Raw genomic sequence first — 72089 nt, forward strand, 5'->3', positions numbered from 1 at the left:
CAGCCATAGACTGTCCTGGCTGGCTGGGAGTCTTGCAACAGCTGGAGGCACCCTGTTTGGGAAAACACTGCTTTAGAGTTTTGGTGGAGACAAGCCCCATCCTTGTAACCGGGTCCGCCCCTATTGCAAATTCCTTATTTGGGCCTCAAATGCACATGGCGCTCTATCACTTCAGAGCCCTGTGGTATTTCAAGGCAACAGTTTAGGGCCACATATGGGGTATTTCCGTACTCAGGAGAAATCGCGTTACAAATTTTAGGGGGATTTTTCTCCTTTTATCCCTTATGAAAAGGTAAAGTTGGGGGCTGCACCAGCATGTTAGTGTAAAAAATTATCATTTTTACACTAGCATGCTGGTATTGCCCCCTACTTTTCATTTTCACAAGAGGTAAAAGGAGAAAAAGACCCCAAAATTTCTTACGCAATTTCTTCTGAGTATGGAAATACCCCATATGTGTACGTAAAATGCTCTGTGGATGAACTACATGGCTCAGGAGTGAGAGAGCGCCATGTACATTTGAGGCCTAAATTGGTGATTTTCACAGGGGTGGCTGATCGTTACAGCGGTTCTGACATGAACGCAAAAAAAACCACCCACATGTGACCCCATTTTGGAAACTACACCCCCTCATGGAACGTAACAAGGGGTATAGTGAGCCTTAACAATCCACAGGACTTTGACAAATTTTCATTAAAGTTGGACAAGAAAATAATAAAAAAAAAATTTCTCCCTGAAATGCTGGTGTTACCCCAATTTTTTCATTTTCACAAGGGGTAATGGGAAAAATGCCCCCCAAAATTTGTAACCCCATTTCTTCTGAGTATATAAATACCCCATATGTGGATGTAAAGTGCTCTGCGGGCGAACTACAATGCTCAGAAGAGAAGAGGCGCCATTGGGCTTTTTGAGAGAGAATTAGGCTGGAATTGAAGGCTGTGTGTGTTTACAAAGTCCCCATGGTGCCAGAACAGTGGACCCCCTCCACATGTGACCCCATTTTGGAAACTACACCCCTGTACATGGAATGTAACAAGGGGTGCAGTGAGAATTTACAAACCACAGGTGTATGACAGATTTTTGGAACAGTCTTCTGTAAAAATGAAAAATGTAATTTTTCATTTGCACAGCCCACTGTTCCAAAGATCTGTCGAAAGCCAGTGGGGTGTAAATGCTCACTGCACCCCTTATTAAATTCTGTGAGGGGTGTAGTTTCCAAAATAGTATGCCATGTGTTTTTTTCTCACTGTTCTGGCATCATGGGGGCTTCCTAAATGCGACATGCCCCCAAAAACCATTTCAGCAAAATTTGCTCTCCAAAAGCCAAATGTGACTGCTTCTCTTCTGAGCATTGTAGTTCGCCCACAGAGCATTTTACATCCTAACATGGGGTATTTCCATATTCAGAAGAGATGGGGTTAAAAATTGGGGGGGGGGGGGGCATTCTCCCATTACACTTTGTAAAAATGGTAAATTTGGGGAAAAACAACACTTTAGTGAAAATGTTTTTTTTTTCATTTACACATCTGACTTTAACGAAAAGTCATCAAACACCTGTGGGGTGTTAAGGCTCACTGGACCCCTTGTTTCATGCATTGAGGGGTGTAGTTTCTAAAATAGTATGCCATGTGTTTTTTTTTTGCTGTTCTAGCACCATAGGGACTTCCTTAATGTGACATGCCCCCCAAAAAACCATTTCAGAAAAACTCACTCTCCAAAATCCCATTGTTGCTCCTTCCTTCTGAGCCCTCTACTGTGCTCGCCGAGCACTTCATATACACATATGAGGTATTTCCTTACTCAAGAGAAATTGGGTTACAAATTTTGTGGGCTTTTTCTCCTATTACCACTTGTAAAATTCAAAAACTGGGTCTACAAGAACATGTGAGTGTAAAAAATTAAGATTTTGAATTTTTTCCTTCACTTTACTGCTATTCCTGTGAAACACCTAAAGGGTTAACAAACTTTCTGAATGTCATTTTGAATACTTTCAGGGGTGCAGTTTTTATAATGGGGTCATTTATGGGGTATTTCTAATATGAAGGCCCTTCAAATCCACTTCAAAACTGAACTGGTCCCTGAAAAATTCAGATTTTGAAAATTTTTAGAAAAATTTGAAAATTGCTGCTAAACTTTGAAGCCCTCTGATGTTTTCCAAAAGTAAAAAATGATGCAAACAAAAAATGCAAAGGAAATTATGCAAGTATCGACAAAAATTTACTACTAACATGAAGTAGAATATGTCACGAAAAAACAATCTCGGAATCAGAATGAAAAGTAAAAGCATCCCAGAGTTATTAATGCTTAAAGTGACAGTGGTCAGAATTGCAAAAAATGCTCCCATCCTTAGGGTTATAATGGGCTCCGTCCCCAGCGTGTTAAATTTTTTTTTAAATATGCTCGAGCAAATCCACAACCCAGGAGGGGGCAATGGACCCTCCCCCCAACATTGGCGACCATACAACAATGCAATAATAAATAGTGTTGTTCGCAAATATTCACAATGCGAATTTAATTCGCGAATATCGCATATTTGCGCATTCTCGAATATTCGCGAATATAGCAATATATATTTGCAATTACGAATATTTATTTATTTTCCACAGTACATATCACAGTGATCATCCCTCTCTGCTTCCAGCTTGTGTGGTGTAACGAAGGCTCTAATACTACTGTGTGAGACTGGTGTACGAAATTTCGCATATGTGAAAATTTGCATATGCTAAATTTCGCATATGCGAATTTTCGCTTATGCACATTTTCACACATGCAAATTTTCGCATATGCTAATTTTTGCATATGCGAACTATAACGCGAATATTACGAATATGCTAATTTAGCGAATATATGACGAATATTCGTCCATATATTCGCAAAATATCGCGAATTCGAATATGGCCTATGCCGTTCAACACTAATAATAAAGACCAAACAGATGAAGTATATACCGTATTTTTCGCCGTATAAGACGCATTTTTTCTTCCCCAAAACCGGGGGGAAAAAGTCGGTGCGTCTTATACGGCGAATACACCCCTATCGCGGCGGTCCCTGCGGCCATCAACGGCCGGGACCCGCGGCTAATACAGGACATCACTGATCGCAGTGATGCCCTGTATTAACCCTTCAGACGCGGCGATCAAAGCTAACCGCAGCATCTGAAGGGAAAGCGGCGGTCCTGAACAGCCCGACTGAATGGCTGGGTTAGTGCTTACAGGACACCAGGAGGGACCTTACCTGCCTCCTCGGTGTCTTCTCCGTTCAGGGATCCCCTGTATGGCCGGCGCTCTCCTTCCTCGTCATCACGTTGTCGCGTACGTGCGTCGGCGTGCGTAACGACGTGATGGCGGCGACGGAGAGCGAGAATACCTGGCTGGCAACAGAGACGTTCCGGAGCGACGGCGACAGCGATGGAGCGACATCCAGGGCAGCGGTGATGGGTCCGGAGCGGCGGGGACACGTGAGTATTACCTCCTATGCAGTGGTCTTCAATCTGCGGACCTCCAGATGTTGCAAAACTACAACTCCCAGCATGCCCGGACAGCCAACGGCTGTCCGGGCATGCTGGGAGTTGTAGTTTTGCAACATCTGGAGGACCGCAGGTTGAAGACAACTATTGGGTTCAAAATCTTTATTTTTTTAGATTTTGCACCTATAAATTGGGTGCGTCTTATACGCCGGTGCGTCCTATAGGACAAAAAATACGGTACTTCCTTAATCTGACCACAACTATGTAACCTAACCTGAAAAATGTATCTCATATGCATTAATTATAAAGATGTTACAGGTAAAGGATACTTGCGGTAAGCAGGCAAACCAAAACAGGTGAGGATCAAGTATAAGGTACGCAATATATATATATATATATATATATATATATATATATATATATATATATACATACATACACCACAAAAACACCATGTGCCATCAACACCACCAAGTATTTATGCAATGCAAAGACCTCTAAAAGGTGGAAGGGAACAACATACAGTCCATTGTAACAGGTGGGGATAAAAACTCCCCCTGCAAGGCCCTACTCTCACACTATATATTCCCTTCTTGGCAAGTGTTACTCATCCTAAAAAGGGCGGCCCAACACAGCAACATCTCCCTATTTCCAACAAAAAACCATGGGAAATTGCAGTGTTTTTAGGTGGAAATAGGGAGAGCTTCCTGTGTGGGGCGGCCCTTTTTAGGAGGAGTAACACTTGCCAAGAAGGGAATTAATAGTGTGAGAGTAGGGCCTTGCAGGGGGAGTTTTTATCCCCACCTGTTACAATGGACTGTATGTTGTTCCCTTCCACCTTTTAAAGGTATTTGCATCGCATGAAAAGTGGTGTTGGTGGCACATGGTGTTTTTTGCACACCTTTCCTTTTGTTAGATTTAAAAAAAATTTGGGTCCATATATTTTATCTAAAGAAAAATGTTAAAAGTTAAGTTATACATAATGCATATTCTTACTTGTGCACACTAACACTTTGACAAAAAAGACGGTTTTCTTCTGCCTACCTGCCTCAGCTACAATTCTGATCCTGCCACCCGCCTGATGCCATACATCTGATGCCAAGTTCTCCTTCTTTCACCCACTTTCGTCACCAGGTACTGGTATTAACACCCACCACCCCACTCTACCAAAGTGTACCAAAGTGCACGGCAGCGCTGACGTGTGGAGCTGTAACTATGGTCAGGGACAATCCATGTCCTTTACGGCCCACTGGGTGAATGTGGTTCCTGCACAGCCACAACAGCAACTTGGACAGGTCATGCCGCTTCCATCTCCACACTCTCAGGCCCTGCGACAGTGTGCAACTCCGCCTCCTCATCCTCCACCGTGTCCCATAGTCACCCCAAGGAGAACTTGTCTGTCCTTGACATGGCCATGCCAATACACCTTAAAGATCCGCTGGACTTCTGGGCAGCCAAACTTGATTTGTGGCAGCAATTAGCAGAGTTTGCCCTGGGAAAGCTGTCCTGCCCGGCCAGTAGTCTGCCATCAGAGCGGGTGTTTAGTGCGGCGTGGGCCATAGTCACCCCAAGGAGGACTCGTCTGTCCATGAAAAATGTGGAGAGACTTACCTTTGTGAAGATTAATCAGGCATGGATCAGCCAGGATTTCCACCCACCAATGCCTGATGCATGAGAGTAGATTGACCATGGTGCCACACCAACACTTCCCAAATATGGATAATGTCAAATAGATTTAAGGCGCTGCTCCCCAGTTGCAAACATTCCTCCGCATCAGACCTTTTTTCACCCACCTTCGTCACCAGGTACTGGTATTGCCACCCACTGCACCACTCTGTCACCGGGTCACTTTCAAGACTCCTGATAATGCTGCTGCTGCCACCTCCAGTCTCATTCTGCCACCATATGTTCTCCTCATGCTACCACCAACTCCAGACTGTGCCATTTAGGCACTATATGATCTCCTCGTGCTTGAGCCACCTACAGGCTGTGCCATTCAGCCACTATATGGTCTCCTCATGCTTGAGCCACCTCCAGGCTGTGTTATTCAGACAATATATGGTTAACTGATGCTTCAGCCACCTCAAGGCTGTGCCATTCAGCCACTATATGGTTTACTGATGCTGCTGGGCATGGGACATTACTCACATATTTTTATGATAACACTAGCTACCATAAATCTTTAATTAAAATTTCAAAATTCATCTTTTAATCTTAGGGATTGTGAGGTCCTATTGTCTCCTCATCTGCCCCCAACTCCAGGCTGTGCCATTCAGCCACTATATGATCTCCTCATCTACCACCAACTACAGGCTGTGCCATTCAGCCACTATATGGTCTCCTCATGCTTCCGCCACCTCCAGGCTGTGCCATTCAGCCACATTATGTTCTTCTCATTCTGCTGCCAACTCCAGGCTGTCCTTCAGCCACTATATGGTCTCCTCATACTGATGCCACCTCCAGGCTCTGTCATTGTGCCGTCATGTGACATGTGACTCCTTGTTACATTTGGTTTAAATGATTTTTATTGGATTTTTTTTTAGAAAATGTATAACAAAGGAAAGATCGGCCAAAGAAACAAAGTGGCCAAGGAAGAATACATAACAAATATAACACAGTTTTATAAATGTTTCTAAAGCAATCACACACTGTATGTAGAAATATTGATTTTCTGAATCATGTCTTTGGATGTTGCGGATATTATAGACATGTCTGGTAGATCATACTAGATCATCTTGAAAAGTAAAAATGTCACATAAGCAGTTTTAAAGTATTTTATACTGATACCTAAAACTCTGCAGCGAAGAATAGGATTTTTCATGACTAGGTCCCATAATCCTCCCCTCTCTCGTCACAGGAAGACTTACCGGAGATATGTGCAAAGTGTGACACACAGTAATCATAAGTAGTAATGGGTAATTAGAGTAGTACCATTTAATAATATAGGATGAACCAAATTTTTATGGAATGGATCCCAGAACAGCATGAAACTCAAGTACACCGTGATAGAAGTGATGTGCATGGTTAATTAGCAACACCTAGGCCAGTGGATAGTGCTTCGTCCAGATCTTCCATCTCGACTCGCAGGTCCGTCTGTTGTTTAGCTTCCAGGCGTACGTCGTTTCATAAAAACAATTGGACTTGACTGCTTCTATAATGTCGGCTGTAGAAGGGACAGAAGAGGATTTCCACCTAGCTGCAAGTTGGGATCTGTAGGCTATTAGGATATTGCATAAAGGTGTTCTATAAGTGGCATCTGCTATGTGAAGGCCTATGTTTAAAAGTACCAGTTTGCTGGATATGGATAATGACTTGTGGGAAAACACTTGTACTATTTCCTCCCCACCTTTCTTCAATGTGTGAAGTGCAGGACACGACCAGAAAATGTGACTTATGGTGCCTGTCAACCTGCATCCCCTCCAACATAGTTGGGAACATGAGGGGATCATGTAATGCAATTTGGCGGGGGTATAGTACCACATAGATACCATCTTGAAAAATTGTTCTCTATGGCCTAAACACGATGTGTGTTTTTTTAACGATTTAAGAACCTGAGCCCATTCATAGTTGAGATTGTCAGGTTTAATTCTTTTTCCCACTTGGAATTCTCTGGCCCATTATTTATATATATATATATATATATATATATATATATATATATATATATGTTGTTATTGTAGAACTGATATAATGGCTTAAGGGTCATTTTCTGGATGGAGTCAGAGGATAGGTTCATTGGGTCTACAAGTGTTTGATGAATGGATACTGTGGGTTGGGGAAATTGTTTCAAATGTTTGACAGTGGTGTTATATGATCTTCTCTCTGCATCTGGTAAACCGTATATAGATTGGAGTACTTCAATGCCTCTATCTGTCCAAGTTTGAAGGTCGGAGAGTGGAGTATAGGGTAGAACAGATTGTATGGTCAGGTTGATTGAACAGTAGCAGTATCATTGTTTGCAGTGGGTCTCATATTCCACATTTTTATGTTGTCTGAGACTATTTTGCTTATTCTAAGTTTAGTTTATTTCAGGAGAGTTTATTAATAATGGTGTCCAGTCTTCGATACCGCATAATGATTGGCTTTTTGTCAATGGGAGGCTTCAGCCACTCTAATGACTGTTTCAGTAGTGTGGCTTGAAGATATGCCGACAAGTTAGGTAGCCCAGTTCCTCCGTTTTCAGCTTTTTTAGTCATGAGTGATGCTGACAATCTCGGTTTAGATTTTTGCCATACAAAGTCTGACATTTGTCTCCTGAATTTATTCAGTAAGCTCATGGGCAATGCGAGAGGAATGGTAATAAGGTACAGAAGCTTTGGGAGGATGAACATCTTGTAGACGCTAATCCTTCCAAACCAACTCCAAGAGTATCTACCATATGATGCTAAGTCTTTCTGGATGGAAGAATAAAGCTCATGGTAATTTTACGGTATCAAATTATTGATGTCTATTGTTAGGTTAATGCCTAAATAAGGAAGAGAAGTTGTTTCCCATTTATATGAAAATGATTGTTGGATGTGTGAAGTGAGTTGTTTGGAAAGCCAGATCTTGAGGATGTGAGATTTGATATTAACCTATTAATAGGATACTGTACTGTAATTTTGCAGTTCTATAGAGAGTTCAGGAAGGGAATGCTGTGGGTCAGAGAGTAATAGTAGGATGTCGTCTGCGAAAAGGCTGATTTTATTGATCCCCATTGTTACATTTGGTCCTTTATAACCACACTATTTATTCAAAGTAAACAACGGGGCCTGGGACATTAAAACTTGGGAGTCTAATATTAAATTTCAATTTCAAAATCTTAAATTTCAAAATCTTAAATTTCAATTTAAAAAAATTGATGTAATCTTTTCAAGACTGAGGCCCTATGGTCGTCGACATCATATAGTAGCTGTGGAATTACCACAAGAATCCAATGAAACAGGTTGGAGCGCTCACAGTAAACCATAACTGATTCAGTGAAACATTTGCAGTTCCACCAAGAGTAAGAAAGTGGGAGGGTGGGGGGGGTGGGGTCGGTGAGAGGCACGGGCTGGAACAGGTGGTAGCTCACCTCGCGGCGAACCAACAGCTCGATGCTCACCAGAATGGGTACTCAAAAAATGTTAATAAATTCAAATTAAATAAAAATTACAAAGAAGAATCGATTTTTTATCTTCAATTTTGACTCCATATGATCTCCCTGCTGCATATCCAGATGCTCTGCCGCAGTGATTCTAATAGCGATGCCTATAAACTGCATGTCATGCTGAATAACAGTATTATTTCACTAACACAGCACACTCCCTATATGTGTTAGAACAAAGAAAACTGTTCTACACCTCTATTGACCCTCTCTGTAGGCCAGAAATAGCCATTTTGATTACAGATTCGCCGCAAATAAATTCAACCCCAATCAAATTTTTTCGGAAAATTCTTCGAATCGGTTGAATCGAATTTTTCAAACGTTCGCTCATCTCTAAAGATGGTGCCTCCAATGCTTCACACTCTCCTTAATTCTACACTGGAGCGTGAATATAGTATCCCTGGTTGTTGACAGATGCCTTCCAGTGTTAAAATGCACACAAAGGTATCAGAAGAAATAATAACTTTTTCCAAGCATTGTAAAAATCATCTTTTTTGGTGACGGTGTCTTCAAATAGTGAAAAACCTTACAAGAGTGAAAAATTTGGATTTGTTGATTTTTTTAATGTAAAAAAAATTATATATATATATATATATATATATATATACACACAAAATTTGGAAGTAAAAACCAGTCTGTCAAAACTAGAGAATACACTTAGCACTAGCTATTACTCCAAGCTACTGTGACATGCACTCTGCTACACACCGACAACTGCATAGAGTGACCTGCCACATGATTGTGCAAGGCGGTGATTAGTGGTAGCTGTAGCTAGTGGACAGCAGGAAGTGGTGGAATACTGATACTTGTAGCCAGGCTTTGTGATACCTCTCCATGTGCTTACGTAGAGCCCTAATTCCTCAATTTTCAAGCCTGCAGATGCAGCAGTGTATCAGTCAACTGCTCCTGAGCTGATCAGACCAACAGGCCTCCTGAAATCCTCATCATTAAACTCCTCGTCCCCACTACTACTCTCAGCATGAACTTCTGATGCCTGATTGTGGGCTCCTTGCTCCCCTCAGCATATCCAACACGATGCCTTACAGGCCTGGGGGCCTTAACTAGGCCACAACTGACAGTGGTATAATCAGATTTAGAGTTATCTTTCTATATTTCTATCTCTTCATAATGCTGTTAGCTCCTGTCATATGTAGAGTGGGCTCAGAAGCTAAGGCTCCTATATACTTCTCTCCCCAACAAATTAATTTCTGCAAAAACTAAATATATCAAATAAGAATAAACTGTGGCACCATTTTTAACTGCATTGCGATAACCATTTATAAGAGAGACCACAAGCTAGTGCCATTTATCATACAGTAAATACCAACAGAACTTAAGGCATTAGAAGTAAGTCCTGGCTGCTGATAGCAGCCGTTACTCACCAGCCTTGAAGAAAACTCAGCTGAGCTCGCTAGAAAGTCCTGTAGTGAGTGCAGGGTGTAAATGTAAATCCTGCGTCCTTATTGGTTAAAATAAGTGTTTTTAAATCCTATTGCATAGTTAGCAGACTTACAAATAAGCAAGTTTCTACATGTTGTCACATGGCTGTCTCAAGAAGGTCTCATGATGTGACACGTACATCTAGTAAATTAGTTCTCGGTTACTATATCAAGCACCGGTGGCGAGCTAGTCACCTGTCTGTGATAGAAGATTAGACAATGGATTCCAGCTCCTACAAGATCTATCACGTTCACGGTTATGATTCCAGACAATATCTGGAGGATTATTTCTCAGGAAAACCTGAAATGGTCTTTGCAGAAGATACCTTGATATTTCCCATTGAAAATCTTACAAAAACTTTCAAAGAGGGTAAGTGTTGTGATTTTTTTATGTTTAATTGTTTATTTTATTTTTTCATATATTTTTCTCCTACTTATAAAAAGAAGTAAAGGACAATTTTCATCATTTTCTCAGTGCTTGACCTGTTTGGAAACAATTTTAAACCCTTCCCGCAGAATGATTTATATAAAAGTCATGATGTGCAGGTAGTTCGCGCATCATAACATTTATATAAGTCATTCAGTTAATCCGGCGATGCACGGCTTCGCACGGGTTAACTGGCAGGAGTCCCGCTGTTACCAGTGGACTGTGGATGGTCCTGGTCAGCAATCACTGTGATTGGTCCCTGTGGACCAATCACAGTGATTGCTGACTGTGGGGCTAAAAGTTCAGATCCCCCACTCTGCCCACCCCTAGAAGTCGGGCAGAGCAGGGGAAGAGGATCCCGAGAGCTGCAGGGGGGCCATGGCACATACCTGCGGGGGGACCGGCGCGGAAGTGGGGATCGTCTGCAGACTGGGGAGGCGGCAGCAATGGCAGGCAAGTGGAGGCAGCAGTGAAGGTCTCTCTAAAGTGATCTTCACTGATGCTTCTAGGAGTATCAAAACTACAACTCCCAGCATGCCCAGACAGCCTTTGGCTGTCCGGGCATGCTGGGAGTTGTAGTTTTGCAACATTCTGAGGGCCACAGTTTGGAGACCACTGTGCAGTGGTCTCCAATCGGTGCTCTTCCAGATGTTGCAAAACTACAACTCTCAGCATGCCCAGACAGTCCAGGCATGCTGGGAGTTTTAGTTCTGTAACATCTTGCTTTCCAGTATCCGTATACACTGCTATATACTACTATATACACCGCAGGGAAATGCTAGCACAGGCTTCCAGTATCCGTATACACTGCTATATACTACTATATACACCGCAGGAGAAATGCTAGCACAGGCTTCCGGTATCCGTATACACTGCTATATACTACTATATACACCGCAGGAGAAATGCTAGCACAGGCTTCCGGTATCCGTATACACTGCTATATACTACTATATACACCACAGGAGAAATGCTAGCACAGGCTTCCGGTATCCGTATACACTGCTATATACTACTATATACACCGCAGGAGAAATGCTAGCACAGGCTTCCAGTATCCGTAGTTTCAGGTGCTGCTCATCTCATATCTTCACAGCATAGACAATTGCCTTCAGATGACCCCAAAGATAAAAGTCTAAGGGGGTCAGATCGGGAGACCTTGGGGGCCATTCAACTGGCCCACGACGACCAATCCACATTCCAGGTAACTGTTCATCTAGGAATGCTTGGACCTGACACCAATAATGTGGTGGTCACAATCTTGCTGGAAAAACTCAGGGAACGTGCAGCTTAAGTGCATAAAGAGGGAAACACATCATCATGCAGCAATTTTGCATATCCAGTGGCCTTGAGGTTTCCATTGATGAAGAATGGCCCCACTCTCTTTGTACCCCATATACCATCAATTTTTGTGTTCCAACAGTCTTGGAGGGATCTATCCAATGTGGGTTAGTGTCAGACCAATAGCGGTGGTTTTGTTTGTTAACTTCACCATTCACATAAAAGTTTGCCTCATCACTGAACAAAATCTTCTGCGTAAACTGAGGGTCCTGTTCCAATTTTTGTTTTGCCCATTCTGCAGCACTTGAAACTCCGGATACTGGAAGCCTGTGCTAGCATTTCTCCTGCGGTGTATATAGTAGTATATAGCAGTGTATACGGATACTGGAAGCCTGTGCTAGCATTTCTCCTGCGGTGTATATAGTAGTATATAGCAGTGTATACGGATACTGGAAGCCTGTGCTAGCTTTTCTCCTGCGGTGTTGCTATCAGTGTGTGAAGAGTGGGAGAAGACGGTTGCATTGACAGTCCAACACAATGGGAAGCACATTGAACACATTTTATAAGTGGTCAGAAACTTGTAAATAACTCATGAAAGAATAAAGTAACATTAAAACCAAGCACATCATTGGTTTTCTTGTGAAATTCCCAATAAGTTTGATGTGTCACATGACCCTCTTCCTATTAAAAAAAAAAAGTTGGATTCAAAATGGCCGACTTCAAAATGGCCACCATGGTCACCACCCATCTTGAAAAGTTTCCCCCCTCATATATACTAATGTGCTACAAACAGGAAGTTAATATACCCAACCATTCCCATTTTAAGGGCATTCTTGGCAATGTGTTTACGAAAATTGGAGGTAGTGATAATGTTATCAGTGACAGCGATTTGAATGTCTAGGGTCTAGGACAGTGATTCCACACTGTGGTGCCGCTGGATTTTGACGTGAATTTTTCATATTTTTTTTTTTAAATGTTACACCCTGGCCTGGGGCCTAGGACTCACAGCGCCGCAGGGGGGAAGATAAGCCTGTGTGCGCACTGCGTACCCTGCTATAACTATAAGATGCCATGGAATTGCAAGCTGTGCCAGATTCCCGTGCCGGCTTGCTTACGGTATTGTACTCTTTCCACCCCTCTGTCACTGTACCCCTTCTCTGCCATGTCCAACCCCCCGTCACCAAGTCCACCCTTCCCCCCATCACTCATGTCCACCCTTCTGTCATTGATGTCCACCTTGTCCACCCCCTGTCCATCCCTGTCTCCCATGTCCACTCCCCGTCACCCATGTCCACCCCTTCAGCACCAATGTCCACCCTCCCTGCCGTCACCCATGTCCACCCTCCTGTTATCCATGCCCACCCCCTGTCACCCATGTCCACCCTCCTGTCATCCATGTCTGCTTTGTCCACCTCCCTGTCCATCCCTGTCACCCATGTCCACCCTCCTGTCATCCATGTCCACCCCCCCTGTCACCCATGTCCACCCTCCTGTCATCCATGTACTCCTTGTGTCCATCCCTGTCACCCATGCCCACCCACCTGTCATCCATGTCCACCGCCTGTCAACCATGTCCACCCTCCTGTCATCCATGTCCGCCTTGTCCACCTCCCTGTCCATTCCTGCCACCCATGTCCACCCTCCTGTCATCCATGTCTGCCTTGTTCACCCTCCCATCACCCATGTCCACCCCTCATCACCCATGACCACGCTCCTGTCATCCATGTCCACCCCCTGTCACCTATGTCCACCCTCCTGTCATCGATGTCAACCCCCCATCACCCATGTCCACCCTCCTGTCATCCATGTCCACCTTGTCCACCCAGTCCATCCCTGTCAACCATTTCCACCCTCCTTTCATCCATGTCCACCCCCCTGTCACCCATGTCCATCCTCCTGTCATCCATGTCCACCCCCCTGTCACTCATGTCCACCCTCCTGTCATCCATGTCCACCCCGTCCATCCCTGTCAACCATTTCCACCCTCCTGTCATCCATGTCCGCCTTGTCCACCCCCTGTCCATCCCTGTCCCCCATGTTCACCCCCCAGTCCACCCCCAGTCTACTCCGCAGTCTACCCTGTCACCCAAGTCCACCCCCCTATCAACCCCTCTGTTCCTTTTGTCTACCCCTCTTTTACATTGTTGTCCACCCATCTGACCCCCTGTCTCCCATGTCCACCCTCCTATCATCCATGTCCACCCCCCTATCCAACCCTCTGTCACCCCTGTCCATCCTTGTCACCTATGTTCACCCTCCATTGTCCACTCCTCTGACCATATCCTTGTCACCCATGTCCACCCATATTTACTCCTCTGTCCCTTTGTCACCCTTGTCCATCTTTCTGTTACCACCTTGTCACTCCTGTCCACCCCTTTGTCACCCCCTATGCCCCCCTGTCACCCATGTTCACTCTTCTACACCTATCTGTCCCCCATGTACACCTCCCTACACCCCTCTGTCCCCCCCTACACCCCTGTCACACCCTGAAGTTTTTAGTGGTACCATTTTTGCATTGATAGGATATATTGATCTATTCATTTTTTTTATCACATGAAAAGTGACCAAAAATGCACTGAATTTTTTTGCGCGTATGCCATTGACCGTGCGGTTTAATTAACAATATATTTTCATAATTTGGACATTTCCACACGCGGCGATACCACATATGTTTATTTTTATTTTTATATACCAGTTTTTTTTTTATGGGAAAAGGGGGGTGATTCAAACTTTTATTAGGGGAGGGGTTAAATGGTCTTTATTCACATTTTTTTTGCAATGTTATAGCTCCCATAGGGAGCTATAACACTGCACACACTGATCTTTTACATTGATCACTGGTTTCTTATAAGAAACCACTGATCGATGATTCTGCCGCTTGACTGTTCATGCCTGGATCTCAGGCACTGAGCAGTCATTCGGCGATCGGACAGAATGGAGGCAGGTAGGGATCCTCCGGCTGTCTTGTAAGCTGTTCGGGATGCCGCGATTTCGCCATGGCGATCCCGAACAGCTCCCTGGGATAACCGGCATGGTTTTACTTTCACTTTAGACGCAGCGTTCAACTTTGAATGCCGCGTCTAAAGGGTTAATAGCGCGCGGCACCATGGTCAGTGCTGCGCGCTATTAGCCACGGGTCCCGGCCGTTGTTAGAGGCCGGGCCCGACCCGCTATGAACGGGAGCGGACTCATGACGTACCGGTACATCATGGGTCCTTAAGGGGTTAATGACCACAGATGTAAATCTACATCCATAGCCGGCTCCCATTATGTGAAGCGCGCTCAGGAGCGCTATCAGCAACCAGGACCCGTGGACATCGCTGATCAGGTGGTATTAACTCTTTAGACGTCGTGATCAAAGTTGATTGCGGCATCTAAAATGGGAGAAAACACTGCCAGTTAGCTCAATGGAGCTGATCGGGACCGCCCCGGTGAAATCGCAACATCTCGAACAGCTGAGAGGACAGCAGGAGGGTGGTAACCTTCCTTCCCACTGCCCGATCGATGCTCCATTGCTCCAAGCCTGAGATCCAGGCTTGATCAATCGAGCACAGTTAACACTAATCATTGCTAAGCTATGGCATAGCATTGAACAGTGTTTGCAATCTAATTAGCGCATGTAATAGTCCACTATGGGGACTAAAAACAGTGGGGAAAAAAGTAAAAACAAATGTTAATCAATGTGATTTAACCCCTTTAGTAATGAACGTTTTAATCACCCCCCTTTTTCCATAAAAAAAATGTTTTTTACAAAAACAAAAATAAACATAATTGTGGTATCAATGCATGCGTAAATGTCCAAACTATAAAAATATAATGTTAATTAAACTGCACGGTCAATTGCGTACACGTAAAACATTTTTCCAAAATTGCTTATTTTTGGTAACTTTGTATTCCCTAAAAAAATGCATAAAAAGCGATCAAAAAGTGCAATCAAAACAAAAATGATACCAATAAAAACTTCAGACCACTGCACAAAAAATGAGCCCTCAAACATCCCTGTATACGGAAAAATAAAAAGTTATAGGGGCCAGAAGATGACAATTTTAAACATACAAATTTTAGTGCATGCAGTTATACTTTTTATTTAGTAGTAAAATAAAATAAAACCTACCGTATATACTCGAGTATAGGCCGAGTTTTTCAGCACGATTTTTCGTGCTGAAAACACCCCCCTCGGCTTATACTCGAGTGAACTCCCCCACCCGCAGTGGTCTTCAACCTGCGGACCTCCAGAGGTTTCAAAACTACAACTCCCAGCAAGCCCGGGCAGCCATCGGCTGTCCGGGCTTGCTGGGAGTTGTAGTTTTGAAACCTCCGGAGGTCCGCAGGTTGAAGACCACTGCGGCCTTCAACATCATCCAGCCCCCTCTCACCCCCTTTAGTTCTGAGTACTCACCTCCGCTCGGCGCTGGTCCGGTCCTGCAGGGCTGTCCGGTAAGGAGGTGGTCCGGTGAGGAGGTGGTCCGGTGAGGAGGTGGTCCGGGCTGCTATCTTCACCGGGGAGGCCTCTTCTAAGCGCTTCGGGCCCGGCCTCAGAATAGTCACGTTGCCTTGACAACGACGCAGATACGTCGTTGTCTAGGCAACGGCTCTATTCCGGGCCGGAAGCGCGGAGAAGAGGCGCCCCCGGTGAAGATAGCAGCCCGGACCACCTCCTCACCGGACCACCTCCTTACCGGACAGCCCTGCAGGACCGGACCAGCGCCGAGCGGAGGTGAGTACTCAGAACTAAAGGGGGTGAGAGGGGGCTGGATGATGTTGAAGGCCGCAGTGGTCTTCAACCTGCGGACCTCCGGAGGTTTCAAAACTACAACTCCCAGCAAGCCCGGACAGCCGATGGCTGCCCGGGCTTGCTGGGAGTTGTAGTTTTGAAACCTCTGGAGGTCCGCATGTTGAAGGCCGCAGTGGTCTTCAACCTGCGGACCTCCGGAGGTTTCAAAACTACAACTCCCAGCAAGCCCGGACAGCCGATGGCTGCCCGGGCTTGCTGGGAGTTGTAGTTTTGAAACCTCTGGAGGTCCGCATGTTGAAGGCCGCAGTGGTCTTCAACCTGCGGACCTCCGGAGGTTTCAAAACTACAACTCCCAGCAAGCCCGGACAGCCGATGGCTGCCCGGGCTTGCTGGGAGTTGTAGTTTTGAAACCTCTGGAGGTCCGCAGGTTGAAGACCACTGAGGGCGAATGATGAGAAGAGGATGATGAAGGGGGGGGGGGTGTGTGGGGATGATGAAGGGGGGGGGGGTGTGGGATGATTACAAGGGGATGATGAAGGGGGGATGTGTGGGATGATAAGGGGATGTGTGGGATGATGACAAGGGGATGATGAAGGGGGGATGTGTGGGATGATGACAAGGGGATGATGAAGGGGGGATGTGTGGGATGATGACAAGGGGATGATGAAGGGGGGATGTGTGGGATGATGACAAGGGGATGATGAAGGGGGGATGTGTGGGATGATAAGGGGATGTGTGGGATGATGACAAGGGGATGATGAAGGGGGGATGTGTGGGATGATGACAAGGGGATGATGAAGGGGGGATGTGTGGGATGATAAGGGGATGTGTGGGATGATGACAAGGGGATGATGAAGGGGGGATGTGTGGGATGATGACAAGGGGATGATGAAGGGGGGATGTGTGGGATGATGACAAGGGGATGATGAGGATGTTAATGACGGGTCTGGATGATGACAGGGGGGGATGAGGTATTTCCCACCCTAGGCTTATACTCGAGTCAATAACTTTTCCTGGGATTTTGGGTTGAAATTAGGGGTCTCGGCTTATACTCGGGTCGGCTTATACTCGAGTATATACGGTATATAAATTGGGCATCCTTGTAAACGTATGGACTTACAGAATAAAGTGTCATTTTTACAGAAAAGTGCACTGTGTAGAATCGGAAGCCCCCAAAATTTACAAAATAGCATTTTTCTTTTCAATTTTGCCCCAGAAATTTTTTTTGCCCCACCAGTGAGGGTTTTAAGGTCCCTTCAGACGCTGCTGTTAGATTTGACAGCGGCAATCTAAAGGGTTAATAGCTGACCCTCAGCTACAGGAATCAGCTGGGGACCGGCCGGTTATGGTGCTGGCTCGAGTCAGGAGCCTGCGCCATACACTGGTTGCCATCTCCTTAGACGGCAACCGGTTAAACGGCTATCCGGCGGCTGCTGAAGACATCAGCACTGCCCGATAGCCACTTTAGCGATGGCCCGACACACAGGCGCATCGTATGTTGTTGCTGCCTTCAACATGTTGAAACTATCGTATGTTTAGGCCATCTAATATCGGGGTCCACTGTATATATATATATATTATTTTTTTATTATTATAATTATATTTCTCTCTCTCTCTCCATATGTATGTATGTATGTTTGTATATATATATATATATATATATATATATATATATATATATAGCCAAAGGATATAGATACTTCAATATGCTGGCATGTTTCTCTACAGGTCACATTAATGGAGATGTCCTGATTGACCTCAGTAATGGTTCCCTTGTTCATCACCTCTATGCAGCCTGTGAGTTTTTCCAACACATTATAGTCCTGAAGGTCAGTGATGGCTGCATCATGGAGATGAAGAGATGGCTGGACTCACGTACAGGAGCATTCGATTGGGGACATGTCACAAAACTTCATGAAGAGATTGAAGAAAACGGGTGAAATATTTATTTAGATTTTGTTCAGATATAGACTGATTGCCCTTTGTTTGTCCACCCAAAGTAAGTACAGTAGCCGGTCACCCTATGAAAGTTAGGAATCCTTTCTAGGCATCTATTTGGGGTTCATACAGCCATAGGCAATTTGAGCGCTGACCCCACCCCCTCTTTTTACTACTTAGTAAGGTGAGGGAGAGAGAAAGCCACTCAGGATGCATAGGTAGTCCAGGAAAAATTATCTTGTCCCTTATTCACAGGATTTTTTGTGGTACAGGAATTTTTTTTGGGGGGTGGGGAGTTTGCGGTCCGGCCACACAGCAAAGAACAGTCGCTGGTGGCAGGGACCACAAAAACCCACAAAAAAGCGCAAAAAAATCCCCTGCACCCCCAAAAAGTGCTGATCAGTAACAATTCACTGATCAGCAATCAGCGCAGTCTGCACACGGGGTACAGTCCGGCCACACAGCGCAGAACAGTCGCTGGTTGCACAGACCGCAAAAGCTCCCCAAAAAATGCAAAAAAACTAAACTTGCCCCGCAAAAAAAAGGCTACAGTAAACATAAAAAAACACTACACCAACAATACACATTGAAATAAAGTGAAAACACTTCACATTTACACACGTACACCCCCCCCCCCCCCCCATAGAATATAAATACCCAAAGGTGTTCGGACGGTTATGAGCCACTGATTTCTGGGTTTGTTGGCTACCCAGGAATCCAAATTGACCCCACAGTCCTCACCACTGTGAGGATTTTGTCAATTTGATGGCGGCTCAAACAAACTCTTGCGGCCCAGCACCCGATGCACCCAGCGCCCTGATGCTTTCTTGTGCACATGGCAGAATTTCCGCTGCAGATATTTCTATGGCGGAAATCCCAATCCTGGAGTCCGCAGTATGCATAGACATGTCTATTCTTTCTGCGGAGTCCACACAGAAATGCATTGCCGTCTATGAGACAGTGCACTTCCCAGAAGTTATAGAGCCAGCATGTTCTGCCAACACTCTGCTATCGGTGGAATGTTTGCCCAGAAAATTACTGTGTGGACATTCCACCATCTGAACATAGCCTCAGCCGCCCTAATGCAAATAACTAATTTAGACCTCAAATGCGCATGGCGCTCTCTCACTCCAGAGCCCTGTAGAATTTCAAGGGAACAGTTTAGGGACACATATGGGGTATTTCTCTAGTCGGGAGAAATTGTGTTACAAGTTTTAGGGGACCTTTTTATCTTTTATCGCTTCTGAAAATGAAAAAATTAGGGCTACACCAGCATGTTCATAAAAAAAAAAAAATGTTTCAATAACATGCTGGGTTTTTCCTTAATTTTTAATTTTCACATGAAGTAACAGGAGAAAAAGCCCCTCAAAATAAGTAACACAATTTCTCCCGAGTACGGAAATACCCCATATGTGGGCGTATATTGCTCTGAGGGTGGACAACAAGGCTCAGGAGTAAGAGAGGACCATGTACATTTAAGGCCTAAATTGGGGATTTACACAGGGGTGGCTGATCGTACCAGAGGCTTTGACATAAACACTAAAAAATAAAACACCCAGATGTGACCCCATTTTGGAAACTACACCCCTCAAGGAATGTAACAAGGGGTACAGTGAGCATTTACACCCCACAGGTGTCTGACAGATTTTTGGAACAGTGGTCCGTGAAAATGAAAAATGTAATTTTTTTTTTTTGCTCAGCCCACTGTTCCAAAGATCTGTCAAACGCCAGTAGGGTGTAAATACTTACTGCACCCTTTATTACATTCCATGAGGGGTGTAATTTCCAAATATTTTAACCCTGTAGTGCACCAGCAGACTGCTTTGCATCCACATACTCGATAGAAATTAGGTTACAAATTTTGGTGGTTTTTTTCTCCTTATATCCCTTGTAGAAATGAAAAAAAAAATGGGGCTACAAGAACATGTTCCTGCAAAAAATTTTGATTTTTAGTTTTCTTTGCTGCTATTCCTGGGAAACACCTAAAGGGTTAACAAACTTTCAGACAGCAGTCACGCCCCCTCCCATAGACTTGCATTGAGGGGGCGGGACATGACGTCATACGGAGCAGAGTCGTGATGTCACAAGGGGCGGAGTTGTGACGTCACAAACTTTCGTTCCCGTGGTCAGACCCTCCAGTGCTTCCGGAGCAGAAACAGGTGGGTGCCGCATGCTATATTGCGGGGGACCCCAGTGGTGGGACCCCCGCGATCAGACATCTCATACCTGTCTAGGGGTGGAGTACCCCTTTAAGTCTTTTCAGCAGTTCTGGAAACCAATAATCCACAGCTGACTATTGACCTTTCATGTGGATGACTTTTGTTAACTGTGGGATAATCTCTTTTCTTATTTTTCCATTTTCTTCCAGTGACCAATTACATGGCAAAGAGGAAAAAGTGAGATCAACAATTCCACATGTTGTAAAATGTAACCTTGAAAAAGAAAATATGACGGATCCGATAGACTTACCACCAGCAGATTGTATCATCAGCGCTTGGCTCCTAGAAGTTATCTGCAAAGACCAAGATGATTACAGGAGATATCTCAGGAAGTTCTCAGAGTTGCTAAAACCTGGAGGACACCTCATATTACTTGGAGGTTTAGATGCTACATATATCACAGTTGGGAAAGACAAGATCCGTGTTCTTAAATATAATGAGGATTTTGCCAGGAAAGCTCTAGTTGGAGAAGGTTTTGTTATAGAAAACTGTGTGTTTAAAAAGAGAACAGTGTTGAGTGACCTTATTGACTATAGTGCCGTCATGTTCATTGTAGCTCATAAGGAAAAGTAGGTCTGAATAGAAATCTACCAGCTAAGGCTACACAGAGGGGGAGATTTATCGAAACCCGTCCAGAGGAAAAGTAGCTGAGTTGCCCATAGCAACCAATCAGATCGCTGCTTTCACTTTTCAAAAGGCCTCTGAAAAATGAATATTAGAAGTAGAGTAGGAAAAATCCCTCAGGTATGGCGCTGCAGACTCTTGTAGACAGATGAGGCGGATGCCAAAGGTAATAGGAAAGTCCTCAGCAGGATATTTTATTTAAAAAAAACAATAAAATGGACAAGATTACGCATTTCGGGAGGATCCCTCCCTTCCTCAGATCAGGAACTGATCTGAGGAAGAGAGGGATCCTCCCGAAATGCATAATCTTGACCATTTTATTGTTTTTTTTAAATTGTTTTATTGTTTTTTTTATTGTTTTTTTTTTTAAGTCCTGCTGAGGACTTTCCTATTATCTTTGGCATCCGCCTCATCTGTCTACAAGAGTCTGCAGCGCCATACCTGAGGGTTTTTTCCTGCTCTACTTCTAATATTGACTCCCAGGACGACTTGTTTCCTCCTGCAACCCATCGGCATAGCAGCGACTCGCACTACAGTACCCCGATTATATCGTGGGTGATATGCTTTTTTGCATAGATCTCAAGGTGAGCGGCCATCTATAAGCCCCTGTTACGCCGAGCGCTCCGGGTCCCCGCTCCTCCCCGGAGCGCTCGCAACATCCTCGCTACGGCAGCGCCCCGGTCAGATCCACTGACCGGGTGCGCTGCGATACCGCCTCCAGCCGGGATGCGATTCGCGATGCGGGTGGCGCCCGCTCGCGATGCGCACCCCGGCTTCCGTACCTGACTCGCTCTCCGTCGGTCCTGTCCCGGCGCGCGCGGCCCCGCTCCCTAGGGCGCGCGCGCGCCGGGTCTCTGCGATTTAAAGGGCCACTTCGCCACTGATTGGCGCAGTGGTTCCAATTAGTGTGTTCACCTGTGCACTCCCTATGTATACCTCACTTCCCCTGCACTCCCTCGCCGGATCTTGTTGCCATCGTGCCAGTGAAAGCGTTTCCTTGTGTGTTCCTAGCCTGTGTTCCAGACCTCCTGCCGTTGCCCCTGACTACGATCCTTGCTGCCTGCCCCGACCTTCTGCTACGTCCGACCTTGCTCTTGTCTACTCCCTTGTACCGCGCCTATCTTCAGCAGTCAGAGAGGTTGAGCTGTTGCTAGTGGATACGACCTGGTTACTACCGCCGCTGCAAGACCATCCCGCTTTGCGGCGGGCTCTGGTGAATACCAGTAGTAACTTAGAACCGGTCCACTAGCACGGTCCACGCCAATCCCTCTCTGGCACAGAGGATCCACCTCCTGCCAGCCGAATCGTCACAGTAGATCCGGCCATGGATCCCGCTGAAGTTCCTTTGCCAGTTGTCGCCGACCTCACCACGGTGGTCGCCCAGCAGTCACAACAGATAGCGCAACAAGGCCATCAGCTGTCTCAACTGACCGTGATGCTACAGCAGCTACTACCACAGCTTCAGCAATCATCTCCTCCGCCAGCACCTGCACCTCCTCCGCAGCGAGTGGCCGCTTCCGGCCTACGACTATCCTTGCCGGATAAATTTGATGGGGACTCTAAGTTTTGCCGTGGCTTTCTTTCACAATGTTCCCTACACTTGGAGATGATGTCGGACCAGTTTCCTACTGAAAGGTCTAAGGTGGCTTTCGTAGTCAGCCTGCTCTCTGGGAAAGCCCTGTCATGGGCCACACCGCTCTGGGACCGCAATGACCCCGTCACTGCCTCTGTACACTCCTTCTTCTCGGAAATTCGAAGTGTCTTTGAGGAACCTGCCCGAGCCTCTTCTGCTGAGACTGCCCTGCTGAACCTGGTCCAGGGTAATTCTTCCGTTGGCGAGTACGCCATACAATTCCGTACTCTTGCTTCTGAACTATCCTGGAATAATGAGGCCCTCTGCGCGACCTTTAAAAAAGGCCTATCCAGCAACATTAAAGATGTTCTGGCCGCACGAGAAATTCCTGCTAACCTACATGAACTCATTCATCTGGCCACTCGCATTGACATGCGTTTTTCCGAAAGGCGTCAGGAGCTCCGCCAGGATATGGACTTTGTTCGCACGAGGCGTTTTTTCTCCCCGGCTCCTCTCTCCTCTGGTCCTCTGCAATCCGTTCCTGTGCCTCCTGCCGTGGAGGCTATGCAAGTTGACCGGTCTCGCCTGACACCTCAAGAGAGGACACGACGCCGCATGGAGAATCTCTGCCTGTACTGTGCCGATACCGAACACTTCCTGAAGGATTGTCCTATCCGTCCTCCCCGCCTAGAAAGACGCACGCTGACTCCGCACAAAAGTGAGACAGTCCTTGATGTCAACTCTGCTTCTTCACGTCTTACTGTGCCTGTGCGGATATCTGCCTCTACCTTCTCCTTCTCTACTATGGCCTTCTTGGATTCCGGATCTGCAGGAAACTTTATTTTGGCCTCTCTCATCAACAGGTTCAACATCCCGGTGACCAGTCTCGCCAGACCCCTCTACATCAATTGTGTTAACAATGAAAGATTGGACTGTACCATACGTTACCGCACGGAGCCCCTCCTAATGTGCATCGGACCTCATCATGAAAAAATTGAGTTTTTGGTCCTCCCCAATTGCACTTCCGAAATTCTCCTTGGACTACCGTGGCTTCAACGCCATTCCCCAACCCTGGATTGGTCCACAGGGGAGATCAAGAGCTGGGGTACCTCTTGTTTCAAGGACTGCCTTAAACCGGTTCCCAGTACTCCCTGCCGTGACCCTGTGGTTCCCCCCTGTAACCGGTCTCCCTAAGGCCTATATGGACTATGCTGACGTATTTTGCAAAAAACAAGCTGAGACTCTACCTCCTCACAGGCCTTATGACTGTCCTATTGACCTCCTCCCGGGCACTACTCCCCCCCGGGGCAGAATTTATCCTCTGTCCGCCCCAGAGACTCTTGCTATGTCTGAGTACATCCAGGAAAATTTAAAAAAGGGGTTTATCCGCAAATCCTCCTCTCCTGCCGGAGCTGGATTTTTCTTTGTGTCCAAAAAAGATGGCTCCCTACGTCCTTGCATTGACTACCGCGGACTTAATAAAATCTTGGTAAAGAACCGCTACCCTCTACCTCTTATCTCTGAACTCTTTGATCGCCTCCAAGGTGCCCACATCTTTACCAAGCTGGACTTAAGAGGTGCTTATAATCTCATCCGCATCAGGGAGGGGGACGAATGGAAAACGGCATTTAACACTAGAGATGGACACTTTGAGTATCTGGTCATGCCCTTTGGCCTGTGCAACGCCCCTGCCGTCTTCCAAGACTTTGTTAATGAAATTTTTCGTGATCTCTTATATTCCTGTGTTGTTGTGTATCTGGACGATATTATGATTTTTTCTGCCAACCTAGAAGAACACCGCCAGCATGTCCGCATGGTTCTTCAGAGACTTCGAGACAATCAACTTTATGCCAAAATGGAGAAATGTCTGTTTGAATGTCAATCTCTTCCTTTCCTAGGATACTTGGTCTCTGGCCAGGGACTACAAATGGACCCAGACAAACTCTCTGCCATCTTAGATTGGCCACGCCCCTCCGGACTCCGTGCTATCCAAGGTTTTTTGGGGTTCGCCAATTATTACAGACAATTTATTCCACATTTTTCCACCATTGTGGCTCCTATCGTGGCTTTAACCAAGAAGAATGCCAATCCTAAGTCATGGCCTCCTCAAGCGGAAGACGCCTTTAAACGGCTCAAGTCTGCCTTTTCTTCTGCTCCTGTGCTCTCCAGACCTGACCCATCTAAACCCTTCCTATTGGAGGTTGATGCCTCCTCAGTAGGAGCTGGAGCGGTTCTTCTACAAAAAAATTCTTCTGGGCATGCTGTTACTTGTGGTTTTTTTTCTAGGACCTTCTCTCCGGCGGAGAGGAACTACTCCATCGGGGATCGAGAGCTACTGGCCATTAAATTAGCACTTGAGGAATGGAGGCATCTGCTGGAGGGATCAAAATTTCCAGTTATTATTTACACTGATCACAAGAATCTCTCCTATCTCCAGTCTGCCCAATGGCTGAACCCTCGCCAGGCCAGGTGGTCTCTGTTCTTTGCCAGGTTTAATTTTGAAATTCACTTTCGCCCTGCCGACAAGAACATTAGGGCCGATGCTCTCTCTCGTTCCTCGGATGCCTCGGAAGTAGAGCTCTCTCCGCAACACATCATTCCTCCTGACTGCCTGATCTCCACCTCTCCAGCCTCCATCAGGCAAACTCCTCCAGGGAAGACCTTTGTCTCTCCACGCCAACGCCTCGGAATCCTCAAATGGGGTCACTCCTCCCATCTCGCAGGCCATGCGGGCATCAAGAAATCCTTGCAACTCATCTCCCGTTTCTATTGGTGACCGACTCTGGAAACGGATGTTGTTGATTTTGTGCGGGCATGCACTGTCTGTGCCCGGGATAAGACTCCTCGCCAGAAGCCTGCTGGTCTCCTTCATCCTCTGCCTGTCCCCGAACAGCCTTGGTCTCTGATTGGTATGGACTTTATTACAGACTTACCTCCATCCCGTGGCAACACTGTTGTTTGGGTGGTCGTTGATCGATTTTCTAAGATGGCACATTTTATTCCTCTTCCTGGACTTCCTTCAGCGCCTCAGTTGGCAAAACAATTTTTTGTACACATTTTTCGTCTTCACGGGTTGCCCACGCAGATCGTCTCGGATAGAGGCGTCCAATTCGTGTCAAAATTCTGGAGGGCTCTCTGTAAACAACTCAAGATTAAATTAAACTTTTCTTCTGCTTATCATCCTCAATCCAATGGGCAAGTAGAAAGAATTAACCAGGTCCTGGGTGATTATTTACGGCATTTTGTTTCCTCCCGCCAGGATGACTGGGCAGATCTTCTACCATGGGCCGAATTCTCGTACAACTTCAGAGTCTCTGAATCTTCTTCCAAATCCCCATTTTTCGTGGTGTACGGCCGTCACCCTCTTCCCCCCCTCCCTACTCCCTTGCCCTCTGGTTTGCCCGCTGTGGATGAAATAACTCGTGATCTTTCCACCATATGGAAAGAGACCCAAAATTCTCTCTTACAGGCTTCATCGCGCATGAAAAAGTTTGCCGATAAGAAAAGAAGAGCTCCCCCCATTTTTTCTCCCGGAGACAAGGTATGGCTCTCCGCTAAATATGCCCGCTTCCGTGTTCCCAGCTACAAATTGGGACCACGCTATCTTGGTCCTTTCAAAATCTTGTGCCAAATTAATCCTGTCTCTTACAAACTTCTTCTTCCTCCTTCTCTTCGTATTCCTAATGCCTTTCATGTCTCTCTTCTTAAACCACTCATCATCAACCGTTTCTCTCCTAAACTTATTTCTCCCACTCCTGTCTCCGGTTCTTCGGACATCTTTTCCGTAAAGGAGATACTGGCCTCCAAAAAGGTCAGAGGAAAAACTTTTTTTTTGGATGACTGGGAGGGCTGTGGTCCTGAAGAGAGATCCTGGGAACCTGAGGACAATATCCTAGATAAAAGTCTGGTCCTCAGGTTCTCAGGCTCCAAGAAGAGGGGGAGACCCAAGGGGGGGGGTACTGTTACGCCGAGCGCTCCGGGTCCCCGCTCCTCCCCGGAGCGCTCGCAACATCCTCGCTACGGCAGTGCCCCGGTCAGATCCACTGACCGGGTGCGCTGCGATACCGCCTCCAGCCGGGATGCGATTCGCGATGCGGGTGGCGCCCGCTCGCGATGCGCACCCCGGTTTCCGTACCTGACTCGCTCTCCGTCGGTCCTGTCCCGGCGCGCGCGGCCCCGCTCCCTAGGGCGCGCGCGCGCCGGGTCTCTGCGATTTAAAGGGCCACTGCGCCACTGATTGGCGCAGTGGTTCCAATTAGTGTGTTCACCTGTGCACTCCCTATGTATACCTCACTTCCCCTGCACTCCCTCGCCGGATCTTGTTGCCATCGTGCCAGTGAAAGCGTTTCCTTGTGTGTTCCTAGCCTGTGTTCCAGACCTCCTGCCGTTGCCCCTGACTACGATCCTTGCTGCCTGCCCCGACCTTCTGCTACGTCCGACCTTGCTCTTGTCTACTCCCTTGTACCGCGCCTATCTTCAGCAGTCAGAGAGGTTGAGCCGTTGCTAGTGGATACGACCTGGTTACTACCGCCGCTGCAAGACCATCCCGCTTTGCGGCGGGCTCTGGTGAATACCAGTAGTAACTTAGAACCGGTCCACTAGCACGGTCCACGCCAATCCCTCTCTGGCACAGAGGATCCACCTCCTGCCAGCCGAATCGTGACAGCCCCGTGGGGTTGCCCCCCCACCCACCACCCGATCTATTGAGGGTAAATACACGAGGCGCTGTCCGTCGGTCCTTTCTTTTCTTTTCTCAACAGATTCTGAAAAATGAAAGCAGCGATCTGATTGGTTGCTATGGGCAACTCAGCTACTTTACCTCTGGACAGGTTTTGATAAATCTCCCCCAGAGAGTTTATTTGTAAAACTTTGAAACATGATATAATAACGACAATAGGATTTCCTTTATGATCTTATTTACACAGAAAATGCTGAGTTGATTTATATTTTCCCTATTTGGAAATTCTTATTAAACAGAGTCCCATGTTACAGTGAACAATTAACCCTTTAAGGACTGAGCCCTTTTTTTGCAATTCTGACCACTGTCCCTTTATGCATTAATAACTCTAAGATGCTTTTATCGATTATTCTGATTCTGAGATTGTTTTTTCGTGACATATTCTACTTTATTTTAGTGGTAAATTTTCGTCGTTACTTGCATCCTTTCTTGGTGAAAATCCCCAAATTTCATGAAAATTTTGAAAATTTTGCATTTTTCTAACTTTGAAACTCTCTGCTTGTAAGGGAAATGGATATTCCAAATACATTTTATATTGATTCACAAATACAATATATGACTACTTTATGTTGGCATCATAAAATGGACATATTTTTACTTTTTGAAAACATTTAGAGGGCTTCAAAGTATAGCAGCAATTTTAAAAATTTTCATGAAAATTGCAAAATCTGAAGTGACAGATGTTACAGAACTACAACTCAACCACAAGACTCCCCAAAGGGAGTCAGGGACCACCTTTAAACTAAATTGATACAAAAACCTGGGGCACAAAGCCCAGGGTACAAGATCCCTATATGGGAAAATAAACTCCCTTAAAATTTAACTTTTATTGATTTTTCATATAAAAATATTAACACAGTGACAAATAAATGTTAAAACATAAGCATCAGAGGAATTCAGGTGTTACAAATTACTTGTGGCAAACCCCATAGTATTGTGGTATAGGGACCTGCAGTTCCCTCTTTATCACTGGAATGCCTTAATGCTGTTTAAAAACACTAGAATTTGCCTCCCTCTACTAGTTACGGTGCTTTGGCACCATCCTCAGGAGGAACAATAGGCAAACACCTCTCCTCGTGCTCTGCCCGTCTTTTTATGTCCTACCTTCATGTGGTCATCATGGCTTGCCGCAATAGCACACCTATCCTTTTTGTTGTAGCATCTTGTCCAATCATTATCATTATGGCATCCATTACCATTTCCATCATCCAATAGTGATCCTCCCTCTCATTACGTCACTGCTTACCACATCACCGCTAGCGGCGGGGACCCGAATTCCCATGGACATATCCATATGGCCTTAGTCCTTAAGGACTTTAAAACGGGGGCGTATGGATACGCCCACCATCCTTAAGAAGTTAATGGGGTTTTCCAACATAAGGTGACTTTACTAATTACCTGTCAGACAGATACACTTAAAAAGGATATTTGATTGTGTTAGTGGTAAATAGCCATGTCCTGTTTCCCCCATCATGCTTCTGGCTTGTTTGTGTGAACTGGCTATTTCCTGTTTCTGAGACCTACCTCCAACTACAATCACCAGGATCCCTTGTTTCTAGGTGAGAGTTGGATCATTTTCCTCTCACATATTAACCATGCATGCTGTGCTTGAAACTACGATTTCTTGCAGCCCTGTGGAGAATGATCTCACTCCCACCAATCGGTAGCACCACCCATTGAAGCACAGACATGGTCCCTTTTCACACCTGACTAGTGATGTAATGTCCCGGGCTGCACTGCAACCTGAGAAAGGCCTGAGACAATACTAATTTTGTATGCTGCTAAACATGAACATTGGGGCAAAGATCACATAAGAATTGTGAGACCAGCCATCAAACACAGGTACCGACACTATATTATGAACTACACTAACTTTACAATCCCTGTAGCACAGTCAAATAAAAAAAAATCCTAAAATACCCCTTTAAAAAAAGTGTCTTTGGATGTACTCACCCCTACAAATATTACATTGCAAGTTTGGTAATATTATTTCTCTTCTTCCCTCATGGAGGAGTAAGACTGGAGATAAGAATTGGATGCACATTGAAAAAAAAAGTATTGTAGATATACCTGATTTACATTAGTTACTTTATACCTCCCTGTTTTGATTTTCTGATCTTCCAAATTCACTGCCAATAATGCAAAACAGCCTCATAATTAGGAAGATTTTCCATGAACAAAATGGTACTACTTAACATGCTCTTCTTCTCACAGCCCCCATTCAGGTGCACCACTGGGTTATTCCTCATATAAATGTATGTCTATGGATTGAAAAAGGTGTGAAGCATATATCTCATCTATATGAAAATAGTTCTTATTTCAATCTATTCAAACTACCTTTTCTCTAATTTTCTATAAATATTTACAAATCAGGCATTTCCTTAATTTTAACAATATCCTTACATATGCCAGTAGCCAGTAATGAACAGATATTTTCCCTCTTCAATCACAAAGCTGAGGGTCTCAAACTGATTTACAACATAAAGGGATAATCCATTGCTAGACATCTTATACCCTATCAAAAGGATAGGGGATAAGATGTCTGATTACGAGGGTCCGGCAGCTGAGCCCCCCCACGATTGCCGTGCAGACACCCAGCGTTCCAAACATTATGTTCAGAACGCTGGGTTCAGGAGGCCATGGTCGTGACATCATGCTACGCCCCCCTTGTGACGTCACACCACACCCTCTCCATTCATGTCTATGGGAGGGGGCGTAACAGCCATCAAGCTCCCTCCCATAGGCATGAATGGCGGGGGGATGGCGATTAGACATCTTATCCCCTATACTGTGGATAGGGGATAAGATGTCTAGCAACGGAGTACACCTTTAAGGGATAATACTACTGTCTTTACAAATTCAGGTCTTTATAGATTATCGTCTAAAGATCTTTCTTGCTCACAACTAGAGATGAGCGAATCGAAGCTGACGAATCCGAATTCATTTCATGAAAAATTCGATTTGCAACAGATGCGAATATCACCGCGATTCTATCGACGAGTCACTTCTTAAAACTCCATTTAGTGCGTTCCAGGCTCCAAGGCATCTAAAATGGCGGATCCACATGTAAGGACATGGGGTAAGGAATCCTGGAAAGGCGGTAACAAGGGTAGGCGGGATGACCCTTAATTACATGCAGGATGCAGCCTATCAGCAGCCAATCACCCCTGTGATGTCACAGCCCTATATAATCGGCAGCCATACATCTACATATTATACACTTCATCCTTTCACTGCAGAGAGATAGGACGGACATCGCTGTGTGTGTTCCTAACATTTACGAGGTGTGCATAGTGCCCTTATGTTAATGCTTCTAGTGTGTCAAAACACTTTAAAATCATGATCTATGGGAAGACATTGGGTTTTATGTTCCATGGCATAGAGATTGTCAATCTTTCTTCCAGGGGAGATGACCGAATTAAGATTGTCTGCAATAGGGAAGTTTATTGGTTTATTCCCTACATACTTTCCAACCCTATGGCGTTCCTGCTCTTCTGAGCCCTGTAGTTCGCCAGCAGAGCACTTTATATCCACATATAGGGTATTTCCATACTCAGAAGAAAGGGTGTTACAAATTATGGGGGGCTTTTTTCCTATTACCCCTTGTGAAAATGAAAAATTTGGGATAACACCAGCATTTTAGTGAAAAAATACAAATTGTTTATTTTCACGTCCAACTTTAATGAAAATTCTTCAAACACCTGTGGGGTGTTCAGGCTCACTATACCCCTTGTTACATTCCTTAAGTGGTGCAGTTTCCAAAATGGGGTCACATGTGTTTTTTTTTTGTGTTTATGTAAGAACCGCTGTAACGATCAGCCACCCCTGTGCAAATCACACCTTGTCTTGTTGTGCGCCTGCAGAGCATTTTACGTCCACATATGGGGTATTTCCATACTAATTCAGGGGGTCATTTTTTCCATTTACCTCTTGTGAAAATGAAAAGTATGTGGTAACATCAGAAAGTGAGTGTAAAAAATTAAATTTTTTTACAATAAAATGCTGGAGTAGACCCCAACTTTTCCTTTTCATAAGGGGTAAAAGGAGAAAAAGCCCCCCAAATATGTTAGGCAATTTCTGCCAAATACAGAAATACCCCATATGTGGCCCCAAACTGTTGCCTTGAAATACGACAAGGCTCCGATGTGAGAGAGCGTCATGCATATTTGAGGCCTAAATTAGGGATTTGCATAGGGGTGGACATTGGGAATCACTGGCATAGAATGGCTGTCCGGCAATACTGCGAATTGTTGTCTTGCAACAGCTGGGGGCTCCGTTTTGGAAACAGTGCTGTACCAGATGTTTTTTTATTTTTATATTTTTATTGGGGGAGGGGGGGGAGTAGACTGTATAAAGGTGTTTATTTTGTGTAGTGTAGTGTTATGTAGTGTAGTGTTTTTAGGGTACATTAACATGGGCGGGGGTTCACAGCGAGTTTCCCTCTGGGAGATTGAGCTGCAGCGGAAAATTTGCTGAATCTCAAACTTGCAGTGAGAAACTCACTGTAAACCCCCGCCCATGTGAATTTATTCTGTACATTCACATGGGTGGGGGGGGCAAACCTTCAGCTGTTGCAAAACTACTACTCCCATCATGCAGTGACAGCAGAAGGGCATACTGGGACGTGTAGTTATGCAACAGCTGGAGGCACACTACCACAACTTCCAGCATGCCTTTTGGCTGTCCGTGCATGCTGGGGATCACAGTTATGGAACAGCTGGAGGCACACTGGTTGCAAAACACTGAGACATTGTTATTTAACTCAGTGTTTCCCAGCTATTGCAAAACTACAACTCCCAGTATGCATGGTCTGTCAGTGCATTCTGGGAGTTATAGTTTTGCAACATCTGGAGGCACACGGGTTGGGAAACACTAAGTTAGGATACAGACAATGTTTCCCAACCAGTGTGACTCCAGTTGTTGCAAAACTACAACTCCCAGCATGCCCAGACAGGCATACTAGGAGTTGTAGTTTTGCAACAACTGGAGGAGAACAATTTGGAGACCACTGTGTAGTGGCGTCCAAACTGTAGCCCTCCAGATGTTGCAAAACTTCAACTCCAAGCATGCCCAGACTGCCCAGGCATGCTGGGAGATGTAGTTCAGCAACATCTGAAGGGCCAGATGTTACAGAAATACAACTCCCAGCATGCCTTAACTGTCTGGGCATGCTGAGAGTTGTAGTTTTGCAACATCTGGAAGAGCATAGATTGGAGACCACTGCACAGTGGTCTCCAAACTGTGGCCCTACAGATGTTGCAAAACTACAACTCCCAGCATGCCCGGACTGCCAAAGGCTGTCTGGGCATGCTGGGAGTTGAAGTGTTTTGAAACTCCTAGAAGCAGCAGGGAAGATTACTTTACAGCGATCTTCACTGCTGCCTCTGATGCTGCCGCCACCGCTGCCTCCTCCACTTGCCTGCCGCCGGTCCCCGCTGCATGCGCCGGTCCTCAGGTATGTGCCACCGGTCCCCCCCCACACATTGGTCCACGCAGCTCTCAGGGTCATATTTCCCCACTCTGCCCGGACTTCTGACCTTATATAAACAGCAGGATGCACAAACTACCTGCATAACCTGAAGTTTATATAAGTCATTCTGCGCGAAGGGATTAAAATACAGCAGCTTTGTTTAGCTGCAGATCATGAATGTTTCATGGGAATTTTTAGAACACATAGTCCCATGACTGACTCGTGAAGATAAATCATTTTGCTTTTATTCCTTCTTATTGACATATATCATCTCTAAAATCCGATTCCTGGTAATTATATAAAGACCTGTAGCTCCGGTGTAGAGATCAGTCACCTGTCTGTGATAGAAGATTACACGATGGATTCCGACTCCCGTAAGCTCTATCATGTACATGGATTTGATTCTAGACAGTTTCTGGAGGATTATTTGTCAGATAAACCCGATATGGTCTTTGGAGACGATTCCTTAAAATTTCCTATTGAAAATCTTACAAAAACCTTCACACAGGGTATGTGTACTGATTGTCTATGTTTAGTCTTATGTATTTACTGTATAACTGTTATTATAGAACAGTGGTCTCCAACCTGCGGACCTCCAGATGTTGCAAAACTACAACTCCCAGCATGCCCGGACAGCCAACGGGCATGCTGGGAGTTGTAGTTTTGAAACATCTGGAGGTCCGCAAGTTGGAGACCACTGTTATAGAACAATGTTTCTTCTCTTTATGATGTAAACAATGTCTTATTATCAAAATAATACTTTGCCAATCACATCACCCACACACCACCCTGGTGCCATGGATAAGAGGTGTGTGGGTCTGGGCGGTGTCGGGGGTCTCTTTGCTTGGCTGAACTTTTTTCTTAGCATTTAAATTAAATTTACCGCACCACTTCTTGCCCAGGGGATAAGGTAGTGCCGACTTTCTTTCCTTTTTTTTTTGCCATTTAAATTAAATGGTTCCAAACAACTGTCAATAACTAAACTAACCTCCCCCACTCCAGTCATATCAACTAACTAGGGAAGGGCAAAAACCTGATTATTGTTGGCTGTCCGGGCTTGCTGGGAGTTGTAGTTTTACAACATCTGGTGTCCCACAGTTTGGAAAATACTGAACTACACTAACAATCATTTTTGGTCAGGATACCACTAATTTAACAAATACACAGGGGTCTAAACAGGCTGGAATTGTCACGATTCGGCTTCCAGGTAGTGGATCCTCTGTGTCAGCGAGGGATTGGCGTGGACCGTGCTAGTGGACCGGTTTTAAGAGGCTACTGGTGTTCACCAGAGCCCGCCGCAAAGCGGGATGGTCTTGCTGCGGCAGTAGCAACCAGGTCGTATCCACTAGCAACGGCTCTACCTCGCTGACTGCTGAGAAGGCGTGGGACAGAAGGACTAGGCAGAGGCAAGGTCAGACGTAGCAGAAGGTCGGGGGCAGGCGGCAAGGTTCGTAGTCAAGATGGATAGCAAGGGTTCAGGTAACACAGGCTTTGGACACACTAAACGCTTTCACTGGCACAAGGCAACAAGATCCGGCAGGGGAGTGCAGGGGCAGTGATCAGATATAGTCTGGGAGCAGGTGGGAGCCAATTAAGCTAATTGGGCCAGGCACCAATCATTGGTGCACTGGCCCTTTAAGTCTCAGAGAGCTGGCGCGCGCGCGCCCTAGAGAGCGGAGCCGCGCGCGCCAGCACATGACAGCAGGGGACCGGGACGGGTAAGTGACCTGGGATGCGATTCGCGAGCGGGCGCGTCCCGCTGTGCGAATCGCATCCCCGACGGCCATGACAGTGCAGCGCTCCCGGTCAGCGGGACCGACCGGGGCGCTGCGGGGAGAGAGACGCCGTGAGCGCTCCGGGGAGGAGCGGGGACCCGGAGCGCTAGGCGTAACAGTACCCCCCCCCTTAGGTCTCCCCTTTTCTTTGTCCGGTAACTGCCTCCCCTGGGATGAGGACACCGGGAAAGAATGGAGGGTTTCCTCAACGGCAGGCAGCACAGCAGGAGTGGGAATGGGGAGGGAGGGCAGAGGGCGAAGCCTGGCACGGGGCAGTGTGACACCAGGACGGGGGCCATGAGGAGGCACTGAGGCTTGCCTGACGGGACTGGGAGGGGGGGAGAGGCACTTCCTATGGCAGGCAGAGTCCCAGTTCTTGATCTCCCCGGTGGTCCAATCAAGGGTGGGAGAATGAAGCCGGAGCCATGGCAGACCGAGGAGGACCTCAGAGGTACAGTTGGGAAGGACGAATAACTCAATCCTTTCGTGGTGGGGTCCAATAGACATCAGGAGGGGTTCTGTGCGGTAACGCACGGTGCAATCCAATCTGACTCCGTTGACCGCGGAAATGTAGAGCGGCTTGACGAGACGGGTCACCGGGATGCGGAATTTATTCACAAACGACTCCAAAATAAAATTCCCAGAGGCACCAGAGTCCAAGCAGGCCACGGCTGAGAGGGAGGAGTTGGCTGAAGGAGAAATCCGCACGGGCACCGTGAGACGTGGAGAAGCAGACTTAGAACCAAGAGACGCCACACCCACGTGAGCTGGGTGCGTGCGTGCGTTTCCCAGACGTGGAGGACGGATAGGGCAATCCACCAAGAAATGCTCGGTACTGGCACAGTACAGACAGAGATTTTCTTCCCTACGGCGATTCCTCTCTTCCTGGGTCAGGCGAGACCGATCCACTTGCATGGCCTCCTCGGCGGGAGGCCCAGGCGTAGACTGCAAAGGATGCTGTGGGAGAGGTGCCCAGAGATCTAAGTCTTTTTCCTGGCGGAGCTCTTTGTGTCGCTCAGAAAAACGCATGTCAATGCGGGTAGCCAAATGGATGAGTTCTTGCAGGTTGGCAGGAATCTCTCGTGCGGCCAGCACATCCTTGATGCGAATGGATAGGCCTTTTTTAAAGGTCGCGCAGAGAGCCTCGTTATTCCATGATAACTCGGAAGCAAGAGTACGAAATTGGATGGCGTACTCGCCCACTGAAGAATTACCCTGGACCAGGTTCAACAGGGCAGTCTCGGCAGAAGAAGCTCGGGCTGGCTCCTCGAAGACACTCCGGACTTCAGCGAAGAAGGACTGGACTGTGGCTGTGGCAGGATCATTGCGGTCCCAGAGCGGTGTGGCCCAAGACAAGGCCTTTCCTGAAAGAAGGCTTACTACGAACGCCACCTTAGACCGTTCTGTAGGAAACAAGTCCGACAACATCTCCATATGCAGGGAACACTGAAACAAAAATCCACGGCAGAGTTTAGAGTCCCCATCAAATTTGTCCGGCAGGGACAGGCGGAGGCTAGGAGCGGCCACTCGCTGCGGAGGAGGTGCAGGAGCTGGCGGAGGAGATGGTTGCTGCTGTAGCAGAGGCAGAAGTTGCTGTAACATGGCGGTCAACTGCGACAGCTGCTGTCCTTGTTGGGCAATCTGCTGCGATTGCTGAGCGACCACCGTGGGAAGGTCAGCGAGACTTGGCAGCGGCACCTCAGCGGGATCCATGGCCGGATCTACTGTCACGATTCGGCTTCCAGGTAGTGGATCCTCTGTGTCAGCGAGGGATTGGCGTGGACCATGCTAGTGGACCGGTTCTAAGAGGCTACTGGTGTTCACCAGAGCCCGCCGCAAAGCGGGATGGTCTTGCTGCGGCAGTAGCAACCAGGTCGTATCCACTAGCAACGGCTCTACCTTGCTGACTGCTGAGAAGGCGTGGGACAGAAGGACTAGGCAGAGGCAAGGTCAGACGTAGCAGAAGGTCGGGGGCAGGCGGCAAGGTTCGTAGTCAAGATGGATAGCAAGGGTTCAGGTAACACAGGCTTTGGACACACTAAACGCTTTCACTGGCACAAGGCAACAAGATCCGGCAGGGGAGTGCAGGGGCAGTGATCAGATAAAGTCTGGGAGCAGGTGGGAGCCAATTAAGCTAATTGGGCCAGGCACCAATCATTGGTGCACTGGCCCTTTAAGTCTCAGAGAGCTGGCGCGCGCGCACCCTAGAGAGTGGAGCCGCGCGCGCCAGCACATGACAGCAGGGGGTCCGGGACGGGTAAGTGACCTGGGATGCGATTCGCGAGCGGGCGCGTCCCGCTGTGCGAATCGCATCCCCGACGGCCATGACAGTGCAGCGCTCCCGGTCAGCGGGACCGACCGGGGCGCTGCGGGGAGAGAGACGCCGTGAGCGCTCCGGGGAGGAGCGGGGACCCGGAGCGCTAGGCGTAACAGGAATCTTATGCAGTGTAAACAGGAGATAGAGCCATATGACAGAGGATGGGTATTAATGGAACTAAGGCTGGGTTCACACCACGTTTTGTTAAGTACGGTTCCCGTATACGGCTGGGAGGAGGGGGCGGGGCTTAATCTCGGCGCCCGCACTCAGCCGTATAGGGAAACCGTATTTAATGCATGTCTATGAGCCGACCGGAGTGAACCGCAGCCTCCGGTCGGCTTCACTTTCGGCCGTATGCGGTTTCCCGACCGAAGGCAAAAACATGGTCGACCGCGTTTTTGAATGCGGTCGGGAAACCGCATACGGCCGAAAACGAAGCTAACCGGAGGCTGCGGTTCACTCCGGTCGGCTCATAGACATGCATTAAATACGGTTCCCGAATACGGCTGAGTGCGGGCGCCGCGATACCACCCGCCCCCCCTCCTCCCAGCCGTATACGGGAACCGTACTTAACAAAACGTGGTGTGAACCCAGCCTTACTCTGGTGGTTGGGTCACAGTTATATGTGGGGACCACAGAGGGCACTGGGTCCACTTATTTTTAATTTGTTTAATAATGACCTTGAAGAAGGAGTTGAATTAGAGTAAGGTGATCACAGGACAACATAATATTACAGAGGGATATGGGGAAGCTGGAGGCACGGGGCACAGACATGGCAAATGATGTTTAACTTCTTAAGGACTGAGCCCTTTTTCACCTTAAGGACTGAGCCCTTTTTCGCAATTCTGACCACTGTCACTTTAAGCCTTAATAACTCTAAGATGCTTTTACCGATTATTCTGATTCTGAGATTGTTTTTTCGTGACATATTCTACTTTATTTTAGCGGTAAATTTTTGTCGTTACTTGCATCCTTTCTTTGTGAAAAATCCCCAAATTTCATGAAAATTTTGAAAATTTAGCATTTTTCTAACTTTGAAGCTCTCTGCTTGTAAGGAAAATGGATATTCCAAACAAATTTTATATTGATTCACAAATACAATATGTCTACTTTATGTTGGCATCATAAAATGGACATATTTTTACTTATCGAAAAAAATTGAGGGCTTCAAAGTATAGCAGCAATTTTCAAAATGTTCATGAAAATTGCAAAATCTGAAGTGACAGATGTAACAGAACTACAGCTCCCAGCATGCCTGGGCAGTCTAGGCATGCTGAGAGTTGTAGTTTGGCAACATCTGGAGGGCTACCGTTTGGGCACCACTGTAATAGTGGTCTCCACACGGTGACCCTCCAGATGTTGCAAAACTACAACTCCCAGCATGCCCAGACAGCCTTTGGCTGTCTGGGCATGCTGGGAGTTGCAGTTTGGCAACCACTAGAAGGGCACCTCTAAATATCGCTTTACTGCCACCTTTCTTTTTTCCCCCACAGCTGCCTCCCTACCTGCGGCGCTGATCTCCGTTGTCTCCACCGATGATCGGCGGTCCCCACGGCATCTTGTCCTCAGGTACCGGCCGACATCTTCTCCCCCCGTTCTGCCTGACATCCAGGGGTGGGCAGAGCGGGGGTTTCCATGGCAACCCCCTGTTGTGCGCTGCCATTGGTCAGAATTCAGGGGATAGGAGGAGATCGCACCACTGCGACCTCGCTCCTATCCCTCAGGATGATCGGGGCTATCACTGACAGCTCCGATCATTCCTATTTTCTGGGCGATTGGGTCACCAGGGACCCGATCAGCCCAGAATAGCAGAAAATCGCATGTCTGACTTGACATGCGATTTCCTGCAATCACCGACATGGGGGGGGGGGGGTCTCAGGACCCCCCTAAGCGATGTGCCGGGATGCCTGCTGAATGATTTCAGCAGGCATCCCGGTCCGGTCCCCAACCGGCTAGCGGCGGGGACTGGAATTCTCACGGGCATATCCATACGCCCTCAGTCCTTATGGACTTTAAAGTGGGGGCGTATGGATACGCCCACCGTCCTTAAGAGGTTAACGTGGATAAATGTAAGGTTATGTACTTGAGCCGTAGAAAAAAATTATACAATTATGGGCTAAATAATAAGACATTAGGTCAAACTAATACCAAAAAGGCTTGGGGGTACTGGTGGACAGTAAGCTTAACTTTAGTGATCAGTGCCAGGTAGCGGCTGGGCTAACAAAGTCATGGATGTATCGAGAGAGGCATAGAGGCTTGTGACAAGGACATAGTTTTGCCTCTGTACAAATTATTAGTCAGTATTGTGTCCAATGTTGGGCCCCTGTATATAAGAAGGACATGGCTGAATCTTTCTAGTGATCTTTTTATACCTAGGGCGGTAACCAACATCCTCACCATCATCACAGACAGAGATTCTTTACTGTAAGAGCAGTGAGACTAAGAAACTAGATTAAGGAGGGACTGGGTGTTTTTCTGGAAAATACTAAAGGTTATGGATATTAGATTTATGGGGATAGAACGTTGATCCAGGGATTTATTCTGATCCCATATTGGAGTCAGGAATTCTTCCTCTGTCTTAAGACATTTGGCATCAACCTCATGGTGGGGTGGGGGTGGGGGGTTGCCTTTCTCTCGATCAAAACAGTAGGGTTTTAGTTTGCACTTGATGGACTTGTGTCTTTGTTTAACCTTATAAACTATGTTACTATATCAAACTAAGGGAAATGTTTTAGAGAAAATGTGGAGGGGAGATAGAGAGATAGGACCGCACCGCGGTCACCCACAATATCCGGGAGTGTGTACACTGTGACAGGGGATGTCAGAGGTATGGAGCGGGGTGGTGCAAAAAAGCAGGAGAGAACAATGTCCAAAATAGCAAATTGAGAAAAAGGTTGCTTCTGCACTCACCCTTCTTGCGCTGCTTCACTGTGTCACTGAGTTAGTCCATGTACGGCCGGCCGCTGTACGGGAGATGATACGGAGAGATCGCTGCAGCCGGAGCTGTCACATGCTGTCACCGCTCAGCTCCGGCTGCAGCGATCTCTCCGTATCATCTCTCGTACAGCGGCCGGCCGTATATGGACTAACTCAGTGACACAGTGAAGCAGCGCAAGAAGGGTGAGTGCAGAAGCAACCTTTTTCTCAATTTGCTGTTTTAGGGAAAATGTTTTCAAAACAATAACATCTCCTCCCAAGATTTATTACCCTGCATTTTGCTCTTTTCGGTGGAGGTCCGTATCTATAGCTTTACTGGAGATGCCTTATACAGTTTCTGTTTACCAGCCATGTATGTTTAGTGCTTTTTTTTTATTTACCTCATACTGGTAATCCCTGTTTCTCTTTTCTCCACGTACAGTATTTAATTCCACACCCAGATCTTTGTGTCATGGTCACCATAGGGGGATTGTTCCCTCTCTGGGTATTGATTACATATATGTTGCCTTATATTCCATTCCACCAGATGAGTACAGCATCTCCCCTTCAAAATGTATTAGAGACGTTTGAGCTAGATCAGTATTTGCCAACCAGTGTGCCTCCAGCTTTTGGAAAATTACCACTCTTAGCTATCCCAGATATACTGGGAGTTGTTGTAGTTTTGTAGTTGTAGCTGAATGCAAAGTAGCTGGAAAACACTGATCTAGAAGATCTAAACTTTTCCTTATTATACAGATGAGAGGATTAGGGACGAGCAAATCGAATCTGACGAATCCGAATTCGTTACGAATTTCAGGAAAAAATCAATTCGTAATGAATGTGAATATTGCCGGGATTTGATTGCGCAAATCGCTTCATTAAACTCCATTTAGTCCGGTCCATGCTCCAGGGCATCTAAAATGGTGGATCCACAAGTGAGGACATGGGGCAAGGAATCCTGGGAAGGAGGGAACAAGGGTCGGCGAGATGACCCTGAATCCCATGCAGCATGCAGCCTATCAGCAGCCAGTCACCCCTGTGATGTCACAGCCCTATATAATCGGCAGCCATATTGCGTCCAGTCCCATCAGCGTTCTATTACAGAGAGAGAGAGGGACAGAGAAGTGTGTGTTGTACAGAAAAGCATTTTTACAGCAGCGATTCACCTCCCAGTCACATCAGCGTTCTACTGCAGAGAGGGACAGAGAGCAGTGTTTGTTGCACAGAAAAGCTTTTTTTCAGCAGCGATTTACATGAAGCCCAAATCCAGCCTAGAAGCACTGATAGGGAATGGAGTGAGATTGAGAGAGAAAGTGCAATTTTGGGTGTAGTACACAGTGACCGTGTGCTGCAGCACTGGGGTGTACAACAACTGAAAAGCTAATAGTAGCCAGCCAGTTAGGGTGAGCAGAGCACTAAAAGCGTATTGTTCTCTATTTAGTGTAACCTGTGCGTACATCTAAGTGGTGTAAGATTTTCTTCCTGTTAAAGTCTTAAGGGCCTAGATACTGTGAAAGGCCAGGCAAAAGTACACACCTGCTGGTTTTGTAGACAAATACTGTTTTAAGCGTAGTGGAACGTATTTTCCTTCCCTCATATACGCACTAAGTATGTCAGGCAGAGAAGTGCCAGGACGTGTACACAGGAGTGGCAGAAGCCTAAATTCATCATGCAGAGGTCGCAGTGTGGTGTCCCGCTACCGTATTGCATGCGTTACCTTGTGGTGAGGTCCCCAAAGTCAGAGTCCCTAGGAACAGTGGGGGTCCTCTTCCTTAGTTAACCCCTAGTCACCCCTCAGTTAGCTATAATTAATATAAATATAAGTATAAAGATGTATATTTAATATTCTTACCTTGTTTGCGTTGCAGGACCTGCGGGTCATGTGACCGAGTTACAGAACTCTATGGTTTTTGCTAAAGGACCTTTGGTGGTTTTGGACATGTGATCACCCATAATCCATTGTAACGGTGAGTGACAGCTGATTGGACCAATCCAAAATGGCCAGCCCCTGCCCATATGAGGGAGCTGCGCCATCTTGATCACTCTCTTGGGTTGCTGATTCTGGACGAGGTAGGACCTCCGCAGCTTACAAGGCAAATTACTAGGCCTAAGCCTTGCGGCCTAAGCCTGCGCTAGAGACGGATAGTTCATACAATTCCCCGCTATCTCCTCAAGATCTCCGGACCTAATCAAACCCCTAAATCCGGCAGATCTATGCAAATACAATCCTCTAAAGCTAAAGAGAACTTTCCGGTCCTAAGCATCTGTCAATCACTGCTGTGCTGTTATCTGCACTGTTACCGTTATTGCAAATACAGAAAATCTTCAGTAAAGATTCTGCAAGTTTTAAGTTCAGTACTACTGAGGACAATCTATTTATTTCACACTCACCTATTGCTCTTGGGAAGGGTGGCGATAGGCCCAGCATCAATACAGGGTTTTAACCCTCACCCTGGCGTCACGAGTGACAAGGGTTAACAGCGCCCTTTATAATACTGAACAGCAACACCCCAACTACCCTACACCCCCACAAGGCTTTATTCCCCAAGTTTACCACAGCAGCAGACTAGGGGCGAGTGGCAGCAGGAGTCGCAGTGAGGGGCCTGAGCTCCCGATATCAGCTAGCGGTTGTGTCTCGACCAGCAACCCATCTGCCGTCATCGATTGGTTAAAACGGTCATCCACTTCATGACAAGTGACATCTGACACCCCCAGTGAACAGTTAGTGGGTTCCTCAGACACAACCCTCAGTTGGCATGGCCCGGGAGCAGTCCATGTCCTCCCATTGCCTCTGTCCTATGCTGTTCCCTCCCCATAGAAGTATCTTATGCTGTGGGTTCAGCTCCACTATTTAGTGAGGACGATCTAATAGAGGACAGTAAGTAGCTACTGCCCAGCCAAGAAATGAGGGAGACATCCGCCGCTTCCTACGCTAGATGGGCAAATAGTGATGAGGAGAGTGGCGTGGGAGGTGGTGTTGCGAGCGTTAAGGCTCCTAAAGCAGACACAGTTGAGGAACTTGAGGAGGACATCAGTGACGTGCAGACACAACTCAATGATGATGAAGCTGATCGCACTTGGGAGCCGGGTGCAGAAGGGGCTTCATCTTCATCAGGAGAATAGGGCTGCAGGTTGCCCGTGAGGCAGCAGCTGAGCCAGCAAGGTGGTAGCATAGTTAGCAGTCAGCATGGTGGTAGAAGTGGAAAGTCTGGAGCCAAACGTGCCCGGGGTAGACCACCTGCTTTGTGGCAGCCTACCCAAGAGGTAGTGGAACAGGGGTTCCTGGAGTCAGCGGCAGTAGCAGTCAATCAGTGCGGACTGATCAGGGTCCCAATGTTGGCACCACTGCCCTGCGTCAACATATGCAGCGTCACCATAAAGCTGCCTGGGAGAACCGTGGCTCCGATGTGGTGGTCCAGTCTGCTGCATCACCCAGTGGCACGCCGCTCTCTGTTTCAGCCAGCCAAGGCTCCACCACCTCAGCCGAATGGAGCTGAATATCATACTCAACTTCTGTCACTCCAGATGCTCCTGATCCTGCTACTTGGAATTAGTCATTCCGCCAGCAATCCATTGGCAAAGCCATGTCGAAGAGACAACAGTATGCGCCCACTCATCCCATATCGCAGAACTTGAATGTGCTCCTGTCCAAGTTGCTGGTGCTGCAGTCCCTCTCTTTTCAAGTGGTGGACTCTGTACCTTTCAGAAAACTGATGGCTTGTGCCGAGCCAAGGTGGAGAGTCACAAGCCGTCATTTCTTTGTGAAGAAGGCAGTACCAGCCCTGTACAATTTTGTGGAACAGAAGGTGGGCCAGTCCTTGAGCCTGTCAGTGTGTACCAAAGTGCACGGCAGCGCCGACATGTGGACTTGTAACTATGGTCAAGAACAATACATGTCCTGTTCCTGCACAGCCACAACAGCAACAGATCGCGCCACTTCCGCCTCCACTCTCTCAGGCCGTTGGTCCAGTGACAGTGTGCGACTCCGCCTCCTTATACTCCATTGTGTCTTCAGCCTCCACTGCACGGACAAGTCTTAGTGCCCCTCCGGCATACCATGAATGCAGGGCACGGCGGTGTCACGCTGTTCTTCACATGGTTTGCCTTGGCGAACTGAGTCATACAGGGGAGGAACTGTTAAAAGTCATTCATCAAGAAATCAAATCATGGCTTAATCCACGAAAACTGGAAATGGGAACCATGGTGACCAACAATGGGAAGAACATATTGTCTGGGCTGCAACAAGGAAACCTGAGACATGAACCCTGCATGGCACACGTGTTTAATCTGATTGTCAAGCGGTTCCTGAAGTGTTAACCCTTCTGCAAGGCATCCTAACAATGGGAAGGAAACTTTGGAAGAACTTCAGCCACTCGTACACTGCAGAGCACACCCTCCTTGAGCTGAAGCATCAGAACGGTATCCCCCAACATAGTCTGATATGCGACGTTTCCACACGTTGGAATTCCACCCTCCATATGTTGGACCGACTATACGAACAGAGAAAAGCCATTACCGATTTCTTGATGATCCAAGCGGATAGGGGGGACTTCCCTGTATAACTTCAATGTCAGCCAGTGGCAGCTCATACGTGACCCTGCCGTCTGCTCAAGCCCTTTGAGGATGCCTCATTATTAGTCAGTCGCCAGGATTACGGGATGAACAATGTCATTTCACTGCTTCATTTCCTACAACACGTGTTGGAAATGATGGCTGGTCAGGGCACGAGAGACGTGGCGCCTACATCTCACGCCCACATGAGCCCTGTGGGGGCTAAACTGGAGGAGGAGGAGTGGGAGGGGCACAGTGGAGCAGAGTTTAGGTTTCGCAAGATGGGGACGGTTTTTCTAGTCATCTGACAGGAGAGGTGGAGCAGGAGCAGCCAGAGGAGCTAGAGGGTTATGAGGAACGTGAGACAGAGGACCCAGCTACATCGTGGTGGTATGCAGTGGAGATGGAGGCAGGGAGTCCCTATGAGTCACTTGCACAAAGGGCATGATGCATGCTCACTTGCTTCGGTAGTGACTGCCGAATTGTCACCATTCGGCAGCGGAATGACTTCTGGCTCTTCACCTTATTGGACCCTCGCTACCGGCACAAAATGGGGGCCTTAATACGTAGTCAGTTTGTCGATGTCTATCTGCCCCATCATCCATCCTCTCGCAGGTCTGACTCAGGGATCCCTCTGCACTCACCTTCCACTGCCATGGCTGCTGGGGAAGGGTGGGTTGGCAGGACCAGTACCATCAGCAGCAGCCTGAGTCTACAGTTGCTGATGAGTACCTTTCTTCACCCGCATAGTGAAGCAACTCATCACCAGCAGGTAAACCTGAAGCAGGACCTGAACCAGCAGGTGGTGGCATACCTTGACATGCCCATGCCAACACACCTTGAAGATCCGCTGGACCTCTGGGCAGCCAAATTTGATTTGTGGCCGCAACTAGCAGAGTTTGCCCTGGAAAAGCTGTCCTGCCCAGCTTGTAGTGTGGCATCGGAGCGGGTGTTTAGTGCGGCGGGGGCCATATTCATCCCAAGGAGAACGTGTCTGTCCACGAAATATATAGAGAGACTGACCTTTGTGAAGTGGAATCAGGCATGGATCAGCCAGGATTTCCACCCACCAATGCCTGATGCATCAAAGTAGATTGACCATGGTGCCACACCAACACTTCACAAATAGGGATAGTGCCAAACAGATTTAAGGCGCTGCTCCCCATTTACAAACATTCCTCCGCATCAGACCTTTTTTCACCCACCTTCATCATTGGGTACTGATATTGCCACCCACCGCACACACCGCAGTCACCCTGCAGATTGACAGCCCAGTCATGTGAGGAGTCGGTCATGTCTCAGTGACACCAACTATATCAATGTGTTCCACCAGTATCAAGGCCTCAAGCTCCCCCATTTTACTTGCTTGACTTCTGGTATTTGTGAACACTTAATGTTGCCATCTAGTTTTACTCATTTAGTATCAGAAATGGGATTTAATGAGTTATTGTAGGTACATTAATTTTCACCACTGCTTCATAACACCAGGATCTCCTATCCACTGTTCTTAGTCTCCATCCACAAGACTCCTCTCCACCCACCATTATGCCCTGACCCCTCTCTAACTTATCTGGCCCTCTGTCTGCTTGATTTGCTACTTTGTCTTCCCCCCCACTTACCTAGTTTAAATACTCTGCCACCCCTTTCAGGATTCTCTCCCCCTGCAAAGCAGACCCACTTCCATTCAGGTGCAAATTATCTGCAGAATACAGTACCCCAATGAAAAATCAGTCCAGTGCTCCAAAAACCCTAACTTTAAGGCCTTACTTGAAGAGTTTAACCATACATGACACAGATAGTATTCCAGAGAGAACAGCCTTGGAGGTCCTTCCCTTTAGCTTGGCACCTAGTTCTTTATAGTCGTTCTTTGGGGACAGCCACCTATCATGTATTTTGTCGTCGGTTCGCACACAGGCCACAACAGCTGGGTCTTCCCCAGCCCCCCAAGTAATTAGTTCACCCGCTTCACCACAAGCCAAAACCTGGCACCAGGGAGAAAGCAAACTAAAGCCCTCACATCATCACCCAACTTGGCAATTTTGCTTGGGAGCTCAGAAACAGAAGTGGCCTTTATTTGCTTTGCATTCTTGAACCCATAGAGATAGCATCAGTATACAAATAAACCTGGAGGAGAGGTATATAATTACTATATATTCTGATCCAATAGAGATAACAGCAGCTAGTTCTCCCTTGATGCAGTACTGTGCCTAATAGTGCTCAACAATTAAATAATCTGCACCCTAGTTTTTAACCAGGCAGTACTGTGTCCCCTCATGCATTATTGTTCCCCCCTAGTTATTCATCTATAAAGTATTGTGCCCCCTAATGTGCTGCCTTGCAGTATTGTCACCCTAAGTACCCCCAAACTTAGTACTGTGCCCCATAAACAATAGCAATGTCCCCACTTAGTACCCCCACTGTCTGCTCTTGTCTGTGAGTCAGTGACCAAGAAAACAAAGTAAAATAGATTTGAGGGCAGGCATTCTCTAGGGGAGAATTGGAGATACCCAAGTACATCGCTTGTGTATCTCAGGCCCTCCCATAGTGAATACATGGAGTGCATGCTGACCCTGCGCTTCATGCAGCCAGAGAGTTACTGGACCCCATTTTGAAGATCGTGGTGGGTCCAGTGGTCACCCCACCCCGGGATCAAACACTATATGTTTTTAAATGCTGGAGCACCCATTAAACATATAAGACATTTCAATATGTTTAACATTTTTCTACAGGTCATATTAAAGGAGATGTCCTGATTGACCTCAGTATTGGTTCTTTTATCCATCATCTTTATTCAGCCTGTGAGTTTTTCCAACACATCATAGTCCTGAAGGTCAGTGACAGATGCATCATGGAGCTGAAGAGATATCTGGACTCACGGACTGGTGCATTCGATTGGGGACATGCCACAAAACTTCATGTAGAGATAGAAGGAAAAAGGTGAATGGAAAACCCACTTGTTATTGTTGTTATTGTACGAGATATGAGGATAGGTCTGAGAGACCTGTAGGGAGAATATATTGTACTTACCTTATTTTTACAGTATAAGGCAATTAAAGATCAAAGTCAGTAGAAAAATCTACATATATCTACTGAGAACAATATTCCAACCCATAGGGATCTGTGTAATAATAGGTACTGCTATGAGGCCACCGTGTAAGTATGACACTCAGTACACCAGCCTTGGTAGAATTCAAGTTTTAGGGTACGTTCCCACACGGCGTATTTTGCTGCGTATTTGCTGCGTATTTGCTGCGTATTTGGTGCTGCGTATTTTCCTACCCATTGACTTCAACAGAGAAAATAAAATACGCAGCAGCAAATACGCAGCAAATACGCCGTGTGGGAATGTACCCTTAAACTTGTGAAGGGGTGGGTGGCTGCACACTAAAGGGGTTTACATGTTGGATCTGTGCCGAGGTACTAAGTTGCACTATACCCGTAGTGTCAAATAAGAGTAAAATTAAAATAAAAGTATTCAGACCTCAAGGGACAGTACCCAAGAATTGTGTATTAAAATTGTATAATATATATATATATAAAAACAAGATACAGTAAAATTGTAACTAAAGATGTAGCTGGTTTAAAAAAATGTTAATTTTTTATTTATTAAATTAGTGGAGTATAGGGCTGAACCCTGAGCAGGGCCCTTGCCACAGAGTCAGCACACTAAAAATCAGTATAAAATAATATCCATATAAAATATATGTTATAATAAAAAATGATAAAATAATACTGATTATTATGGAAAATAATATAAAGAGTTATGTGCAAATATAGATGTCTAAGATTCTGCTACTTAAGCTGTTGAATATAATGTCCTTGATAATAGTTTCAAAGCGCTGCTACCATAAATAAATAAAATGCAGAGTGCAGTGTTTGAAGTTCTGGTGATGGTATGAGTATAAGTTATAGTTTATAGTCCATAGTGCATATCTATGAATATGCAGGTTGATACAAAGAGTTAGTATTTGTCTCGCAGGCTTGCACGCGTTCGCACCTGGCCCGCTGACTGATGTTACCTGCTGTTGTAGCGCGATGCACAACTACCAGTTGCGGGGATGTATTGCCGTTCTTAAGTAGTGGTTGGCAGCCGGGGATAAGACTTGTCTGTCTGTGGGAAAAAATGCTGCGAGGTAGTGCAGAATTTAGGTGTCCTCTGGGTGGCATGGAACAGCATCCGGCTCTGGTGGTATTCAGCCCAGGCAGCAGAGGTAGTGTAAGAGCTCCAGACTGGTGTCCTCGTGTGGCTGTTTGCTGTTTTGGGCGCATATCACACTATGCGGTGGTACACTTTTAGGGGAGCTGCAGCACTTGCAAGGTATGTACGTGGATGATGTTAACTGTGGCAGATCTTGGCATCAGATCTATAGGTGGCCAGACGCATTTCGGGAAGGGGGGGTCCCCCTTTATCAATGGCTCAGTATATCTGAGCCGTCTGGCAGGGAGCACTTGGTAGGTATTCACATTCGTTGCACTGCGGCGGTCATTGTTACTGTGATGCTTTGTCTGTGGGGTGGAGTGGCCCGGCATGGTCGGGCAGCAGTGGGGCTGCCTGGCCACTGGGTCAGTCCCCCTGTGGACATGGCGTTGCAGTGATGGTGGCTGCGGCCTGTAAATAGTAAGAAAAAAGACATCACTGAAAAATAGCAGCACACCCAGCAATAAACAATTAATATATAAATTAAGTTATATATATTAATATAGCAGATATTGCAAAGCACACATGCCCATACAGATATTGGGGAACACTTGTGACAAAAATAATAAAGCCCAGTATAATCCCATCATAAGGTAACACCTAATACTTGCACATTTTAGGGTATCAAGGCAGAAGCTAGCGTCCCAGACCGAAGTCAATGGTGGAGGACGGGGTCACAAGAAACCCCACGCATTTCGTTGACTAGGAGTGGCAACTTCCTCAGGGGTAGAGCCCCCCCAGTTCTTTCTTCTCCTGGTGGCCGCGGCCTGGCGCTACGCCAATGTTGGGTTATTGGCCCACTCTAAATTGGTGGCCTTGACGTGGCTAGTGGGCTTGTACTTTTTGATCAAAATGTATTCTAACAACCTGCTAGTGTTTGAATTTATGCTTAGAAGCAAGTAATTCAAAATCCAAATTGTGGATGTGCGGCTGTGTTTCTTTTTCTCTATTTATATATATATATGTATGTAACTATCCATATGTCTATACGTCTCTTTCGCTCTTTCTCTCTCTCTCTCTCTCTCTCTCTCTCTCTCTCTCTCTCTCTCTCTGTACAGTCATATATCGGTATATATCTTATATATTTTTTTTTTAGATGTAAACCTTCACATTAGATCATAGATATATAGCTATCAATATCTCTCTCTCTCTCTCTCTCAGAAACTGATTGGGATTTATGCCAAGCCAGAATTTTCCCCAGAAGGGAAGAAGACCCATCTGCAGACAGCTGTTTTGTGGTGCTTGCCCCTTGTCAGTACAGAGCAGGGTGTTCTGGCTTGGCTTGTGGGAGGAGGCCTGTGACTAGCCCGCGGAGTGCTAATGGCCTTTTTGAATCCAGAAGCGGTGCTCCTCCCTAAGCCCGCGGAGTGCTAATGGCCTTTGTGAATCTCTGTTCTACATCGGAAGTGGTGCTCCTCCCTAAGCAGAATACATGCCCCTTTTAGCTAGGCACAGGCCTCTTCCCACAGCCAAGCCAGAACACCCTGCCCTGTACTGACGAGGGGCAATCCCCCGAAACAGCTGTGTGAGGGTGGAGTGATGAGCTGCTTTGCATATTCCTTACCCAGAATGCCCGCGGAATGCAAATGGCCTTTTTGAATCTCCGTTCTACACCGGAAGCGGTGCTCCTCCCTAAGGAGAACTTGCCTCTATATATACATATATGTATATATATATAAATATATATATATATATATTGTATATATAGATAGATATATAGTTATATAAATCATGTATCTGTATATATATATTATTATTTTTCTGCTCACACAGCAGACAGATGAATTAAGAACAGGAAATAGGAGGGAAAGACCTTAATTGAATGATCAAACCACAGCTTATTAAGGTCAAACCACTTGACCTACATTCCTTTGATGTTCTATTACCTATTTGACTTTAATTGGCTGTGGTCTCTATAGTCAATTAACCTAAATTTGCTCCAATTAGAGTGGCTAATGTATATTTCAAAACTTTCTTTCTTCCATTCATATGGCCCCAGTGACTCCCTGCCGGTTCCTGCTGCAACCACTGTGATTGCAAGCGGGGACAACTGGAATTCAAAAATTACAACTCCCATCAACCCCAACATAAAAATTAAAAGATTTTTCTCATATATAAAAAGGTAATCCCACATCCTACATCCATGGTTACATATTCCCTTCTACAGCTTGCAGCAAGGAAAAAGTCCTTTCTATCCTACTGAAATTATAGCTCCCATCCATGTCTTCCTGCATATGCAGAGACATTGAAATTACAAGAAGAGTTTTGCAGTAATTTATCATTTAAAACCAGCTCATATTGTATAATTACAATGAAATCGTCCTTCACAATTACATTAAATACATACATACATTATTGTCCCGGCCATCTGCCTCCGCAAATTTCAATTTGCAGTATCTTTCATTTCTGATAGAAGACTTCTGTAAATTTATGGATTTTTGGTAAATTAGGGAAACTCAGCCTTTTTTTTTTTGCCTACTGTATTATACATATCACTGATGTCCATGTCCTCGTCTCTGATCCCCGCAATTATTCATGGCAGCACATCTAAATGCCCTAAAAAAAATAAAATAAATGGGGTTAAAAAGTAAAGTGAAAATAAAAAAAATTATGATTTAGAGCAAAAACTAGAAAAAAAAATTATGAAATGCACTCCTCATTCATTTTCAATATTGAGCGCAAAATTTTCTGGTCCCTGCCCGCTCCCGAAAATTGAAAGACAAGAAAAAAAATTTTTTACTGTTCATTTTTAACCCCTTAAGGACCAGGGGTGTTTCCATGTTTGCACTTTCATTTTTTTCCCCTTACCTGTAAAAAAATCATAACTCAATTTTGCACCTAAAAATACATATGATGGCTTACTTTTTGTGCCACCAATTCTACTTTGTAATGACATCAGTAATTTTACCAAAAATGTATGACAAAATGGAAAAAAAATCATTGTGCGACAAAATTTAAGAAAAAACACAATTTTGTCAATTTTGGGGGCTTCCGTTTCTACGCACTACATTTTTCAGTAAAAAAATTACACCTACTCTTTATTCTGTAGGTCCATATGATTAAAATGATACCCTATTTATATAGGTTTGATTTTGTCGTACTTCTGGAAAAAATCATAAGTACATGCAGGAAAATGTATACGTTTAAAATTGTCATCTTCTTACCCCTATAACTTTTTTATTTTCCTACAGCTGTTCGGGATGCTGCGATTTCACCATGCCGATCACGAACAGCCCGCTAATCTAGCCGGGGGTAGTTTTGTTTCACTTTAGATGCGGTGATCAACTTTGAACACCGCGTCTAAAGGGTTAATAGTGCGGCACCGTGATTAGTGCTGCGCGCTATTAGCCACGGGTCCTGGCCATTGTTAGAAGCCGGGCCCGACCCGCTATGACGTGGGGCCACACCGTGGCCCCGCATTATAGAACGGGAGCGGACTCAGGGCATACAGGTACGCCCTTGGTCCTTCAGGGGTTAAACAGGGATCAATTTATGTGGGTGGGCAGGGACCTAAAAATGTAGCCGACAATAATAAAATGTAGAAAGGGGCCATTTAAATGTGAAAATAATATATTTTTTAAAATTAATGTTTACATTTTTTATATCAGTAATGTATTTTAATATTGTGTTTAATAAAGTGTGTGTGTGTTTCACTTTTTTCCTCTATTTTATTACATTTTTTAGGTAGTACTACTACTCCCAGCATGGAACAGACTGTTCCATGATGGTAGCTGTAGTACTTGTACTAATAGACAGATCGCCCCCGGTGTCACTCCTGACACCCAATACGATTGTCCTATCTATTGCATAGATTGAGCAGCTTTCTCCTGCACTCGCATCTTTGCACTATACTCTGGCCGGCCAATGATGTGAATAGAATTTATTCATATTTCCTGCAGAGAGCTGTGATTGGCCAGATGATTGCAGCCAATCACAGCTCTCTGCAGGAAATATGAATAATAAGTATATATAAAGCATATACTCATTCTACAGTGAGACCAGAGAAGAGCACCTGGCTGACTGCATCTATACATTATACAGGATGATTGCAGCAGGTGTCAGGAGTGACACGCGCTGTGATCTTTCCCTACCTGCAGGTACTACTGCTCTCAACATGGAGCACACTCGGCTACATGCTAGGAGCTGTAGTACCTGCATTAATAGACAGATCGCAACAGGTGTCAGAAGTGAAACCTGCTGCGATCTGTCTATTAATGCAGGTACTACAGCTCCCAGCATGGAGCAGAGTGTGCTCCATGTTGGGATCAGTAGTACCTGCAGTTGAGAACAGATCACAGTGGGTGTCACTCCTGACACCCGATGCGATTGTCCAATCTATTGCAGAGATAGCCACCCACAGCCACCCACATCTATACATTATATAGGACCATCTGTTTATTAGCACAGGTACTACTACTCACATTATGGAACAGTCTGTTCCATGCTGCTGTTACACCGAGCGCTCCGGGTCCCCGCTCCTCCCCGGAGCGCTCGCAGCGTTCTCTTATTCACAGCGCCCCGGTCAGACCTGCTGACCGGGTGCGCTGCGATATTGCTTCCAGCCGGGATGCGATTCGCGATGCGGGACGCGCACGCTCGCGATGCGCATCTTGGCTCCCGTACCTGACCCGTTCCCTGTCTGTGTTGTCCCGGCGCGCGCGGCCCCGCTCCTTAGGGCGCGCGCGCGCGCGCCGGGTCTCTGCAATTTAAAGGGCCACTGCGCCACTGATTGGCGCAGCAGGCCTAATCAGTGTCATCACCTGTGCACTCCCTACTTATACCTCACTTCCCCTGCACTCCCTCGCCGGATTATGTTGCCCTTGTGCCAGTGAAAGCCTTTCCTTGAGTGTTCCTAGCCTGTGTTCCAGACCTCCTGCCGTTGCCCCTGACTACGATCCTTGCTGCCTGCCCTGACCTTCTGCTACGTCCGACCTTGCTCTTGCCTTATCCCTTGTACCATGCCTATCTCAGCAGTCAGAGAGGTTGAGCCGTTGCCGGTGGATACGACCTGGTTGCTACCGCCGCTGCAAGACCATCCTGCTTTGCGGCGGGCTCTGGTGAAAACCAGTAGCAACTTAGAACCGGTCCACCGACACGGTCCACGCCATTCCCTCTCTGACACAGAGGATCCACCTCCAGCCTGCCGAATCGTGACAGCTGCAAGTAGTAGTACTACCTAAAAAAATTTAAAAAATTGAGAAAAAAAGTGAAACACACACACACTTTATTAAACACAATATTAAAATACATTACTAATATTGTAATTTTTTTTATTATCAATAAATGTATCATCATTACTTATGAACTACTACATGACTATTATAACTGTGCACATACTATTAAAGCAGGAGAATATAACTCCTAATCCCAATTGAGAGAAATCCATAACATGTATTATCATCACCAGTATCCACATGCCAATCAGGTCAGCATGTGTAGGGTCAGATATACTCAGCCATTGATAAAGTGGGACCCCCCCCCCACTCACCCCGAAATGCATCTGGACACCTATAGATCTGATACCAAGATCTGACAGCTTTAAAATCATCCACGTACACACCTTGCAAGCGCTACAGCTCCCCTAAAAGTGTACCACCGCATAGTGTGATACGCGCCCAAAACAGCAAACAGCCACACGAGGACGCTGGTGTCTGGAGCGCTCACACTACCTCTGCTGCCTGGGCTGAATACCACCAAGCCGGACTCTGTTCCGTGCCTCTGAGAGGACATAGACTGCCAACCACTACTCAAGAACGGCAATACATCCCCGCAATTGGTAGTTGCGCATCGCGCTAGGACAGCAGGTAACATCAGTCAGCAGGCCAGGTGCGAACCCGTGCAAGCCTGCGAGACAAATACTAACTCTTTGTATCAACTTGCATATTCATAGATATGCACTATGGACTATAACCCCTTAAAGGTTACCTCTCATCAAAAATGTTTTTGATATATTATAGTTTAATGTATGCAGAATAACTTTCCAATTGCATGTTAGTAAAAAAATATGCTTCTTTCTATTTAATTTTCCACTTTGAAAAAATGTCCTGGCAGCAAGCATTTTAGACTCATGCCGGAGTCATAAACACTCAGAGCTGCCAGCCTGCTTTGTTCACAAAGGAGAACACTCAGCCTGTTTGGCTGTGAACAAAGCAGGCTGGCAGCTCTGAGTGTTTAGGACTCCAGCATGAGTCTGAAATGCTTGCTGCCAGGACTGGTAGGGAGACCCCCAGTGGTAATTTTTTCAAAGTGGAAAATTAAATAGAAAGAAGCATATTTTTTAATAACATGCAATTGGAAAGTTATTCTGCAAACAAGAATCTATAATATATCAAAAGTTTTTTTTGATGAGAGGTACCCTTTAAGGGTTTTTCAGTTTTTGAATTTTCATTTTTTCCTCCCTACCTTTTAAAAATCATAACCCTTTCAATTTTCCACCTAAAAATCCATATTATGGCTTATGTTTTGCATCACAAATTCTACTTTGCAGTGACATCAGTAATTTTACCCAAAAATCCACAGCGAAACGGAAAAATAAATCATTGTGCAACAAAATCGAAGAAAAAAAGCCATTTTGTAAATTTTGGGGGCTTCCGTTTCTGCGCAGTACATATTTCGGTAAAAATGAGACATTATCATTATTCTGTAGATCCATACGGTTAAAATGATACCCTACTTTATATAGGTTTGATTTTGTCGTACTTCTGGAAAAAAATCATAACTACATGCAGGAAAATGTATACGTTTAACTTTTCCACGTACAGGGCGGTATGAGGGCTCATTTTTTGCGCCGTGATCTGAAGTTTTTATCGTTAACATTTTTGTTTTGATCACTTTTTATACATTTTTTAATGGTAGAAAAAGTGACCAAAAATACGCTTTTTTGGACTTTGGAATTTTTTTACGTGTACGCCATTGACCGTGCAGTTTAATTAGCTATATTTTTATAGTTCAGACATTTACACATGCGGAGATACCACATATGTTTATTTTTATTTACACTAATTTATTTTTTTAATGGGAAAAGGGGGGTGATTCAAAGTTTTATTAGGGAAGGGGTTAAAGGATCTTTATTAGCACTTTTTTTTTTTTTACTTTTTTTTTGCAATGTTATAGCTCCCATAGGGACCTATAACACTGCACACACTGATCTTTTACACAGATCACTGGCGTGTATTAACACGCCTGTGATCAGTGTTATCGGCGCTTGACTGCTCCTGCCTGGATCTCAGCCACGGAGCAGTCATTTGCCAATCGGACACCGAGGAGGCAGGTAAGGTCCCTCCCGGTGTCCTGTAAGTTGTTCAGGACGCTGCGATTTCACTGTAGCCGGGATACTTTCACTTTCGCTTCAGACGCGGCGGTCAGCTTTGATCGTCGCGTCTGAAGGGTTAATACAGGGCATCACCGCGATCGGTGATGTCCTGTATTAGCCGTGGGTCCCGGCCGTTGATGGCTGCTGGGACCGACCCGATATGACGCGGGGTCACCGCGTGACCCCGCGGCAAATGGCGGGAGCCGGCGGAGGACGTAAATATACGTCCTTCGTCGTTAAGGAGATAAACTATAACTTATAGTCATACCATCATCAGAACTTCAAACGCTGTACTCTGCATTTTATTTATTTATGGTACCAGCTACAGATGAGCGAAGTTACAGTAATTCGATTTGTCATGAACCTCGCGGCTTGGCGGTTGCTTACTTTAGCCTGCATAAATTAGTTCAGCTTTCACGTGCTCCAGTGGGTTGGAAAAGGTGGATACAGTCCTAGTAGAGTCTTCTAGGACTGTATCCACCTTTTCCAGGCCACCGGAGCACCTGAAAGCTGAACTAATATATGCAGGCTAAAGTCATCCACTGCCGAGCCGAGAAGTTTTTGACGAATTGAATTCACTGTAACTTCGCTCATCTCTAGTACCAGCGCTTTGAGACTATTATCAAGGACATTATATTCAACAGCTTATGTGGCAGAATCTTATTCATCTATATTAGCACATAACTATTTTTATTATTTTCCATAATCAGTATTATTTTATCATTTTTTATTATATCATATATTTTATATGGATATTATTTTATATATATTTTTAGTGTGCTGACTCAGGGTTCAGCCCTATACTCCACTAATTTAATAAATAAATAAATTACCAATTTTTTTAACCAGCTACATCTCTAGTTACGATTTTACTCTATCTAGTTATATCTTTATTATACCATTTTAATACACAATTCTTTGGTACTGTTCCTTGAGGTCTGAATACATTTATTTCTGAATTCAAGTTTTGACCATTATCGGAAGCCAATAAAACCAATTGGAAGCCAATAAGACATAATTATTGAGCTTTTACGACACCTCATTCATGACTGGGAGACAATCATGTTTCATATTTTTCTCATTTCTTTAAGTGACCAGTTTCAAGACAAAGAAGAAAAAGTGAGATCAACAATTCCGCATGTGATGAAATGTGACCTTGAGAAAGAAAATATGACGGATCCGATAGACTTACCTCCAGCAGATTGTATCTTAGTTGCTTGGCTCCTAGATGCTGTCTGTAAAGACCAAGATGACTACAGGAGATATCTCAGGAAGTTCTCAAGGATGCTGAAACCTGGAGGACATCTTCTATTAATTGGGCTTCTAGGCACAACATATTGCAAAGTTGGGAATGACACAATCCATGCTTTCACATATGATGAGGATTTTGCCAGCAAAGCTCTAGTTGGAGAAGGATTTGTTATAGATTACTGTGTAACTAAGAAGAGAACGAATGTGAGTGAACTTATGGACTATAAGGCCATCATATTCATTGCAGCTCACAAGGAGAAGTAGGTCTGTTAAGAATCTCAATGTGAAGTCTGCATGTCAAGAGTTTATACAAGGGATTTTTAACTATATATTTTTTAAACAAATGACATCACTATTCTACATAGCCACCTCCTATAGCATTGCAAATCACATGACACATGGCCAATCACTACTCCTCCCACCTTTACGTTTGCCAGCTAAAATATAAAAGTGCGGAAACTTTTTGAATGTTCCTCTTATGTAACTCTTTAGAATTAAGATATAATAATCACAGCGGGGCATCGGATCAGGCGCAGGTCTTTTCATGTAATACTAACCATACTGTGCCCTGTTTTACACTACACAGACACCCCCTGAATGGGTACTGTGCAATACTTTATTTATTATGGTGGAGCTAAAGGGAATTTGAGCATTTACTGCCAGATTTTCACACAGATTAATGCTGAGGGTCCCTATGTTGAGGGGGGGAAACTTTGTTATCAGCTTGTTGTTTTTTTTTTTTTTTTTTAAGAAGGAATTGTTGAAAGCATAGAACCCCATTGAACCTTCATCTAATGCATTATATAAGTGTATAAAAATATATTTAATCATCAGTACAAAAGATGTGGTGCCGGATCCTTATTCTTTGAAGATAGTAAATAGAGATGAGCGAATGGATTTTGACAAATCCGAATTCATTATGAATTTCAGGAAAAATTCGCAACAAATGTGAATATCATTGTGATTCGATCACGCAAATCGCTTGATTAAACTCCATTTAGTGTGGTCCAGGCTCCAGGGCATCTAAGATGGCGGATCCACATGTGAGGACAAGGGGCAAAGAATCCTGGGAAGGTGGGAACAAGGGTAGGCAGGATTACCCCGAATCACATGCAGCCTATCCTCCACCCAGTGATGTCACAAGCCAATATGACCGGCAGCCATATTGAGGCCAGTCACTTCAGCCTTTCATTGCAGAGAGATAGATAGGGACAGACAGCGCTGTGTGTACTGCTGGTGTTCTACACAAATACTTTTTTAACCGTACTGGAGCGCATTGTACTCCATTTACAAATGCATACCACATACTTATACCTAAGTGGTGTACTATTTTGTTCCTGTTAAAGTCTCAAGGGCCTAGATACTGTGAAAGGCAAGGCAAAAGTACACACCGACTGGTGTTGTACACAAATACTTTTTTAAGCGTAGTGGAGCGTATTGTACTCCCCTCACATACACACTAATTGTGTCAGGCAGAGAAGTGCCAGGATGTGCACAGAGGAGTGGCAGAAGCCTAAATTTATCAGTCAGAGGTCGCAGCAGACCGGGCTCGAGTGGCAGCAGGAGTCGCAGCGAGTGAGTGGCCTTAGCTCCCAGTATCAGCCAGCGGTCGTGTCTAGACCAGCAACCCATCTGCCGTCATCAATTGGTTAAAGGTAAACTGTCATATGTTTTCTCCCGCACTATCCACAGGTACCGATGGATAGTGCGGGAGACGCTGAACATTTTGAGCCCTACTTGTCCGGATGCACTGCACCGTTCGCCCGTTATAGCAGTTTTTCAGTATATTTAAATTAGCTGCTAACTGGCACTTCATCTGGCACTGTGACGTAACCGCCACCCGGCCCGCAGCACCGCCCGGCTAATGTATATTCATATAATGTCTTACACTCTCCTTCTCATCCCAGCCAAAACTGCGCATGTGCGGGATTTCCTACTCTACCCGGAAGCGGTCTTCAGCGCTGCCTCATTAGTCCGGAGCAGTGCTGGAGTAAGGTTGTAGGCATGTTCATGCCTACCATCAATTAGCAATATAATGAAGCAGCGCTGAAGACTGCTTCCAGGTATAGTAGGAAATCCTGCACATGTTCTTTATGGCCCACTTGATGAATGTGGTTCCTGCACAGCCACAACAGCAACTTGGACAGGTCACGCCGCTTCCGCCTCCACGCTCTCAGGCCATTGGTCCTGTGACAGCGTGCGACTCCGCCTCCTCATCCTCCACTGTGTCCTCAGCCTCCACTGCACGGGCAAGTCTCAGTGCCCCATACCAGCATACCATGTGTGCAGGGCACGGTGGTGTCACACTGTTCTTCTCAGGCTTTGCCATGTCATTCAACCACTGTATTCTGCTGCTAACTCCAGGCTGTGTCATTCAGCCACTATGTAGTCTCCACATCCTACCGCCTACTTCAGGCTGTGTCATTCAGCCACTATATGTTCTGCTCATGCTGCCACCACCTCCACGCTGTATCATTCAGCCACTATATGTTCTTCTCATGCTTCTGCCACCTCCACGCTGTGTCATTCAGATACTATATGGTCTTCTCATGCTTCGGCCAACTCCAGGCTTTGTCATTCAGCCACTACATGTTCTCCTCATACTGCCGCCACCTCCACGCTGTGTCATTCAGCCACTATATGGTCTCCTCATACTGATGCCACCTCCAGGCTCTGTCATCTGCAACAGTGATTCTAATAGTGATGCCTCTGATCTGCATGTCATACTGAATAACAGTATTATTTCACTAACCCAGCACACATGCGTGTTACAGCAAGGCAAAGTGTTCTACATCTCTATTGAGGCTCTCTGTAGGCAAGAAATAGCCATTTTTAATAGCAATTCGCCGCAAATAAATCTGGACCAAACCAAGTTTTTCCAGAAAATTTGCCGAATCAAATTTTTCTAAAATTCGCTCATCTCTAATAGTAATCCTAGGTTAGATATATTGTAAATATATTGGGAAATCCAATACAAGTTCAATTTAAGACCTAGCATGATCACCTAGGTGCTTAATGTCTTGCGATCAGTTGCTTTTTTGTTGTTCTGTTCGATATTTGCTTTATATAAATAGTATAATAAAGTGAAGCATATCACATTTAATTGTTCTTGTTTTTTGTTTACTAAGGTGAGATCTTTGTTAGGGCTTGTTCATACTGCCTTCGGGCTCCGTTAAGTGGTGTTCTGTTTGCAGTTCTGTCAAGTTTTCAGAGAAAAAAATTGTGCAAGCACTATTTTTTTCTCCGCTAAACTCCTGTAAAATTACCAGATAATTGACGGACCCCATGCAAGGGAATGGGGTCCGTTAGGACCCAGCAGTAGCAGTTTGCATCCGACACGTTTTAGGGTCCATTTGGCTCAAAGACAAAAAAAAACAAAAAAAAAAAGCAGATCGAACCCTGAACGAGTAGGATGCAAATGGAAATGTGAACCCTATTTACTGTAAATAATTAGATTTTTGAGCAATAATTATAGTAAGTGGGAAGAACAAAAGGTAAACAGGTAGTACTGTAAATCAGAACAGATTTTTTTTTGACAAATATCCGTATTTGAAAATATGGATTTTCCATTTACTTACATTTATTTTCATTTACTTTAATGAGGGGACCGGAGTCAAACGGTGAGTCCGGTCGGCTCATTTTTGACCCGTATCCGGTATTGTGACCGGACCTAAAACCGTAGTATACTACGGTTTTAGGTCTGGTCAGGAAAACGCATACGGGTCAAAAATTAGCCAACCAGAGTCACCATTTGAGTGTGGTCGGCTCATTAAATTAATTTCAGCACTGGTCTGGCTGAGGTACGGGAGCGCCCAATTTTCCGCTCCCCAGCTGGATCAGGCAACCGTAGGCTGAAAACGAGGTTTAAATGCAGCCTTAGATAGGCGACCTGTACTTCTTCCTGGGTTAGACAGGTGACCTGTACTGGGGAATTTACCTTATCTCGCTGTATTTCCCCTGGGATTTCATTTTCTTAGGTGAACACAATGGAGAAGAATTTGTTTAATATATTTGCTTTTTCCTGATCCCCGTCTATAATTTCTTCCTCATCATTTTTTAAAGGGCCTACAGTTTCATTTTTGACCTTTTTGCTATTTATATAGTTAAAGAACATTTTAGGGTTAGTTTTACTCTCTTTGGCAATGAGTCTTTCTGTCTCTATTTTTGTGGGTTTTATCAGTTTTTTACATATTTTACATTTTTCTCTATAGCTTTTTAATGCTTTTTCACTGCCGTCCTGTTTTAGTAGTTTAAATGCTTTATTTTTGGCATTTATTGCCCCCTTAACATTTTTATTCATCCATATTGGATTTCTTTTATTCCTGACCCTTTTATTCCCATAAGGTATATACATCTTACAGTGAGAATTTAAGATATTTTTATAAGATTCACAGGTCTCAGTCTCCCAGATTATATCAGGATAGTTAAAGTCCCCCATTATTATCACCTCATTCTGATTTCCTGCCTTGTTTATTTGCTTCAGTAATTGATCTTCTGCCTCTTCCAATATGTTTGGTGGCTTATAGCAAACCTCTATCAGAATTTTTTTTTAATCTCCATATATTTCTACCCATAATGACTCCATATTATCGTTTCCCACCATATATCCTCCCGCAGTGCGGCTTTCCGACTGGACTTTACATTTAAAAAAAATCCTCCCCCTTTCCATTTTGTCCGATCCTTACTGAATAGACTATAACTATAACCGCCCGGTCACAGCTATCGTCCAACCAAGTCTCTGTTATACCCACTATGTCATAATTCTCCTCAGACATTATCAACTCCAGTTAATTAATTCTGGCATTAATCAACATGCAATTCAATGGTGTATGTTTTTTTTTCCTGTGAAGCCTATCCATATGAACTATTCTAACCCCTCCCTCCGCTCCACCCCTAGGAACATTAATAAGTCCCCCCTCTCTATCTACACTATCTTCCCCCTCTATGTTGTAGGTTCCCTCCCCCCCAGTCCCTAGTTTAAACACTCCTCCAACATTCTAGCCATCTTCTCTACAAGCACAGCTCAGCTGCACCCTCCCCATTGAGGTGCAGCCCGTCCCTACGGTAGAGCCGGTATCCAAAGTCGGCCCAGATCTTCATGACTCCAAACCCCTCCTTCCTGCACCATCTTCTGAGCCACTTGTTTACCTCCATACGATGTGAAAAGGCTGTTTAAAATTCTATCAGCGATCCCTCTATGTGCAAATGTAAGTACTCACACAAGTCACTCCAGCTTTACAGATTCACTCCGCACAGCAGATATCTCTCTGTTTTATAACTCTCTTACAGCTGCCTCTCTTCCAAAGTCACACTCAGACAGAGCACGCTCAGAACTGAGTTCCAAACTAAGATTTATACACCTGTGACCCATCTACCCCTCCCCTAGAGGCAGAGTAGGGAAAAAAGGGAAAAGGCTGTTTAAAATTCTATCAGTGATCCCTCTATGTGCAAATGTAAGTACTCACACAAGTCACTCCAGCTTCACAGATTCGCTCAGCACAGCAGATATCTCTCTGTTTTATAATTCTCTTACAGCTGCCTCTCTTCCAAAGCCACACTCAGACAGAGCACGCGGCCTAATACTGAGAAATTTCAAGATTTAAAAAAAAAATTTCTGATGAATAACTTTTTCAAAAAGTTCTTTACAAAGGAAAAGGTAAACAACAAGAAATGTTAATTAGATTATAAGACTTGTCATCCACTCATTGTGCCTTATAGTACTTGCTTCTCATGTCTACTAAGATAATTGTGAAAATGAGGCATGACTATAGAACCCATATCGGTGCCACATGTTAAATTACTGTATCACTCATCATTTTACAGGAAATAGTTGTGGTCTAAAACAATGATAATTAAAGGGGTATTCCAGGAATTGTTTTTATTTGACTATGCTACAGGGGCTGTATCGTTAGTGTAGTTCATAGTATAGTATCTATACCTTTGTGTGACGGTTTTCTCACAATTCTTCTGTGATTTTCACCCCAATATTTATTTTTAACAACATTCCAAATTACTTTTGTCTCACATTTTTCCCAGGTTGCAATGTGGCCGAGACCTGATCTCACTAGTCAGCTGATGACAGGGAGCATTTCTGCTTCAATGGGTGGAGCGATCGCTTGGTAGGAGAGAGATCAATCTGCAACTAATGCAACAGCTGTAGGCACCCTGATTGAAAACCACAGGTCCTTTGAATGGATGCAGCTCATTTATGTTTCAATGGGTGGGGTGGCTGAAGTGTGGGAGGGAGGAAAATGGAATTATGGGATTTGTAGGCAAAAAAGAAAACTCAAACCGGAAATACCAGTTCACAAAAAGCTAGCCACGGATTTATGGTAATCACACAACATAGCCATTTAGCCCCAAGACAAGCACAGATCCTTTCTTAGCATGTCCATTAGTGTCTGCCAGGTACGGACTAAAATCACCTTGTGGTGGATACCCCTTTAAATTAAATAATTAAATCATATCTACCTTAGGAAGAAACTACAGTGCAGTGCCAGCTCCATCATATGATGCCTATCAATGCTGCCCAAGGGCCCCTAACAACTTACAATGCTATCCATTGGTTTCTACTAAGGTGCCCATCATTTTGACAGAAAAAAAACAGCATGTCAAACAGCAGTAATTATTTTCATGAAATTTTGTAGAGCTTGCCGTTTTGAGAACTGCAAAAAAAATTGGAAATTAGCTTAAATTTAGGCACTAAGTAGATATGAAATAAACACAAAATTGGTATGCCATGGTACATCTTGGCCAGAGGATAACTGTTTTTTAAGGGTTCATGCGCGTCTCTGAATCTATTCCCCCTCCAATCCCTGACTGCCATCCCCTATTTATGGGCACTTCACTCTAAGCTTCTCACCTGAGCTACAAAATGGTTTTGTGAAGGTATGCAAAGGTTCTGTTTATTGTGCTGTCCTGTGTATCCCATGTTTCCAGACCTCTGCTTGTTTTGTGATGCCGTCTCTTGCCTGACCCCTTGGTACTTTCCTGACTCTCATGGTACAGATTTCAGACTGCTGGACTACACCTCTGCATGCTATTGAGCTAAACACATCTGCATCTGTACTATTCAGCTCTGCTGTTCCAAGCTCCAACTCACCTATAACAACTAGCTTGTCTAGTCTTTACAGACTCTGCTGCTATGTTAACTCTACCCAGCTTCAGCCAGCCCCACCTGCCTATATTCTCAAGTGTTTTGCACAAAGGGTCTTCTGGCTTTCTTGGCCAGCTGCCACATTGCCAGGACCTTTCTTGCTGCAGCGAACTGGTATCCTCTGCACCTAAGACCAGCTTTCACATCTGGAGTAGGATAAAGGGTGAAAACCAGTGAGATTCTTAGACACCACTCTCAAGTTTGGCCAAAAGCCAAACCGGTAAGTGGCACAGTGGGTCAACATCCATACGTCATGAGTCAGCTCCTGTTCTATAACGTCATAGCGGGTCCTGCCCGGCCTCTAACAATGGCCGAGAACCGTGACTAATAGTGCGTGGCATGGATAATGGTGCCGTGCTATTAACCCTTTAGACGTGGTGTTCAAAGTTGAACGCCACATCTAAAGTGAAAGTAAACTAATGCTGGTTAGCTCAGGGAGCTGTTCGGGATCGTCACAATGAAATCTCGGCATCCCGAACACCTTACAGGACAGCCAGAGGGTCCCTACCTTCCTACATGCTGTCCGATCGCCGAATGACTGCTCAGTGCCTGAGATCCAGGCATGAGCAGTCAAGCGGCAGAATCATTGATCAATGGTTTCCTATGAGAAACCATTGAACAATGTAAAAGATCAGTGTGTGCAGTGTTATAGCCCGCTATGGGAGCTATAACACTGCAAAAATAAAGTGAAAAAAAAGTGACTAAAGTTCATTTAACCCCTTCCTTAATAAAAGTTTGAATCACCCCCCTTTTCCCTTTAAAAAAAACCAGTGTAAATAAAAATAAACATGTGGTATTGTGGTATTGCAGCGTGCGTAAATGTCTGAATTATAAAAAATATATCATTAATTTGATCGCATGGTCAATGGCGTACACGCAAAAAAATTCCAAAGTCCAAAATAGCGTATTTTTCGTCCCTTTTTGTATTATGAAAAAAAAGAATAAGTCCTATCAATGCAAAAATGGTACTTCTAAAAACTTCAGATCATGATGCAAAAAATGAGCTCCATACCACCCCATACGAGGAAAGATAAAAAAAAGTTATAGGGGTCAGAAGATGACAATTTTAAACGTATACATTTTTCTGCATGTAGTTATGATTTTTTCCAGAAGTATGACAAAATCAAAACTACATAAGTAGGGTATCATTTTAATCGTATGGATCTACAGAATAAAGAGAAGGTTTCATGTTTACAGAAAAATTTACTGTGTAGAAACGGAAGCCCCCAAAATTTGCAAAATTGTGGGTTTTTTCCTATTTTGTCTCAAACTGATTTTTTTTTTCTGTTTCACCGTAGATTTTTGGGTAAAATGACTGACGTCATTACAAAGTAGAATTGGTGGTGCAAAAAATAAGCAATCATATGGATTTTTAGGTGCAAAATTGAAAGTGTTATGATTTTTTAAAGGTAAGGAGGAAAAAATGAAAATGCAAAAAAAAAAACAGGTTCTTAAGGGGTTCAAATACATAGCATGAGCGTGAATGACAGTCTGATATAGAGGCAGAGAGGGCCCTGTCCACAAGGGCTTATAATCTACAAGGTAGTCATCTGTGAGCAGTTAGGGAAGTTGCTGTTCTTGTTCATAGGTCATAGGTTTTCTTGAAGAGATGTGTCTTCAGAATGCTCTTTAAGGTCTTGATGATGGGAGTCATGACTGTAAAAGGGTTATGTGTAGACCTTGAACTCTCTTAAACTGCTGTCCCTACCTACTTGGACAATCCACCATACACAACAGCCCCCAACTGGGTGACTATACCTGCGCTAGACTAAGTGCAGCGGCCTCTAAAGTGTCAAATAGTTCACAAAGTATCAAACAAGCAAAACAGTGCAAATACAACAAACAAGGGGTAAAACCAGAGGTAAGCCAAAGGGTCAGAACCAGGAGAATAGCAAAATACACAAAACAGTGCAAAAGTCAGGTAACCACTAGCGTACCATGTGTCCTGGCTCGAAGCAGCATTGTGCGATATTCTCTGTGCCATGTGTCTGCTGTATTTCCTGGTCTTGCTGCTCTGGTGTGTATCCTGCTGCAGTTCCTGCTCGGTCCACTATGGTCCGCGTGCGAGCTGTGGCTAAATCTTATAGAGACATGGTGCTCTCACTATTGAATCCTTCTCCAACCTCAGTCAGGAACCCCCTTTATACATCTGCCACACCTGCTGTTCCTGGCTTCAGCAAGGTTGTGTTTCCTTTATTGCTAAGGTCTCTCAATCATGTTGTCTGAAACTGAGATCCTGATCCTGTCTGTCTCTCTGACTGTCTACTGTACCTGTGTTCCTGATCCTGTCTGTATACTGAACTTGGACTATCTACCACTATTCCTGTCTGCCTGTAGCGTGTTGCATCCTGCACCTGTTGCTATCCTGGTTTTCACAGCATCTGCTCAGCTATATACACCTGCTCAGCTCTGCTGCAGCCAGGGGCGTACCTAGAGCATTTGGCACCCGGGGCGGTCCCTTTGTTTGGCACCCCCCCGCACACACACACACACACGCACCCCCCTTAATTACATCCCCCCTCCCCCCAGGGGTTGACTGACAACACTCGGGGCTCTCGGACCAAAAAAAAGGCAAGGGCCTTTGCTAGGCTCTGCAGCTCGTCAATCTTCTGCCATTCTCCTATTCCACCCAAATCCCACACACAATAAATTAAAATGTATATATGTAAGAAACACTTTAACGTAGGTAAATTTCCATGATCAATAATACTGATATACAAGGAGTAAATATATACTACTACACAATAACTGGATAATACCGCCATACTGTACTGAATAAAACTACTATATACAGACCAGTATACTATAAAGGATCTGTATAAGTGATTATATACAGGACCATATTGCGGTAGATATCAGATGTACACAGGATGTGTATACCATATAAGTGATTATATACAGGACCATATGGCGGTAGATATCAGCTGTACACAGGATGTGTATACCATATAAGTGATTACAGTTACATTTTGGGACTCACAATTACGTCTTTTCTGATCAGTGGCGTCCTCTTTCCTTTTCTTCTCCGTCCGGATAAGACCGCCATGTGGATCTCTTAACATCTGCAGGAAAAACATGTCAGACTCTGCATATATTCAGTGCCCTCCTCTACACAATCTTTCCATCTATAGGCCCACAAACTGTAATAATGCCCTCCTTGGTGTCCTGCACAGTAAAAGGGCAGGTAGGTAGGTAGCCATCTTTCCCATAGGTATATGCAGAGTTACACCCCCCCTCTTTCCCATAGGTATATGCAGAGTTAAACCCCCCTCTCTTTCCCATAGGTATATGCAGAGCTACGCTACACCCCCTCTCTCCCATAGGTATATGCAGAGCTACACCCCCCACCCCTCTTTCCCATAGGTATATGCAGAGTTACCCTCCCCCCCTCTTTCCCATAGGTATATGCAGAGATACACCCCCTCTTTCCCATAGATATATGCAGGATTACCCCCCTCTTTCCCATAGGTATATGCAGAGCTACCCCCCTCTTTCCCATCTGTATATGTGGAGCTACACCCCCCCCTTCCCCATAGGTATATGCAGAGCTACACCCCCCTCTTTCCCATAGGTATATGCAGAGCTACACCCCACCCTCTTTCCCATAGGTATATGCAGAGCTACACCCCACCCTCTTTCCCATAGGTATATGCAGAGCTACACCCCCCTCTTTCCCATAGGTATATGCAGAGCTACACCCCACCCTTCCCTATAGGTATATGTAGAGCTACACCCCCCTCTCCCTCCCTTTCCCATAGGTATATGCAGAGCTACACCCCCCTCTCCCTCCCTTCCCTATAGGTATATGCAGAGCACCCCCCCTCTCCATTCCTTCCCTATAGGCATATGCAGAGCACCCCCCTCTCCCCCCTTCCCTATAGGTGTATGCAGAGCACCCCCCTCTCTTCCTTCCCTAAAGGTATATGCAGAGCACCCCCCTCCCCCTTCCCTATAGGTATATGCAGAGCACCCTCCCCCCTTCCCTATAGGTATATGCAGAGCACCCCCCCTCTCCATTCCTTCCCTATAGGCATATGCAGAGCACCCCCCTCTCCCCCCTTCCCTATAGGTATATGCAGAGCACCCCCCTCTCCCCCCCTTTCCTATAGGTATATGCAGAGCACCCCCCTCTCTTCCTTCCCTAAAGGTATATGCAGAGCACCCCCCTCCCCCTTCCCTATAGGTATATGCAGAGCACCCTCCCCCCTTCCCTATAGGTATATACAGAGCACCCCCCCTTCCCTATAGGTATAGGCATAGGCAGGGTTAAAAAAATAAAAAAAGGATGCTCACATGATATCCCACGCAGCGATCTCCTTAGCTGCAGGGCCCGCGTCTTCTCCCCTCCACCGTACAGGCGCCGATGAGTGACGTCATCGGCATCTGTACTGCGTGCTGCGTGGGGGCGGAGGTCACGTCTCCTCTGTGTAAGCTGCAGATGCGGCTCACACAGAGTAGACACCTTCTCCTGTATGTGCGTGTATCGTGCATACAGGAGAATGTAGCGCTGTCTGCTGGGGATCTGGGACGAGTCCCGGACCTCAGCAGCGGTGGGGGCGGTGGGTCAGTCCGCCCCTGGCACCCCCCTTGAGAGTGGCACCCGGGGCGGGCCTCCCCACCCGGGCCTCCCCACCCCCCCTTGGTACGCCACTGCAGGATGAAGCTGAGGCTATCTTTAGTATCAGTTTGCTCCATTCTGCCCAACCAGCCAGATGCCACTTGTGGTACAGTGGTTCCACACCCTTAGGGTGTTACAACAAGGCACAAGATGGCAGGATGAAGAATGGTCATGGGCAAGCAAAAGTCAGAAATAAACAAGCTGGCAGAAACAAATGCTGATGAGTGAGGAGAAACTTGCAATCATGAGCAGGTATGGGACACAAAGCAGGGTTTTAAATACCCCCCCCATGCCACTGCTGATTGGCCCAGCACCTAGAGCTCCTGAGTGGCCAGAGTGCAGCGTGTGGTGCCTGGCCAGATGTGGTCTTCACATTGGATGAGAGACGGATATGTCGGGGTAGGGAGTTCCAGTGCATAGGGGAAGCATGGGAGAGGTAAGGTGCGGATGAGGGGAAAGCACAGTTGAGGTCTTGAGAGGATCTAAGATTAGGTGAGGTGCGATAACAGGAGATCAGGTAAGAGATGGATGGAGGGGACACATTGTGGATGGCTTTGTGTGTCCTGGTGAACAGTTTAAACTGAATATATTGAGCAATGGGGTAGCCAGTAAAAGGATTAGCAAAGGGATAGGTGGACCAGTCAGGCAGCACAGTAGAGGATAGATTGGAGGGGAACAAGCCATATAGATAGAGATTTATCTGAAAATTTTTGCTTAGTATTTGTAGACTGACAAGTAGGTTTCTCTCCACTGTCCTTCTAACAAAACAGTTTATTTGTTTAGTTAAAAATCTTTAATGTTCCATGGGAATTTTTAGAACACATATTCCCATGACTGACTCGTGGAGATAAATCATTTTGCTTTAAGTCATTCTTATTAACATTTTTAATCTGTGGAAGCTGATTCCTGGTTATTATATAAAGATCTTGAACACCGGTGTAGAGAGAGTCACCTGCCTGTGATAGAAGATTACACAATGGATCCCACCACCCGTAAGATCTATCATGTACATGGATATGATTCCAGACAACACCTGGAGGATTATATGTCAGATAAACCTGATATGGTCTTTGGAGACGATTCCTTAAAATTCCCTATTGAAAATCTTACAAAAACCTTCACACAGGGTATGTATACTGATTTTTCTATGTTTAGTTTTTATTTAATTTCAAACTGTTATTATAGAACTATGTTTCTCTTTAAGATGTCAACAATGTCTCTTTATCAAAATAATGCTTCACCAAATCCTTTACCCACACACCACCCTGGTGCTAATGATGAGGGGGGACGTTGACTCTTTGTTAAGCTCTTTTATTTCTTAGCACTTCAGTTAAATGATTTTAAACAATTGACAATAACTAAACTAAAACACCCTCCCAACCCCTCAGTCGTATCAACTCAGCAAAGCAAAAACCTGGTCATAGAATACAATGACAAATACAGGGTCTTAGGGTTTAGTAGAATTATTGTTCCTTTCTGTAATCTCCAGAACATTGAAAAAAAAATATTGAGACTAATGATGAGTTTTTAAAGGGGAACTAAACTTTTTAGACACTTATCCCCTATAGGCTAAGTTTCCACTTGTTTTTTTTTTTCTGGCAGTTTTTGGAATAATGCCACGGCAGTTTTTGAACCAAAGTCAGAAGTGGATCCATAACTGAGGAGAAGTGTAAGTCCTTCCTTTATATGTCCTATTGCTTTTGAATACACTTCTGGCTTTGGCTCAAAAACTGCAGTGGCATTATTCCAAAAACTGCCAGAAAAAATCAAGTGGAAACTTAGCCATAGACAGACGGGATAAGAGTCTAATCTCCTGTACAGGGCTACTTACACATTCTTCAAGTCAGAGCAGCCCCCACCTTACTGGACAAACGTAAGTCTATCACAAAATCACATATAATAAAATATATAAGTGCTTCTGTGGTAAAACCCTGTGGTTTTAAACACAATTTTGCTAGTCCTGAACTGATTTTTTTTAATATATATATATATATATATATATATATATATATATATATATAGACAAAGAATAAGTCAGCCAGCACTTTAGTTGATACCAAACTATTATATGGACCTGGCCTACAGGTGCACGCTACTAGGCTAGATATACAGCAACAGAAGAATGCAGCAGCACACTGCAAGCACAAAGATATAGGTGAAACATGAATATGCAGTTAAAACATGGAGAGCTATACAGCTATGGTGTAATAGATGCAAATGTGAAACTATGAAAAATAGTGAGGCACTTAACTCGCAAATTTGTCTCCGCCGGCGGTCAAATAGCTTGGACCGTCCCACCGCGATAAGGTGGCCTCATTGGGACGGACCCTACACTGTGAATATGCCTCTTTGTGAACAGTTCAGTAAGCATGGCAGGGTCTGGAACATCCAAGACACCTTATATACACACCTGATAGAGGTGGGTGGGGTGCAAGGCCAACATGGAGGTAGCCACTCCCCCGCATGTGCAATACAGACAAAGAATAAGTCAGCCAGCACTTTAGTTGATACCAAACTATTATATGGACCTGGCCTACAGGTGCACGCTACTAGGCTAGATATACAGCAACAGAAGAATGCAGCAGCACACTGCCAGCACAAGGATATAGGTGATATTCTGTTGCTATATATATATATATATATATATATATATATATATGTTGTATTTGTATAACAATAAACTCTACCATTTCTAATACTGATTTCCTAATAGTTTTATCATATACCTTCAATGTGACCGGACTAACGATCTTTAATCTTTTTTGTTGGTTTAAATTCACCCCTGTAGGTATAGGTGTTGCTTTAGTTAACCTCGCTTATTTAATCGTGAGCTTCACCACCCGTTTTTCCTTTTTCTTTTAGATTTTATTCTGACCTATTCATAGTAATTTTAGGATTTTTGAGAATATCAGTCTCTCTATATTATGTGGTGTTTCTATGTCTATTACTGGTGTTTGTAGTA

At 45.3% G+C, this 72089-nt stretch overlaps 2 protein-coding genes across 2 annotated transcripts; both read left to right on the forward strand.

The window, feature by feature from the left end:
- Window positions 1-10247: 10247 nt before the first annotated feature.
- LOC130293415 (indolethylamine N-methyltransferase-like) lies at window positions 10248-21201 on the forward strand. Its single transcript, XM_056542056.1, has 3 exons — window positions 10248-10398; window positions 18200-18407; window positions 20778-21201. The coding sequence occupies exons 1-3, from the start codon at window positions 10248-10250 to the stop codon at window positions 21199-21201; spliced, it is 783 nt and encodes a 260-aa protein (XP_056398031.1).
- Window positions 21202-33391: 12190 nt separating this feature from the next.
- Window positions 33392-57617, forward strand: LOC130294656 (indolethylamine N-methyltransferase-like). Its single transcript, XM_056544838.1, has 3 exons — window positions 33392-33542; window positions 47322-47529; window positions 57194-57617. The coding sequence occupies exons 1-3, from the start codon at window positions 33392-33394 to the stop codon at window positions 57615-57617; spliced, it is 783 nt and encodes a 260-aa protein (XP_056400813.1).
- Window positions 57618-72089: the final 14472 nt, after the last annotated feature.

Source organism: Hyla sarda, chromosome 10 (assembly GCF_029499605.1).
Source record: "Hyla sarda isolate aHylSar1 chromosome 10, aHylSar1.hap1, whole genome shotgun sequence".
NCBI classification, from domain to species: Eukaryota; Metazoa; Chordata; class Amphibia; order Anura; family Hylidae; genus Hyla; species Hyla sarda.

Coding starts and splice junctions, on each gene's coding strand:
- LOC130293415 (XM_056542056.1), top strand. CDS start 10,248: ATGGATTCCAGCTCCTACAAGATCTATCACGTTCACGGTTATGATTCC. Junction 10,399..18,199: donor TACAAAAACTTTCAAAGAGG/GTAAGTGTTGTG, acceptor GTTTCTCTACAG/GTCACATTAATGGAGATGTC. Junction 18,408..20,777: donor GAAGAGATTGAAGAAAACGG/GTGAAATATTTA, acceptor ATTTTCTTCCAG/TGACCAATTACATGGCAAAG.
- LOC130294656 (XM_056544838.1), top strand. CDS start 33,392: ATGGATTCCGACTCCCGTAAGCTCTATCATGTACATGGATTTGATTCT. Junction 33,543..47,321: donor TACAAAAACCTTCACACAGG/GTATGTGTACTG, acceptor ATTTTTCTACAG/GTCATATTAAAGGAGATGTC. Junction 47,530..57,193: donor GTAGAGATAGAAGGAAAAAG/GTGAATGGAAAA, acceptor CATTTCTTTAAG/TGACCAGTTTCAAGACAAAG.